The 61,065-nt window shown below is 40.5% G+C and overlaps 1 protein-coding gene across 2 annotated transcripts; it reads left to right on the top strand.

Moving 5' to 3' along the window:
* The first annotated feature begins 16,282 nt into the window (after positions 1-16,282).
* On the top strand, positions 16,283-39,859 carry LOC117769571 (sodium bicarbonate transporter-like protein 11). 2 transcript variants are annotated; one of them, XM_034598557.1, is made up of 20 exons: positions 16,283-16,441; positions 26,870-26,920; positions 27,736-27,831; positions 28,544-28,587; positions 28,942-29,161; positions 29,291-29,372; positions 29,646-29,769; positions 30,680-30,889; positions 32,259-32,343; positions 32,493-32,618; positions 32,773-32,886; positions 33,616-33,748; positions 34,008-34,081; positions 34,888-35,167; positions 36,226-36,332; positions 36,769-36,934; positions 37,140-37,313; positions 37,528-37,723; positions 38,349-38,518; positions 39,255-39,859. In XM_034598557.1, exons 1-20 carry the CDS (start codon positions 16,381-16,383, stop codon positions 39,319-39,321), a joined length of 2,580 nt encoding a protein of 859 aa, XP_034454448.1. In that variant the 5' UTR covers positions 16,283-16,380; the 3' UTR covers positions 39,322-39,859. The 2 variants fall into 2 exon arrangements, with proteins under 2 accessions (XP_034454448.1, XP_034454449.1); XM_034598558.1 differs by lacking the exon at positions 16,283-16,441 and adding an exon at positions 20,841-21,044 and having other exon boundaries at positions 39,255-39,502.
* Positions 39,860-61,065: the final 21,206 nt, after the last annotated feature.

Genomic DNA, 61,065 nt, shown 5'->3' with positions numbered 1-61,065 from the left:
GTAGAAATTTTTACACAGAATTGACATGGATTTATGGGGGTCGATGCCGATACTGATATGAGGGGGCAAAACAATGTACAATAACAATATATATATATATATATATATAATAAAAACAATTGGTAATGATTCTTAAGATGTCGTTATTAAACCGTTATATAAAGAAATGTAATTGAGGCTAGATATTTTACATTTAGAAAAGAATCTTACATTTACATACACATTAAATGTAAACTCATGCACATCATTTCTGCATCGTTTATTCTCTAAATAAGATGAATGTTTGTCATGAATGTCAATATCGATACGTCTGTAAAAGGATCGATCAACCGATAAATAAAGATTTGATTCGTTGGTTAGTAGACAAAAGTTGTAGCAGCAGTCACATTGAGAAATGTCATCATAACCTTTCGGACACTGTCTCATGGATAGAAAGAATCCTCCCGCCTTTCCTCACATTATCAAAACTCTGTGAAGACTGCACCTTGTCTGCATCCTGTAGATACTGCACCATGGGCATTGACAATGAAGTCAGCTCGAGCAGTAAGTTCAAAAAACCCCTAGCACTGCAGGGAGGAACTGGGCTCATTATACTACAAGAGCAGATGAGGAACAGGTTGCTGCGATGAATCTGAATGCTCAGAATACGATCTGCTAAGCTGATTTATCCCAGACTCATCACTCCACGAGTGATGCAGTTTCATTTTCCGTGTGCAGCGTTCTGGAAAAAACAAACATAGTTTAGACTCATATCTTACCGCTGATGACCCGTGACACAATTTATAAAGCCGGAGCCTCACCACCATAAAACCTGTAATTATAAGCAGAGTGCGTGTGGAGATTGAGAATCTCCCACAGAAAACTTCACGGAGCTCATGAAATATGTAAATAAGAAGGAATTTAATCTGAACGCGTCTGATGAAGGTGAAATGCACATCTATCGTAGAGAAAGCATTTCGTTTTCCTGTGTTAGTCACATCTCATCTTTGCCAACGTAATGTCCTTCTGTGGTTCAGCTCATTCTCACAGATTATGGTTGATTACATCCTGTATCACATTATACAAGAGGAGGCTATTTGTGTTTCATAAATGTTTGTGTTAATGAAACTAAATACAAACAGGCTGATATAAAGACTTTATGAATGACAACAGAAAATTAGGGAAATGAGGCTGCCTAAATGACAAGAAATTAACAATTCAATTCATACTTAAAATGCTCCATGACTTTAATTCAGCGAGACAGTTTGGCACAGCCGACACATATTTAAAGCCGAATGTGACCCAGTGGACACATTTTTACATCATTCTGTCCTGGAAAGCTGCACATTCATCACAAACGGCCGCCTTGGCAAACACAGGTTGTTTTTTATTACATGGTGAACCAATAAAATTCAAGAAAGCTTCTTTTCCAACACTGTCCTGTTGAAAAAATATGTTTGTGCACAATTTGGCGTTTTGGAGGAAATGAAATTGCCAACTAAGATTTTTTCCTGTATGTTATGTTGTTAAAATACATACATTTGAGAGCATTATATTTCTTGCAACCCCTTGAAAGTTATGCAAACCATTTTTCTGTTTGAGGTCAGAAATATGAATGAATAAATCACATATATGTTAGTGTTTTGTAAGATCTACGTGACAGTTTCCTACAATATTGCGAGTGTCAAAGCTACTTATCCTCTTGAATGCATGAGCTGTCAGTAATGTTTGTGAACAAGAAACTCATCAATAAGGATAAACGCTTCTATTATTTTGTTCACCCTAAGGATATAATGTTGTATAACATATTACAATATTCATATTTCCTGCAGCACCTCAAACTACATCCTCCAAATGATTTTATAATTACATAGTTAAATCTACTCTATAAAACAGATTCAATAAAACTTGTAAATCATCACCTCCATGAATGAGGATTTACTACAGGGCAGTTTTATTAGGCTGCATTATAGTGAGATGTATTTAATGTACATAAAACACCAGACAGTAGGTGGGAGCCGATAAACATTACACCTTGTGATTAGTCCGACTCTGAAGAACTTTGCCTTTGACATTTTATGTACAAATAACAGCAGCCATTAGAGATGCTGTAACCTGCACCGCTTGAATAACAATGTGCAGGAATGGAAAGTCATTACATGCGAGACCTAATGAATTATTTACAAATTAATTGTCACCTTTATTAACCAGGGGTTTCAAATCATATCCATTATTGAACGAGACAGTTACTGCGAGAATTAATGCATCCAAACTCTGTCCTGAATAAAACTTTACGCATCACTGAAGTGAAGCTTTTTCAGGACTCAACATACATGAATCATCAGCTGTCACGTCCACCACACTGTCGAGGGCTAAAGCTTCATGTTTTAATCCACTGGATGGATATTTGTACCTTCACTGGGTATTTCATGGGATGATGCTGGTATGGACTCATACTTCGAGGTGCAGGATTTTCAAATATTTATGACAACAACCTGCGCAGAATTTGACAGGGCTCTCAAGAAATCTTGTATGATTCAGTGTTAACGTTTGTCCATTAAACTCAATTGAGGTTAAAAAAAGATATAATGTCATTTTGAAGCAATGACGGCTCACTTTGTATGTAGGTTTACTCGTTTATTTGCGTTTTCCTGAAACACAAAACAAGGAACGTGACGTCATCCACTGCTTCTTTCTTTTGTAAAGTGCCCTCTATTTTTCTATAGATTCCATTTGTGTGCTGGAGACCATCACTGGGATTAATTCGCCCCCTTGCCCCTCCATTCACCGCACTCTCAAGCCAACGGAGGCTCTGAATCCAGCACCGATCAATAGCAACAATCAAATGTTGCTCTGGGGTGTTGACGCCTCCTGCCATTTACCACTGGATCATTTTACCTGCAACACATCCAAGACATTTTCACCACTGTGGTATTTTCAGACTCCATTCAGTCTCTATGTTTTTTTTCCCGCATCTTGTGTTTGTGGGGGAAGAATTGAAATTGATTCCTCCTGCTAATTGCTTTAAACAATGCAACAAAGTAAAGCCGAGGCTTGTATGTCAACTTCATTTGCTCACCACTTTTCCTCACCGACGTGATGACTCGTTAGCAGCCGCCGCGTGATTTTACTTCCAATGACGAACGTGATTAAAACTCACTGCAATCACCAACAAAGCCCATTCAAAGCTCATCCTCAGAACACAGCGCGGGCTGTGAATCAAGCTGTACAGAGGGAGAGCGGGTAACGAATTAAAGAGCAGAGAAACGGGAGGGTTTGAACGGTGCACTCCAAGTTCTCATCTGAAGCAAAACAAATTGTAGTGTGATATATGTGATTAGGATGCCAATCTTTTTTGGGGGGGGATCATGATGTCTTACTTAAAATGAAAATAAAGCATGACTGAAATATGGTTTAAATACGCATCTCCTTCAGCATAAATATTAGTTAAAAAATGACAAACTATAATGTGACGTAGGTTATAAGTGTTGGAAAACAAATACCCACAGTATGTAACAGGGTTTCTGTGGATTTCCAGTTAAATTGTGGATGTTTTTCACAACCTAACGAATACAATTTAACATCTTTGTCAAGTACGACAGATGAATATCGGAGTGACAGAATTACTTGATAATTGAAGATAAGGTGAGATAGCGTAGGTGAGAATAACCCTTAAAGTGGGACGTTACCTTGCAAGATAAAGAAATGTCAGTTTTCCACTAATTGGTAGTTGTATTAATTAACTCATTTCTGTATCGTTGAAAAATAAATACTTATGGACACATTCCAAACTACAATGGCCCTCAGCAGAGAGTTTACCTCCACTAAGGCCCAACAGTCCCCCAATGAAAACACATTAAAATTCTCAAGATCAAGATTTTTATTTGGATCTGCACCAAAATCATAAATTCTATTCTCCGAGAAATCAATGAAAATGCTGAAAAACGACCCATCTGACAATGCTTAAGAAAGTTAAAATACAATTCCTGGATACGGACCCTTGTGGTAATCCAGAAACATGGAAGAAAGAACAAAAGAAGTAGCATTAAATGAATGTTAATAAAATCTAAACGTAGTTAAGACCTAGTACATAATATGTTAACATATTTAAGACTTTTTGAGGCCTACATATTAAATTATGACTTTTTTTCTAGACTTTTGAAGAACCAGCAGAAGCCCTGATATAGAATGGCTCCAAACTGTGTGTCCACACCACGTCCTCTGTCTTGAAGTCTGTAATCCCCACAAAGGGGCTTGTTTACTCAGTGTGGCTTTTAATCAGCGTAACCCAGTACTAATAATCTGTTTGAAGGTCATCAACATGTTTCCATGCACGAGTCCCATCCTGCTGCTGTCCAGTCCTCGCAGTGAGGCAGATCTAATGCAAAGTCATTATCACTCTACAGTGTGACACTTGTAATCCTTTCCTCTAAAGCACGGATATCCTAAGGTGAGGATCACGCGTTGTGTGGTTTTCGTCGACTTCTCCCAGGTTAATGTGTAATTATGATTTGTTTGATATAATCATAAAACCTCATTGGCTCCATTTCTACCTCCCTCTCTCCATTTGTGGATCTACTCTTCATGTGCAGTGGGGAATATATTTGTAGGACAAATCTGTCTACCTGTCTCCATGAGCTGAAAACTGTTTTGCATATTCCGCTGCAGATACACTCCTCCAGATGTACAAGTACGTTCACATTTGTGTGCAGTGTCTGTAGGCAAATCTGTCTTTTCATGCATATGTGTGTGTGAGGCATGTAGGCGTACGTCTGCGGACATCTGTTTTTGTGTCTGTGATCTGTGTGTATCCATGCATATCTCTGTCTTTGTGTGTTTGCATGAACGCACATGCACACATCTGTCTTGTAAAGGTACATTTTCTGTTCTCATCCCACAGCGAGGCGCTCAGTGTACCTACAGTAATGCACACGAGGTTGTGTCCTGGGTTTGCAGGTTCATGTGAGCATGGAGGTTTAACTCTCTCTGTGTATGAATCCTTGTTACAGTGGCCCAGCAGCTGCACAGTGGAAGGCTCCTCTGTGTCCCTGAGCAGGACAGTGTCTGAGGGGGAGCAGCTGGGCAGCAACGACTGCCCACCACTCACAAATCCCTCACTGGCTTCGAGCCCCCCTGGGCCCTGGTGGGAGCCTCATGGGAGCTCAGAAGATTGCTTGATACTTGAAATCATCTCCGTGGTGGCTGTTTTCTAAGTGAATGGCTCTCCTCCGGAGGCACTTTCACAATTACTGCCACAGCGTTTAATGGGGAGTTGGTTCAGACTTGTAACAGCGACACACAATCACAGTAAAATGCAGAGCTCACTCACTCCCTCGCAGTAAAGAAATGTGGCAGTTTTCTCATCACGGAACTATAATTGATAGTCATTTTATCCTAAGAACATTTTGGCCACTGGGTGCAGACTCTCCACTTCCTCCCATTGTTCAAAAATTATATGGGTACCACCATCTTGAGTTGCTGACGTCATTTAAAAACCAGAGTCTGTACAAAAGTGATCATGATGTCGAGTGTTCCCGTTTATTTTCCACTTAATCCATCGCAAGTCAGTCTCAGCTGTCAATCATGATGTTTCATCGTCGTTGGAATAGTGATTTTTGTTGTTGTTTTGCTGATGTTACTTTTTCAAAACATTGCAGATTTTTCAGCAACTGACACTAAAACCAGGAGAACGTCTGGTTGCCCATCACGTTTTGATGGAGCATAATAACCTGCAGGTGTGGAGTTCTGTAGACAAGCATGTCAAAGCATCCGGAGGGGGCGTCGGTCTCACACTGACCTCAACTCCCCTCCAGTTATTCCGACACAACAACACACCTTTTATCTCAATGTGCAGTTACACCTCAAACAAAGGCTCAGTTTCTCTGATATTCTCTATTGTTTCCCAACAGCGGCAGCAGGTGGCACTGATCCCCCCCCCACATCTCCTTGCACAAACTCATGAAATGAAATCTATACTCCTGATAGGGTGATGCTACAGTACAGGGACGAGCTGCAGATAAGCCAGCTGGCAGCTCTGCACTTCTCACCCCTTATGACATTTCAAAAATGCCATCCACAATCATCCCTTGGCTTAAATCATGTCCCACGACCACGGAGTCACAGCCGCACTTTAATCTCTACAGGACAGCTGTTTTACATAAGGGAATTATTGTGTAAGGACTGAATTTCAAATATGTGCCAAAAATCCAATGTGTGACCACTTCCCTTTGCATTCAAGATCAAATTAGTATTGATTACTAACAGGAGCTGACAATTCAGAATGTGCAGTTGAGGAATGAAGGCAGGACCCAAATTTAACAATAAGATGCAAGTAAATGATCCAGACATTTTAGACAAATACAGAATAAAGTGGTGAAGTTAGTTTCAGGTTGGATATTTGACAGAGAGGGCTTTGGGGACCATTAATGAATTCACATTTTGGAGATAACTGCGCTGTTTTTAATAGATTCAAATCATCAGATATTGTTGCCAAACGGGACACAACTATTTTTTATTTGATTTCAGTTTGTCCTCTATTTTATATGAATATAAATATCTTTAAAAAAACACTTTTTCAATAGCTTGCATGTTATGACTGACTCCAAACAAATGCCAAATTGTATTGCAGCCCCACACATTGACACACATTGTTTTCTGGATTGTAATTTTTTCTTATATTTCAAATATATATTAATATTTTAAAAAACTATTTTTTCAACAGCTTCCATATCATGTGACCCATTGACTCCACACAAATGCTGAATTGTCTTATTACCTTAGGTACACCGTTATAGATAGATGCTCAGAACTGATCATATTTTATATATATATATATATATATTTTTTAAATGTACATGTTTTTCAATAGCTTCCATGCCAGGAATCTATTGCTGTTCCCTTCTGTGATCCAAAGTGAATGTCTGTCTAATATCCAATGAAACTGACGTCACTGCAGTATAGAGACATTGAGTTTTACATTTGAGGCATTTAACTGTAGCTTCTGTCTCCACCCACAGCAGTTTACAATGAGTCACAGCATGTGTGTGCAGGTAATGACATCAAGGACAGAAACTCAGTGTTCAAAATATCAGGATCTCAGAAACCCACTGTTGAGTTATACTATTAAAAAAAAAAACTCATCCTATTCCTCAATTATACTGAGAAAATACAAACTTTTTTCCTTTTCCCTTCATGGCTTAAATCAACCATTTAATTATTCACTTATTCACTGGAATGTGTTTGCTCGAAAATACATGTTCAACCAATGAGTGTAGTGTTTCCTTTTCAGAACGACTCTTTCAGTATTAGCCTTGGTTTTATGGTAAAGAAAAGCAACAGGCAACTATGCAGATTTTCTCTTTCTATTAAAACGTATGAGAGCCTCCATAAATGAGAATAAACAAGAAAAGTTTAAGTGCAATAGGTCAAACACTTCACCCTTGGTTCTCCCCATAGTTTCCACTTTGATAGAAAACAAACACATCTGGTGGGATTAATGTAAAACCTAGAATGGCACTCAGGAGAAGACAAGGCCCAACAGTCTCCTTATGAAACCACATTCAAATTCACTAGTTCTTCATTTTTATTTGGATATGCACTCAAAATAATCAGTAACTTATACGTGCATCATTATTTCATCAAGATCCATGAAATATTCTTTATTCTCTCTTCGGATTCTTCACCAAATTTGAATGGGAGCTTTCTCCGGCCAGGTCCCATCCTGCACCAAACTTCATCGAAATTCGTTCTGTATTTTTTGCGTAATCCTGTTGACAATCGAGGAAACAAACAAATCAACACACAGGGACAAAAACATAACCTCCAAGGCAGAGGTAAAAACATGTGGCAAAAAAAGCATATCGACTCAGTCATTATTTATTTTTGTTAAGCAAATTAAACATACAATATTCAACTTTCGCCACTAGGGGTCCTACAATCCAGTTTGACAATTTCCTTGAGCAGCATGGGATCATGGAAGTTGTCTCCTTCTGTGTTTGCGCTTTACTGGGAGAGGCCGCGCAACAAACAGTGATGAATAATTGTGATCCATAACAGTGGAAAGAGAAACTGGCTAACTGGCTATAGCCGGCCATCGGTGTGTTTCTTTAGGGTTAGGTAAAGCGCATATGATGCAATTAAATGGCGACCAAAAGGAAAACGTCCTGTTACCTTGACGACAATTGGGGATTTGAACATCGTTGGAAACTTGCTGAAACACCTATTACAACCAACACACGTGATTATGCACCACAGATCCACATCAAACATTCAAATTTCCACAAAAAACATCTTGCATAGTCTTGACTTTGGACCAATTTGCTGAGAGTAATCTCTCTGAGCATGTCTGTCTGTCTTTCTGCTCTACTGCTAAATGAGACATTCTGAAGGTAACAGGCTGGTGGGCTGAGAGTATGGGGATGTCACTTCACATCCACCTCTGATACCAGCCATGCCCTCGCTCAGTCACTATCATTGTCCAAAAGCCGTTCAGACTAGACCAAGCAGCAACTTGCCCTCAGGAAAAGTCTCTGCATGGGCACAGATATGGGCTGGAGGTTGGCCTGTTCTCTTTCTGTCTGTGTCTTTCCTGCTGACACCCACCGACTGCTCAACAACTTTTCCACAGCTTTAGTTCCAGATGTAAGTCGAGCTAACACCTGCCCAATAGAAGCACATCATCTAATCCAGTCAGCCTTGATAAAACCACCTTTTGCATTTTTCCTCTTTGCCCAAAAACATCATTAGCAGTCATGTAAAAAAGTTAAAATATACTGTTCCTTTCACTCTGGAGTGTAATACCTCAATTATTACTTCCCACGCACTGGTAAACACACAGAACGTTAACAATGCTAGGGCACCGATAATGATTACTTCCGTCATTTATTAATCTGCGACTTATTTTGTCATTTTATTCAGTTTTTCACATAAAATGTCCGTTATGAGACTCAAGAGTCACACGCTGACCTTTGAACTGTTGAAGTTTAAAGACGCTGTGTGGGAAGTAGCAGCTTCACTCAACCAATTTACAGTCTTGGCCACCATCTGATGACGAATTAGCCTCTGGGGGCAATATTTTGGGGCTTCCAGTCTTGACAGTTGAAATCCGGGCCAAGACGTCATCTTCAGTTCACCGTACACTGTTCACAGTCCACACGAGGCAAACGTTTCTCCACACAAAACACAAACAACAAAGCTTTTTTAAAATTGTTTCAGGTCAAGACAACATTTTGGCTGCTCTCTGTTAACAGCTATCTGCATATGAAGGCAGATATATTAAAAAGCCCGTAGCCGATGTAATTCGATCAACGCGTTCTGCCTCTTCTGCTCTCGACATGGTCTGTTTACCTGAAGGCAACCAACCTGCTCGAACGCTACAGGTCAAACTAGAATCACAAAAACTGACGAATTACGGCTCCAGAATCGTGTCCCTTGCCTACAGATTCTGCGTATTCACATGCAGAATCTGTTTCTAAAGATTAACACATTTAAAGCTGTAAAAACATCCTATCGATCGGTTCATAGTGAATTTCGATCGATCCAGTGCTCTGAATTTTGATGTAGCCTCACCTCTTACATTAAAACCAATTTCTGATCCACATCAGTGAGTTGTTACAACCTTAATACGTGTGTGTATTTATAAATTACATTTTGTTTTACAATGTCAAGAAATTACTGAACCTGTTGTTGTCTGACACATAAAAGAACGATTCCCTTCTCCTCCACACACTGAGGCATATACAGCATATTAATAAAACAATAGTATTGGTTTGTTGCTCAGTATTAGCAGACACCGAAAGCCAGAAGTATCATAACACTATGAGATTGGTGCTTCCATAATTATAATTTTCAAGGACCATGGCGTATTAAAATCCATTGTTTTGTGCAATCAACAGTCTAAATTCCAAAAACGTTTTCCGTTTATTATGATACATCACAGAAAAGTAACATGTGTATTTGAGAAGCTGCATCCAGGGACTGTTTTGGGATAGAAAATAAAAAAAAAACATCAAAATATCACCATGAATTTGAGCCAGAGTTCATGTTTCTTTTATAACAAAATTCGATGACATTAAATAAGACTGACCACAGCCGAAGCCAACTCACGTGGAGGTGAGGAAGAAGTGAAGGGACTAATTAGCAATCAAACGCCAAAGCATGGCAATCAGTGGAGGACCTGACATAATCATCCACACTCACTAGACATTATGTTCTTAGTGTTCAGCTGCACTTCAGGCCACAGCCATTTCATCAGTGTTACAGCAACGACCATATTTGCATATCTTCATTGTATTCGCTTCAAAAGATTATGTAAATCCTTAACTATTATGTAGAGTGAAGAAATAGAGCACAAAGGAGGTATTTCTAGTTTGTGTAACTCCTCGAGGAGACAGCAGACGTTATAAGGCAGAACTATGAACTTTGGAAAGGACTCTGAGCTGAGGTTACACTGCCCCCTCATGTTTTCTACAAGCAGTACAGCACTGCTCCAGAATTTACCATATAAATCCCCCATATCACACTTTACAATGATGGTTTACATTATGTCCACATCAGTGTTGCGGTCAGTGAAATCAAACTATTCCTTTCGCTGCACCCTGAGTGTCTTTTGCATTTTCCCAGCAGCCGTTTTCACAGGAGGACTCTGATATACAATGATTTTAAAGCCACCTGCAGTAAGTGAAGCTCTCTGCAGTCACGGCAACACCAGGAGACCCAAACCACAAAGTCTACACAGGCACTCAAACATACTTATGCGGAAATGCCAAGCTTCATACAGACCACAGAGAAATGTCATGAGAAAATGTCAAATACAAATGTCACTTAATAAGTTATCCTAATATAAACTTTAACATTTCGCAGATGCATATAGAACAAAAAGAACATTATTTTCTAGTGGGAAATATGTAAAGAAAGGTTAGTAAAGGAAAAAACAAAGCCACACTTCAGTTTTTATTGTATTTGAGAATTATGAAGTGGATTATGGAGGAATGACAAATAAATCTTGCCACACTATTTGACTGTATCTTGATAGAAATGAGAGACATTTTTAATGTTTCATACTTTTTAAGTATTTACAAAAACAAAGAATAAGTCCAGCTGAATGCGTTTGGGTTTTAAAGTTTAGTTCAAGGAAAGAAAGCTATTGTAATAATAAAACCATGGGACAGGCATTGTTCAATATTTTTTGTTTTGTTTTAATAGCAAACAATGAATCAAATTCAATTCAATTCAATTAAATAACTGTCACTTGCTTGTACATAATAAGGAAACCCAAATGATATTTTTATATTTTCCTCAGTACTTTATAAACCAGACCAGGTCTTACAAAGCCGACAGGAACTTCTTCACCTTCCTGTACCACAGAGAAGTCTCATCCTTGATCTTGAAGTTTTCCCTGTCACCTTATTAGTGCTGCCTCGCTGCCTCAGGCCTGCTCATCCAGAAAATATGTCATCTATCTGTATCATTATGCCCCCATTTTCGTGAAGCTCACAGTTCCTGCCTCGGGCTCACTGGGGTCTATTATCCTGTTCAAACTAGACGGTCGGAGACGGAGCGCTGACATCTCCGACCGTTTCAACACTATCCAGGGTCACTGATTACCTCATTGTTGCTCATTAACTTCAAAGTACCTGTGACCTCTTCATAAATCCCTTCCTTATCAGAATGCCAACATCCAGCCTGGACCAAAAGATGCATCCAGGCCGCGGCAACACATTTCAAACCCCCTGCTGATCTCCCATGCTCTAAATTTATGTGATCACCATTATACCAAACATTAGTACAAAGATCCCAGCATCAACTACACTTGAATTCATTCCTCATTGGTCTTAGAACCATGGACAGACAGTAGGTGTATTTCGACGTTTGCAGAACTCAGTTCCCGTACCTGTGTTTCTCCATGGGAGGAACCAGGGTCTAAATTAAGTTCCTGGGAGAAAGTTTTGAACTAAAAATAAGTTACTGCTCCAGTATCACACTGGCGTTTCCAACAAAAATGTTATACATCAGGCTTCTTATACAAAAATGTCAAACACATTGTTGTGCTTGTAATTTGTGGCTGAGAGATAGTTAGGATAGAAATTAAAGATCCTGAAGATTTAGCAAAACGGCACCAATTCTTTTATCAACCTCAGTAGGTCAACATCAGCATCAGGCACAATAACTTCATTCTGCATCAACTGTTACTCCTCCTTCAGAAGAAAGTAATTATCGTGGCACATAAACACTGCTTATGTTCAAAACCTGTTACATTCGAGAGCTGCAAGGAAACTAAGAAAAGTCCAAAGATCATATTTTGTTTAGCAGTTTGTATTGTTCACTGTGGCTGAGCCTCACAGGGGTGGACGCCGGCCCTGCTGTTGGTTGTGTTAAATCAGTAAGAGCTTGGTGAAGACAACACTTTGTCTTAAATAAAATAAAACATGGTTTATGTTTTCATAAACTTCCAATTTCTGTTCAGGACTGTAGAACTGCCAGCCCCAATTTACCGCACGGATAAGAAAACTCCTAAAATGTATTTCAAATGAATGGGAAGCATGAAATAACATTTGAAATGATAGCTATAGTTATTTATAGCCGGGGATTGTGTGGACAACCGTGCATCTCCTCTAATACATCCTGTGCTCCAGTCTCTCAGTTTCTCTGTGGAGCTTCAGCAGGATTATGTAAAGCTCCTAAAGATGTAAATATGACTCTTCAGGTCAGGTCAGGTGTCACTGTGCTGAGGATCTCTGCATGTATGCCACTGGTTTACTATCAGTAGAAGAAAACATTACTTTAGTTAAATAGTTAGACCTAATTAGTGCACAGGTAAAATACTGTAGTTTATAAAGTGTAGATTTACTGCACAAAAACAGTAAGGTTTTTTAAAGTTGAAAGAAAAGTCTAAAAACTAAATTTCTTGTTGAAACTTGCAGAAAAACCTTTTAATGTTTGTCAGATGAAACAAAACAATCTCAATATGGCATCTTGGGTTACAGGTGAATACTATTTTTTACATTTTATTCACTGTGCAATCAATTTAATAAAAATATAAAATGTATTGATGATGGAAATAATCATTGTTTGCAACCTTACAGAGATTATATAATTGATCAGTACCATACTGTAGGTTTTTTTGTGCATAGCTACTGTATAATCTTCAGTCTACAGTACACTGTGCTTCAAAAAACACTATTAACATGCAATAAGAAACACAACCTTCCAAAACATGAAATAGTAACTCTCTCTAGCAAGAGAAGAAAACAGCCTCTGGTCTTTCCTGTCGGGTGTTGCTGGTGTACTATGACACTGAACGCTGAAGGAAACAGTGAGCACAATGAGTCAACGCTTACCCTGGAACAATCAGATACAGATTAGCTATTTCTGAGGACCTGGTTTACTTGTGTTTATGTGTCAGCACAGAACAAAGACATATCGTCTAATACCGAAACACAGAGAAGTAATTGTGCAAGTGTGTTCAAGGGTTTATCATTTTGGGGAATCTGCTCTGACAGCTGCCCTAATAACAATATGTGTAATCCCATGTATGGTTTCATCCCTGCCAAACCTGAGTTCTTCTCTAAACCAACGAGGTAAACACATCATATTTGGAAAATTACATTGGGCAATTGTGGGAACATTGATTGGAAATCACCGCAAATCCAAAACTCTGTCCCTCAAATGTAACAGGTCGTTCTGCACTAGTAAACTCAAATGAACTATAATGACTTCATTCCAAACTGTGAAGAGTCCACTCTGGATTAATCATTTAACAAAGGTGACAGGGGCAAACTGCATGATGCCAGGTTTATTCAATTCTCAGAGAAAGATTAAATGAATGTGTGTCAGGGAATATCTCATTTGTTTAGAGTCCTTAATAGATCGTTTTTTACATTTGGTGCAAATGTGTGTTATCACCATGGATGTTATTGTTAATACTTCATATAATATTCTGTATCATAACACTCACAGTTTATTCTGTTAATGATAAACTGTGAGTTTGACGATAAAATCACGTTTATTTTTTCCGTTGGCTTCATCAAGGGGTCAAAACTTTAATTAGTCACACTTTTTTATTGACCAGTGTTATAACAGTCAAACTCAGCTTTACTTTGCGTTGAGTGCTAATTAGCAAGTGTTGAGATGCTAACACGCTAAGCTAAGATGGTGAACATGGGAAACATTACACCTAAATAACAATAGGATATCAAGAGTGTTGCCGTGTTTATATTCACATGCATATGTGGCTCTAATTGCTGCTGTGCCTGAGTAGATTATCATGCAGACATGAAGTCTTGTTATTAAATGGGCATCAAGTTTAAAAAGGTCTCTGTGGCATAAATCTTCTTTATTGGTGACAATTTAATTCTATAGCGTGTTCTGTATGTCTGCTGACACAATTTAAAATTCTCCAGCCTTTTAGTTCGTGGTTAACTTTCACAACGGCTACTGTTTTCATCCTCATTCAGAGATTACATTCTCGCTTATACACTTTAACAGCACAGCCTTTATGCTACTTTTTACACATGACGTCCACAACACTGGCTCCATTTTAGTTTGAAATCCATGAGTTATAATTAAAACACTCATGTTTTACAACACAGATGTTGCCTGCGTGGTCGGGTTATATTTAAGAAAATGGGACATCCATCCTCACTGTGCCCGAGGAGTTCTCAGAGAAAGGATCTGTAGCCATTTATTTACGGCTGCTGTTGTTTTTGTTTGTGCATTCAGTTTTGCTGTGAACAGCATCAGAGCAACGTTAAACTTGTTGCATCAGTTCTAAATCACTGAGGAGATTTTAAAGTGTTGGTTAATTCTGACAGTGTTCAGTGAAACCTGCGCTCCCACGACTTCAGTGAGATGAAGTTAAACATTGAGGAGACAAATGTGGAAATCAGCATAAAAAATATCATCTGAAGTCATTTCTTACTCTGACTTATTGAAAACGAACTGAAAAGTGATATTGTGCAATAGATTCCCTCTGATGCATATGTTGTTTGTCTGTGATACAATAAGGTGACACAATAAGTGACCGATTACAAAAGGTAGATGATTGTTGCAAATTCCTAAACGGGAGCAGCATCGGTGGATGTGATGAATCTCATCTACTGTGCTTTACATATGAAATGTGACAGTGGAGCACAGTGATGGTCAAGTTGAGCTGATTCACATTTACATACAGGCTCATAAGTAGAATATAATGGAAGAGGCCGATCATTCATTACATAACCTGCTGTGTTAATAACACACTTTTCTATTAATACGTTACATAAGTAGTTTTTTCCTTTGTCATTGTTACTAAGGCTGCATCAGATGAGACCTCTAAAGACGAGTCTGGCACTGCAACACTTTTTCCTATTGTTACACAAGCAATAGAGGATCCGGAAACATCCTGAAGTGATCCATGCGCTTAAATCTTGATTTCTAAAATAGAGCCCACACTCTCAGGGGCAGGCCGCACATTTCAGGAGTAATGAGATGGAGTAGCAGGGCGAACAAAGAGTGTTTCATCAGAAGCTGCTCCCATCCCATCACACATCCCCAACATTTGAAATGGGGTTTACCTTTAAGACACGTGCACCCACTTCTCACAGTGATCGGACAACTGTGCAGAGTTAAGAAAGTTAGCTGGGTTCGAATTAATATCTCTAGTTCTCTTTTTTTCATCCACTAACCTAACTATTTCTTTCTGTCTTTTTTGATATGTACAAATGAGTGCAACACTGAGCGGAGAATCTCCTGCTGCGTGGCTCATGTGTTAAAACCAAACTCCAGAGAAAGTTAATGTCCAAATGCTGCGATCATCCTCCAGGGTACATGTCTAGAAAAGGCTTATGAGTGCTCAGAAGAGGAAACCACATCATAACTGGCCTCTCTCTCTCTGACGGCTGACCTTTAACCCCGCCCCAAGTAGGACAACACGTCATGGGAACTTTTTTTTCAGGGACGAACAGTAACTGTCGCCCTTTAAACAGATGCATTAACATGCTTATTTACAGCTGGTGGTCGGGAGCCATTAGAATCACATGAATACGATGCTACGCTTCCATTCATGGTTTAGCAAAACAGCAGTGGTAAATGTCTTACAGCAGAGTGACATTAAAATATCAATGAGTCCCAGTGTGAGTTTCCTCACACCTTCCACCCCCCCCCCCCCCCCTCTCTTAATCCTCCCCCCTTCCCCCTGTCTCCTTTTTTGTTGTTGTCCCCAAATCCCACGTTGAAGTCAGCTTCACTGTGATTCGCAGAGAGGACATTAAAGTGTTATTCATTGGCAGTGACCCCCGTCCCATCTACCTGTGGGCCTGCCACTCGTGCTGCAACTCACACAAATCCCTCTCGGCTCTGTGTGGAGTTTTCATCGCCCTATAGAAAGTAACATATTTTACATTAGTTTGAGTTGAAGGAATCCCGATGAAGAGCAAGAAGGAAGCAGAGGAGAAACCAGGAGTTACCGTGAATCGTTTCGCTGAAGGTAAGAATCATGAGACTGAAAGAAAGTATGTGTGGATGATCTGTTCTTTGATTTGAGGAGGCGCCACATGGGAAGTTTAAGTCCGACCAGGAAAAGTTCGGCTTGTTTCACACAACTGTTATTTCATCAACTTAGCACTTTGAAATCATATTAATGTATGCATAACTATTATTAGAGTCAAATATTATGGAAGTAAACGAAAAATGGGACAAACGTGTGATGAAATAATGGCCCCTGAGATTTGGATTGCCTCTTTATCTACACACAGTTTTATTTATTCAAGCATGTTTAGAATGATATGAAGTTGGAGCTTTTGGTTGCAAATGTGATGACCTTCAAGGAGAGAGGTCAAAGTATGAACACAGTGAGCTGCAGATTAGTAAGAACGGATTTAATACATTCAGGGGTAAACTGAATCAGAAACAAATGAAACAATGAGAAGTAGATGGGCTTTTTGGACACGTCTACAAAGTTAAAAACACTTTATTTTGTCATACAGAGGAGAGTCGTGTCAAATGTGTCAATATTTTCTGAACAAAATCTAATTTGCTTCTTGCTAAATCACATTTATTGCTTCAGAATAAACGGGTAAATACACATGTGGTGTGTGTTATCTGAGAAAGCTGAACAGTGCCATGAAGGAACAACTAAAAGGTACATTTGTTCTGGCTCCTGTATAATTATCTGCATAATAATCAATCTCTCTGTGCCCATATTTAATGTTTCACATGAGTCCTGTTACACATTTATAGCTCCACTCAGTCAAATATTGTCCACAAATTCTTTTAGTTTTGTTTGTCGGCTAATTCTGGATGTTTGTGCAGATTTTAATTGAAAATTCACTTCATATTTGTTGCTTTTATAACCAACAGCTCAGACATCTTGTGTGTTTCCCTCTGAAAATGCTCCTCAGGTGTTCTGGTGTTTGCGTTTCCCTCAGTTATGCCCCTCAGGCGCTCATGCAGTTGATTAATGTTTCACTGTGGACTCAACTATACTCACTGTGTTCTTGCAACAAACCCTTTGACCACAGAACATTAGTTTATTAATGCAACACATCACTGCTTTCCTGGCTTCTGTTTGTGATGCCATGGTCACTATTTGACTCAGGTTTGATACAGTTACAGGTGAATGAAGTTAAGGTTGTTAGTCCATTTCTTACTTCGCCCAGCAGAGAACATGTGACTAAAATTCATATAATCCCAGAAAAATCTACATATACAACTTTTGCACTAGGTGTTGTTAAAAAAGAAAATATTACAAATAATATAAAGTTTCTGCTCTAGTTTGTTTTAAATCATGGTTTAGAACTCTTGGAAGGAAGTCCATTTAAACAAAAATAGATCATCATGAAAACAATGAAAACAAATTATATTGTAAAAATGGCTTTAAAAAAATAAGAAACATTAAATAAAATGCTGCATTTTAACATGAGACTGTGCTGCCATCTTGCGGCAGAAACAGGAACAGTCACACTTCCACTTGTTTGATTGCCTTGGGCCAAATGATGATTGTCTTGAAAGTTGTGTGCAAATTGTCGTATCCCTATAATTACAACAAAACACCCTGCAGAACTAAAGCTGCCCCTGGTTGAAAAGTACTGAGCACCAAAGTTGATTTCACCTAAAAAACAACTTTAATTAAAGTTGGCTTGTAACTATATAAATAACTATAACAGGTATAATGTGAGTAATTGCATCTTGTACTTGTAAATTCAATAGAGGGAACCCACAGGGAGAAACTCATCAGCTTTTACAAGGACTCTTTGTTTTCAATGCAAATGTATGTCCCTGTAGAAAGTCACGTACTCTCACGCAGGTCATTTGCTATTACTTTTTAGTTGTTTATATTAATATTCCTCTGTGGGAATGAAGTGTTCCTCCAAAGCTGTCTGATAAAAACGCAGCATTAAAATACCTCCTACATTTTTTTCATCTCAGAAGAAATAATTGCAGTTTATTCCTTCTGGCTAAATTAAATATCTCTCTGGAGTCTAACTCAATCCAAAGCTTAACAGCCTGTGTAAACAAGTGGTGATAAACAAGTGATAGTCGAGCCTCATTGTCTTCGTCACTTAAGTTTTATTCAGTGAAATATTTAGAAGAATGTTCAGGACACCTGCTGTTTGTCACTGCTGCTGCCTGTGTGTGTGTGTGTGTGTGTGTGTGTGTGTGTGTGTGTGTTTGTGCTCTTGTACAGCTTCTTTGTGAGGACCACAACCTACGGAGTGAGGACATTTTGGGAAAGTGAGGACCTTTTGGCCGGTCCTCACTTTGTGACTCCCCTTTAATCGACTTTGGGGGTTAAGACTTGGTTTTAGGGCAAGGGTTAGAATTAGAATTAGGTTTAGGTTAGATTAAGGGTTAGGCATTAAGTTTGGATGGTTAGGGTTAGGGTAAGGGGCTAGGGAATGCATTATCCCAATGAGTGTCCTCACTAAGACAGCTGTACAAACGTGTGTGTGTGTGTGTGTGAGTGTGAGACACAGAACAAATATAATATTCATGATATCTCTTTGTTTAATTGTGTCATTGTTCTTACGATAGTTACCCGTTGTCCGATTGTTGTATTTATTTCCTTCTTTCGGGGAAAACACTGTATGGTTCTCATAAAAAAATTGTTTCTATACAGACATATTTGAAACAATTATTTTCTGTTGCGGAATGATTTAGTTTGAAGCTCGAGATCAAACGTATAAATGAGAGAAGATCAAACGAGGAAGTAACAACTACTGTAGTTAAACAATAGCACAGCAGTTGTTGTCGAACTGTTACAAAGACTAAATAGAAAAAAATGAACAGACACTTGAGAATGGACAGCTGGATATTACAGTGCATTGTCTAATGATTCTTTTTTTTTTCAGGTAAAACTGCACACTGACCAATTAATACATTAATTGTATGTAACGGTAAAAATAAGGTTTTAGAGATGCAATGATAAGAGAAGATATGACAAGGTATGATAAGATAAGGTACAATAAGAGAGAGATAAGACAAGATAAGAAAAGACAAGTCTGACAAGAGGGAGATTTTTGTGTGGACAGTGAAGAAGTAGACATCAGTGAAACAAATAAGTAAGTCAACATGCAAGGAAACATAAATATAGAAATAGAATAGAAATAATATATAAAGCCTACAGTGTGAATATACAGTGAAACAGGATTGTTGCACATGAGCCATGGAGCTGCACAGACAGACGTGACACAGTTGAATGACTCATGTTACTTTCCGTTAAGTTAAATGAATCTCGTTGAGTTGAGTCATTCTTTCCACAGTTATAACTATTTCATGAATGACTCAAAGACGCACATTTTCCACCAAGAACCCTCAGAATCTTGATCATTGAGTAAATCTATGCATGTGCAGTGTTCCAACTGTTGGGGGCGGTGTGTCTTTAGTTTGATGCTCGATCCAGGCCTCTTTTCCACGACTCTCTCCTGGTCCGTTTGTGTGCGTTATTGCATGTGGCTTGCATCAGGCTACTTCTTCGTAGTGTAACCTTGACAGTGTCTGACAGGGCAGAGCGTCGTGTGTTACTCGTCGTCTGCTTATTTCGCTTTAGCGGTCGCAGCAGTTTTTGAGGATTTCACAGATCTGTGCGAACGTGGTATCAAAGAGAAAGATGAATTAGTGAGGAGAAGATATTCATATGCACGAGGAGAGGAGCGACCTTTGTCCTCTATACAGAGTTTGTACTAACAAGTAATTGAAGAGGTGTTTTCTGTTAAAAGTATCCTGTGGAGTTTTTGAGGAGTGAATTATTGATTAGCAATAGTTCAGTCCTAAAGGATACACACAAGGTATTTGGTGAGAAACATAAAGCAACTAAAACCAAACCAAAACGAATTAAAACTCTTGAACATCAGTGTGATAAGAACTACCTGAAATGACAAATACCATGTTTAGGAAAATTTGAATTGACATGGAGGCAGGCGGAGTTTGTGACCAATACTGCAGCCAGCCACCAGGGGGCGATCAAGATGGCTTAGCTTCACTTTTGAGGAGCTGCCCGGATCCATCCTTAAACACACATACACACACATTAGCAACACACTGTGTGAAATAGGACTCTGTGGGCGTGTAGCACACCCACACACACACACACACACAATGGACTGAACGTTTTTGTTCATTCAAGTTAAACAGGTTATTCGCATTGTGAAATAACGTTGAAAAACTTTCCAAACTCAGCTGCACGGCCAATTTTCAGTACAAAACTAAATTAACAGAGGATTTATTATAATTTAATTAATCTTAATAGAAGTCTAATTCCCAAATCCTACCTAACTATGTTAAATTAGCTCCGGTATATTTCAGTACATAGGCACAAGGACCCAGCAGAAACATACATCCGTCTCACCCTCCTCATACCTCCCCTTCCGGCCCTCCCTCTCCCTCCCCCCACAAACCCATGTGCTGCTGGGAGGTGATTCTATTTCAGCATGTGTTTGTGTATGAGACACACTGAGAGGGGATCACCAGAAAGTCCAGGGTGTTAGAGAGCAGAGAGGATGATGATGGGTTGACCTTTGGGAAGCGTCTCACCTAAGAAACAAACCTGGAGAACATGGAAGCCAAACAGGTCCTCCATTTTGTGCCATCTGGTGAGTTTTACAGGGGTGGAGTGGGGTGAGAAGGTCTTCCATGGTGCAACATGAGCCATCTGTGTCAAACCCTCTCTACAGCAGTGTGGGTGTGTGTGTGTGTGTGTGTGTGTGTGTGTGTGTGTGTGTGTGTGTGTGTGTGTGTGTGTGTGTGTGTGTGTCTGTCTGTCTCTCTGTCTGTCTGTCTGTCTGTCTGTCAGTGTATGTGTGTCTGTGTCTGTGTGAGTGCTTATGATATGTATACAGTTGTTTAAAAGGGCCGATAGCGTGTGTATGCATGGTAATAATCTTTAACAGTTATTATACTACAATTTTCTTCAATTTTCCAACTTGTTTGGCTGCAATTTATATTTCTTTATTCATGCCTTTATATTCTTTGCGTTCAAAAACTAATATGAACACGATGCTTTTATTGTCAAGAGAGCCAGAAAGACAGAAGCAAACGATGTGGGTCAATATTTACAATACGACAATAAATGATACACTTGTCTGTAATGGAAATCTGCAAATTATTTTCAGCATCTGTTTGAATGCACTTACAGCAGCAGTCCAGTGAATTGAATCAGTCCAGAGAAATATATTGTTTCCATAGAATATTGTTTAACAATGGTCACTTTCCAACACACTAGAACTAACTGACAATTAGTCCACAGAAAATTCAGCAAACGTATTTAATCATTGAAAAATTCCAAACTTCATTCATTGTATTTAGATAGAACATGTTTCTGGTTAGGATTGCTGGTCAGATATCACATTTATCTTCAGGAAATTATGTTATTGTTTTATTAATTAGTAAAAAATTGGCGGTAAAATTGATAATGAGACTAATCCTTGGTTGCAGCCAAACATTTAAGTATTAATGTGTTTCCTGTTGAGTGCCATTTAGGGGTTAAAACAGTCCCGCTTCATTTTTCTCAGGTCAGGGATTAAGAAGATTAACTGGTGGAAAAATGTCCGAAATCCTAATCTGGCGAATTTCAAAGCTTTTTGTTCCTGTTGAAGGAATTCTCTGATTGGAGATGATGATTGTGTGATAGTGTCGAAGCTGTTATCCAACCTGAAGTGTCTCTGTCTGTTAGTACGGTTTTCTTCAGTCTTATTTTATCCACCAAAACGCTAATGTGATAAACAGGAATTTACAATTCGAGTTTCGGGGGGGCTACACAGCAGAACAATGTTATTCAGATGAGACAACTGAGACACTGATAACAACTCTCTTTGTCCTTTTGCAATACACTGTTGCAATGTACGTAAGTCTCAAACTCAAACGATTCATATGGAAATGGTGAAGGATTTTCAGCCTTCTCCATTGTTCCAATGTTCAGTTTGACCACCTCTCAATGCACATCTGGTCTGCTCACTTTCACTGCTCTCACTATGGAAGATTTTGAATGATCCTGTCCACAGATGTGACAATAACAAGCACCTCTTTGCAATGTGGAATGTGCAATGTCTCTGAAATTTGAAACGTTCAAACCATTATCAAGAAGCTCAATCTAAACCCTTCCATGATTTCTAATTGTTGGCCGATCTACTATTTTCCTCTCCTTAGTAAAAGTCATTGAGGGAATTAGTAGACCACTTGACACTCAACAGGACTTTTGAGTCAGGTTTCAGGGCTGACTCAAGAAAAACTGAAACAAGCTTTCTTAAAGCGATTCCTAAACTACAAGCTAACAGTATCAATGGTAAACGTTTCTATCTGTGTATTGTGCAGATTTAAATGCCAAGCACCATAATATTTAGATTGAGAGGATTGAAAAATTTACTTTCAGGACTTGACTGGTTCAAATCATATCTAAAGGTCATTTGGTAACTATGTCAACGTTGTATGTGGAGTCCCTCAGGGATCAATACTTGGTCCATTTCTCTTCAGGGTGACCAGGCTGCCTCTTGGCCACATGCAAAAACACAAGGTTTGCTGTCATCACTATGTTGATGACGCATACATGTCAGCAGAAGAGCTCAGACTCAAACACATGGATATTCCAAAACTTCCTCTTTCAGATCCATGTTGCCAACATTACACAACTACTTTTTTAAAAATGATTTATATAAGAGGCTTCTGGCATCTGGCAGATGCAGAAAAAAAAGTTATTCATCCATTTATATTTGTCAGTTGGACATTTGCAATTCCCTCCTCACTCGTCCACCTTAAAGGATTGTGGGCAGACTGCAGCTTAGCCACAATACTGCCACCAGAATTTTAACAAGGCAGAAAAAAAAGGAATATATATATATACTGCTTGTATATGTAAACTAAATATCTGCTGTAGTGAAATATGCTATAGAAATTTATTTCACTTTGCTTTACTTTTGAGACACTTTGGTCTCTTGGGTTTTTGCCGTATTTCATATGAACCTCTTTAATAACTAGATGAAAAAAAAGAGGATGTGTATATTGTTGAGTAAAGTATAACTAAGTGGTTACTGTTGGTTCACTGGTCATATCCGTGGTGCTGGATAAACAAACATGGGACAGTCTTTGAGGTGTTGAAGTGGAATGAGCTGTGGTTCCTCCTTCCTGTTATTGGCTTTATTTCAATATATGAATGTGTACAGTGTGCCCTACAGAGTGTGCACTGTTCAGCTGGGAGCATCCACCATGCTCAAATAAGGTCCTAATAAGGGTTGACTGAGGCTCAGCAGCAGATATCAAAGTAGAGTTAAATATATTTTATAAAGCAGCACATGACTGTACGTCTTAATAAAAAGCACACAATTGAAAAACAGGCATTTATATTTATAAGAGCAACTACAAGGGCGCCTTATATTCATGAACACCAATGCCCGTCTCCCGTCTGCTGGTTTGACCTTGCACAGTTCAAGTTTTTCAGCTTTGTGACTCGGGGCACTCGATTCCAGAGACCCAACAAGGATTCTTGTGTTTCCTGTAGCTCAAGGACATCCTCTGCCCACAGATAGCAGGATGGCAGGGATTAGTAAAACATCCCCCAGGCTTGAAGTCAGCTGAAGAGAAGGAGGATAAGACAGAAATTAATGAATTAAAGCGTGACCGCGCTCTTTTGGTAAAGTAAACAGTTACATTTTGCCAACTGAGACACACACAACCATTATATTCCTTTGCTTGTTACTACAACCCAGGAGCTAATAGTGAAAATCCGTTCGAGAGTAGGTTCAGCTTGTCTCCTGAAATCACTTGACTGGATAAATTCATGCTGGATTGATGTATAAATCAGTGGTGGAGGTGGAGGATTTTTATATATCAGGGGCCATAAAGGGGCCACAATTTACACAGAGGGGCCAATTCTATGTCCAACACCCATGCATGATTCAATAAGGTGCACATGTAAGTCATTCCTTCTTTACTGTCAGCCTGTTAGTCCACACCACGCGTCGACCTGGTATTGCAGTACCTCCAGGAACGGTGCACCAACACAGTAGATGGCAGTAATGCACCTTGACGTTGGTTACTATCTGCCAATAAACCAGATAGACTACTGACAGGACAGGGGCCAATCAGATTTCAGCTGAGGCCCCAGCCCTGGATCTGCCCCTGGCAAAGGATGTGTGTAAAAGATGAGATATCATGTTTTAGAAATATTTTACAGGTTGAAGGGATTTTTTGATTAATTCATATTAATAACAATAATAATAAGCAACACAGGGACAATTTATTCTGTCTTTAATGAAACTGCATCAAAAAGCTTAGCATAGTTCAGAGACAGGGCCAAGGGGTCAGAAAACATGCAGGTTATTTTGAGGAGTAGAAGTTTCCCCCCCATGGAAAAACTGGTTGACTTACACCAGCACCGTCACCAGACTGCACCCTAGGTATGAGGAGGTTAGAGCGCCTGCTGATGGGAAACCCACAGGCAGGAGCCATCGTAATGTACAGTCCTGCAAAAAGACTGAAGTATTACCTCTGATAGATTTGATTTTGGATCTGAGTGAAAGTTCCCACACAGTCTCTCTTGTCAGTTTCCACTTTTGTCATGGGGATGTCTTGTATATAGCTTCAGACCAGTTTTACAGCTGGAACTGTTGAGAAGAGTGTGTGGCACTGCTGGTCACCAGACTCTACGGTCCATCATGCTGCCATTTAGATAAAGTTAAGGGTATTTACAGTGAACTTGACCTTCTTCGTCTTTATGAGACAAGACTATAATGGTCTGGATCAAGCAGACTAAACCATCCTCCCCTCACTGAGGCACCCTGTTGCCTGTGACTCCTGTGAAGAGGAGGAGGCCTGGGAATGTTATGTCTAATCTGCTTTGAGATATAACCTCACTCCTGAGCCCCGAGAGCCAAACTCTGCCTCAGGCGGGGAGAAGCTCATGTGTGCAGCTCCAGCAGCGTCTCACAGATACACGACTGCCTGTACAAACATCACACACAGCTGGTGGCAGGTTTTTATTGTAACTGAGAGCGAAGGGGTCTTTTTTTGAGTTTCTCACCATGTTTAATTTGTTATATTGTCTTTATTCACAATGTCTCCGTTTGACATTCCTCTTTTTTAAAATTCACATCTTATAACACATCACTTCTTGAGGGTCTGACCGACTGGAAATGAGGATCCAACGAACTCAGACTGTTTTTGTTGCTTGTGAAGTCACAGCTACTGTCAGAGAATGAGAGAAAGCAACAGGGTCAAACAGTGCGAGTTCACGTGGAGTCCAGGTTCACACAGTTTTATCACCAGTTTAACTGTAAACAAACATCTCCATGAAAACACATTAGACAGCAGGTCTGCAGTGGAGGAAAAATCAATGCTATCTAATATTTAAAATGTTGGGGTTTTGTGACCTGAGGGTTTAAGGCATTGATCATGAACAGCTTGAGGCTTGAGGCTGGTCGAGACTTTAGTTATATTTCTTTGCTCGAGTAAAATGTTTTGTTTTTTAAAGTTTTTTTTAATTAATTTTTACTTACTTACTTTATGTATTTTGATACTAAATTATAATAATAAACTTTATTTATATGGTACTTTTCTTTAAAAAAAGTGACAAAGTGAAATAAATAACAGCAATCAAAATAAGCGAAACAACAAGTATTGAAATTTATATGGAGTCATAAAATATTGGTTCAGATTGCTTAAGCCCCAAAATCCGCCTCGACCTCAGTGTCCTCAGATGTGGCCTCAGCCTGGTGTCATGTTGTAACTTGTTGAGGATGATAAGAGCGGAGATGATTTTGGATTCTGCCTTAAATATCAGGATTAAAACTTTTCTATATTAACAGACATTCGCTCACAGTGAATACTGCTGCTGTGAGACGCTGCAGTTTCCCTCAGTTCAAGGCAGCTTTATTAACATCTTTCAGCTCATTGTTTTGGTTAGATGGCCTCTGCGCTGCCTTCACCACTGTTGTTTCCAGACACAGCAAGCAGCTGTTTTCAGCTAAGAACCTGTGAAAAACTCAAACAACAGACAGACTCAGTAACTAGCAGGTGAACATAGTGGAGCGTTTACGGCTAAAGAGCCAGATATTTCCCGCCGGAGATATTTCCCTCCTCGTGGAGCAGAATCATGATGCCAGATGAACGCTAATGTTGCGTTAAATCTGCTTGATGTGTTAATAATTGAATGTTTGGCAACTTGTTCGTCATATCAGCTTTATCACGTTATATCAAGTGATTTGTTTTAATATTATTACTGCCAATATTCTTTATTGTCAAAATTCTGACTTTTCCTTTTTTTGCAATCATAACATTTCATAAGACGCTGACCTTTACCTCGTTGTTGCCTTTGCAAGTTACTCAAACAACAAAATAACGTTTATTTATGTACATCTATTTATCAATTATATAAAAACAATGATAATACATTTGAAGTTGTGTAACTTTATCATTTTCTCCCTTGCAGATGCTCCAGCCACTGGGAGGTCCAAGAATGGATACGTGTTCCAGGAGATGGGTGCGTAGCTGCTGGAACATATTTAATTTACTTTTCTTCTCAGCCTGGGCGCTTCTCTTTTTAATACAAACATCGAAGACATAATTAAGTTATTTCCCCCCCCCCCCGAGCTAACACCCGCTAATTTATGCTAATGCCAATGCTTCTCGCTGCTCGCTGATGACCAATTTCTCATACTGGTGAGCACAGCCAGTCCCTTCGCTGTGCGTTGAGAGGTTAATTAACGGGTAAATAACGAGGCAGATGATCTCTGAGTCAATGATGGAAGAGGGAATATTCATAGCTCAAAGCTTTGCCCGTGAAGGGTTAAGGTTAATTCTCTAATACTGCGGTTGTTTCACCTCCGTTAATAAAACTCACAGTCGAGATGCCATTTTTTATCTTCTGTACGATGAAGGAATTTACGAGGGGCCGCTATTGTTACGTTGCTGCACGTCTGGTTTGAGGAGGATTTCTTTTTATTGCGCCTCTCCCTCCCTCTTGCCGTGTGCTTGTCAACAGATGGCGGAGCGGTGGGAGGGCGAAATAAATCGTCCCTTATTGGAGACACAGCTCGCATCGCATCTTAACCTTGATACAAGGAGCAGTTTATCTCAGCGTGACTTATCGCACTGAGCCAACAACTGAGGCTGTGACGGGCCTTTATCACCGCTGGTTATTTTATACGATTCACTCAGTTGTAGAGGGAATTTTAACAAAGAAAAAACGGTTCTTCTGACACATCTGAAGTATTTACAAAATAAATTGCAGTGTAAAATATATTAACGGATGTTTAGTCGTCACTTGACTGGGACCTTTTAATTTTGTATCCACAGAGCTGCAGGATGGGGAACAGGAGGATTCTGGGCCAAATTCACCTGTCAGCCATAAGGGCCACATCTATGACAATGATATCCAGATCAGCGTCTCAGGTACGGTGAGAGTGTGTGTGTGTGTGTGTGTGTGTGTGTGTGTGTGTGTGTGTGTGTGTGTGTGTGTGTGTGTGTGTGTGTGTGTGTGTGTGTGTGTGTGTGTGTGTGTGTGTGTGTGTGTGTGTGTGTGACATGAATAGGCATGAACTGGCAGCTCGTTCTCTCTATTAACTATTAATACCAGAGGAAAAAACTGAATGTATATTGGATGGATGACATGTCTCCACATCCTCCAAATATCCAAAAACGAAGCTAAAATAACCCCGGCTATGAACGTTGCCATATTTTGAGTCTGCACAGTAGCAGTTGAGGATCAATACCCGTGCTTGACCAATCAGGAGCCAGTTTCAGCTTTCAATGATGTGGTTTCAATTCATTTTTATATCTATCAAATAACTAATTAAAACCAAACAAACAAAACCAGTTTAGTTTTAGTTTGTCCCATCTATTAACATGGGGGAGTTGGGATTTATCACCTATACTAGCCAACAGGTGGCGATCAAGACACTCTGGCTTCACTTTTGGGGAACTCGCATGTCGTCCATTTCCAACAGAGTCTATAGAGAAAAGTAATACTATACTTTGGGCAGGGCCATTCACATCTTTGGAAATAAGATATTGTACATCATGGATTGGGGTGAAGGGACTTTTATGTGTGCTAGTAAAAAAGTAGTGAGTTTAAATACAAATCTCCTTGTGTTTCTCTCTTCAGATCCTGACAGTCCAGCATTTGGACTTTTAAATACAACAAGAAAAGTAAGATTTGCTTTTCCCATCAGTCACAATCATTCCTGCTGAGAAGCTGCATCTCACAGCTCGAGCACAACATAACTGTTCTGGATGTTTTAACGATGGCGCCCTGATTTTGTTGCAGCTCCCAGCAGTGTCCTCAGATCCCTAATCTGTCCGCTCAGATCACTGTTACTGACTAACTGAGAAACTGTGCTGGATTTCAAAGGATCTTTTTTGAGATGGGAGGAATGTGGGGATTTAGAGCGACTGCTGGGCACTGCACAAAATCAGAGAGTGAGCCTTTAACATTTCCCCTGTTTGTATCTCATCATGATCACACATTTAAATCGAATGTCCTCTGTTCTTGGTTCCCATCAGCATGTGAAGCTAATGAACTTCCAGGAGGAAGTGCGTGCCCACAGAGACCTGGACAGCTTCCTGGCCCAGGCGAGCATCCTTTTGGACGAGAAGGCTGCGACTCTGGACGAGGTGCTGAGGCGGATGTTGACTCATGTGGTGGAGGACGGCCACGGGAGCTGTGACGTGGACAAGGTCATGAACTCGCTGTTCACCGATGCTGCCGGAAAGGAGTTTAATGGTGAGCACACACATTTGAGAAGTGAACTTTTAAGAAGTGACTCATTCAGAGATGAAGCGAGTGATTGATCGGTTGCTTCACATATCGACACTCTTTTTCGGCTGTTCATTGGATTTTGATGCTTCACAGTTCACCTCCTGTCAGAGACCATTCAGGGTGTGACTGCCACTTCCACTGGGATTCGATACCAGCAGTCCTGGCTTTGTATTCTGTGAGTTTATCTCCAATAATATTTATGTGGACGGAAGCTATTTGAAACCGTTTCCGTGTCAGTTGCTGAATTTATGTGGTAATTTCCCTATGTGGATATTTGCCCAGTCCATTCGACTGTACAGGGGCAAACATAAAACCTCTTTTATTGGAAAAGTAATTTTGTCAAAGCTTGATAAGTGGCCTCTAATTTTGCACCTGCCAATACAGACTGCTGCACAATCAATCACTTATACGCCACCGATTCAAAATAATAGATTTCCTATCAATTCAGCGCCAATGTGCGGAGCCTGCAGAGACGCCATGTCTGTGTCACCCGCCTGGAGAGGCCGCAGAACTGGGGAGCCAACTGCTGCGAGGCTCGCTTCGTCATCCTCATCCTGGCGCCTCCCAGAACGGTAAAGTCAAACTTGTTTCATCGGTTGATTCATTTATTAGAAGGTTGGCACACGGCAGAGCACATTCCTCCACCACGGATCAACAGCGCCCTCAAACCTTTTGTCTTATTTGTTTGGACACAGTTCTTTTTCGAGATGCAAACTTTTGATTCTCCTCTGAATCCATATTATCTTAGTCACACATTGGTAGTTATAGTTTCATAGCTCCATTTATTACCATAGAGGGGATGGATTTTTTTATCTGGACAATATTTCGATACAGATTTATAGATTCTTCCCTAAATATGATTACATTTTTAATCAAGATCAATGAGTTATTCCCCGGGAAATTGGTGCTTTTGGTGCCCAATTGGTCAAATCTATATCAAAGTTTAATTGATTCTTTCCCAGCCAATATACTATCCTTCCACCAGGTTTTGTGAAAAACCAACCAACCAACCAACCGACAGGGACAAAAACATAATTTCCTTAGTGCAAAAAGCCAGATACTCACGGTTTCCAGCCGTTTCCAACCTACTGATAATAAACTGAACATTTTTGGATGAACAGAGTGTTGCTCTAAAAAATATAATTTTCACATTGCCTGGGCCCTGGTTATGTTTCCGCATTTTCTGACGACATAGAAGAAAAAATTGAGACATTAATCAGCAGAATAACTGAAAATTTAAATAATCAGCCAGACTCAAGTGTATTCTGAGAGGGTGCTTAGATTTATTTTGAGGTTTGGCTCCATCACATTTATCCTCCTGGTTTCTGCAACACTGAGCAGAATTGTCACGCAATGTCTAAAAAAGAAGTGAACTTTAAAAGCTACGTTGAATCCCCTTGACTGCACATCTGAAATATTACAGAAACACTTCAGCCCTAAGCAGACTGCAGTTTCCTTATCTTCTTCCTCATCTCTTTTCAGAAAAGCACCAAGACGGCCGTTGAGCTGGGTCGAACATTTGCCACGATGTTCTCCGACATTTCCTTCAGACAGAAGCTCCTGGAGGCAAAGACCCAGGAGGAGTTCAAACAGGAGCTGGTGTTCCAGCGGCAGCAGCTCTCTGTGGTCACGGAGAAGTCGGTCGTGGAGGAGGTGGAGGATTCAGATCCACGTAGAGGGAAACCACTTCAGGTGCGAAAGCAGAGCGCGATGTGCCAAATGTTGTATAAGAACAACGGTGATGCCAAAAAGCAAAAACCAGGATTTACGACTGTTGCAAACAAAACATGCTCACTTGTAAAACCAACATTTCTCTACTGACTATTGGGTTTCGCCACATGTGGAGACCACCCTTGCGTCTTCCCACTGCATCCAGGCACATAAAGTCGCGGCGCAGTAAAGTAGACGAGTCTGATCATGTCGGCCGGAGGAATGAGAAGCAGCTGGGCGACAGGCTGGTAAAAGCTGCCAGGTCTGCCATGGTTCTGGCAGCAGAATGTGTGCGGCTCCATTGAATGATGAAGTACTTCATTATGTCCCGTGTTTAAATTAGGAGGAGATGTGTGTGTGAGCGGCAGGGGGTCAGAAGAGGGAACACCCAAACCCTGTCTACACAGAAAGCATCGTGTCCGTGGGTTTTAAAAGACCGAAGTGAACAACAGGTTGCGGCGACTCCTGATGTGATAAACGGTCTCAGAACAGCAGTTAAATGTTGGTTGATTACAGAGAAACCAAACTTTTATCCTGCTCTGCTCGTCCAGAATTGTACAATACAACAACAAGCTATAACTCAAAAATAACAATCATTCAAATGACACATAACTCAGCCAGCAAATCTATGAAATGAATCAGCTAAATTGTCTAATGAATAATTCTCTGTTTATAAAACCTCGACATGAGGTTGTGTGCAGAGGTTTCACTACAAGAAAGGAAGGGTCATCCAACAAAGAAACCGAAGGTTTAAGCACACAAAGGTCATTGATTAGAACTTGAGCTCAATAGAAAAATCACCTATGTGCACAGTGTTTCCTGTGGTGCTGCAAACTGACTAAAACCCACATAACCCACTCGCCTTTTTAAAGCAGGTTTATCCATCTTAAAAAAAAACTGCTTATATCCACTGATTTCTCAGGGATCATGTGGGGGAAAATGAAAAGCCAAAGTGATTTATTTTTTTGAAGATGAATGTAACCACACATATCTTTTATCGTTTGTAACATTCATGACCAAAAAAGGCTATTTCCAATCATGTTTAAATTTGATTTGACTTCTGTAAATCAAGACCCCCTACTAATTTGGGGACCACTGCCCTGACAAGGATGTCCCACTTCAATGGATGTGACGCTCCTGCTCCTGTGCTCATCCTGCTTTGACGTTCATTTCAGATCTTCATGTAGATTTCTGTGAACGGAGAAAATCAGACAAGTCTTTGGTGCCATCAGAGAACACCTCATCCACTCCTGCCCCTTTAGAGTTTTTAGTATAATACTTGTTCTCTGAGCTCGGTGCCGTCCTTCACACTGACTGAAACATCCGGTGATTCATTTCTTTTCCCTCACAGTTCAGAGATTTCTTGAAAGCCGGTAAAGGTGTTTATGGCGACCTCCGCCGCAGACTCCCCCTCTACCCCTCGGACTTCACAGACGGTAATAACACTATCCCGTAACGCCGCTTCCTAAGAGGTCATGTGGGCTGATTTGTTCCTGCTAGTGAATCCCAAGATTTTGTCATCAAAGCCTCACACTGTTGATAAGGTTTTTTATATCTTTAATAAGCCTTTAAATAATCCATCAAGGTTTAACTGGGGAGGACCGCTCTCTGCTGAAATACACCACCACTGCTATTTTTCTGTACATTGCCATCCTGCTGCCTGCCATTGCCTTTGGCTCACTGAATGATGAAAGCACAAGAGGAGAGATAGGTAAAGACTCCGGCCTGTTGGCTTAATCTGCAACATCCCACCGTATTATTACACAGGCGTTTATTTCCTGACAAAAATGTGAGATCTGCTGCAGGGATTCAAAAAAGTGTAACAGCAGAATGTGATTCACTTTTGATTTTGATTTTGTTGACAGATGTTCAGAAGACCATCATCGGACAGAGCATCGGAGGAATCATCTATTCTTTGTTTGCCGGCTCGCCGCTCGTCATCCCACTGACCACTGCACCACTGGCCATTTTCATAAGTGGTGTGTATTCTGTGCAACTGAATTATATGAAGTTATATTTGATAAGGTGCTTTTAATTCGATTTGCTTAAAAGTTAGCACTCGCAAAAACAACAGTGGAGCGCATACCACAAGCAAATTCAATCAAGCAAATTGCACACACTCACACAGATATCAGTTCCCTCCATTTGCCTTGTTTCATCAAGATCCACAAATGAGTCCTAAAGAAATCAGTGGAAATGTTGAAAAACACTCTCGCAATTTTTAAATAAAGAGATAAGAGATTCATGGATCTGCCCCCTGATCTAAATATGCACCATCATTTGTATTAAATCGTTAATAACACGATTAATGTCAATGGGGTCACTTACAACTTATTTCTCTGAGAGACATTTTCGTCGTTTTCCAGGGAATAATTCAAGAGTCTCTGGTATATTTTGGAGACTGATTTCTGTGAGCCTGTAGAATTTAGTGCATCTTGATTTCATTTGAGGAGGCTGTTGGGCCCTATGTGCTCGGCTGAGTAGCGTTCTAGTTACTGACAGTAAAGATTTGATTTGACAAATCAGATCTGCTCAGACACTCACCTCCTGACTGTGAGATGATTTGACTATTTACAGTAAACAGGAGTAAGAGCTGCCGTCAGTATCCCGGACAATGATTCGTTAAACAACACGGCAGCAGTTAGGTAGTAAATCTACTGCGGACCTGTCGTTATTGATGAGGTTGTGTGTGTCTTTATGTTTTACAGTCATCAGGGGTATCTGTGACGACTACGACCTCGACTTTGATGCCTTCTACGCCTGCATCGGTTTGTGGAACAGTTTGTTCCTCATCCTCGGAGGCTTGTTCAATGTCAGCCTGCTGATGAAGCTCTTCAAACGGTGAATAAACAACACGACTCCCTCGCCGGGACAGAAGCCCCACACTTCTCACATATAACTAAACACTGAAGCGTGTGGCCGTGCACTGAGAGTGACGTCACGTGTTATGACTCCAGCCATAACCGTTAATATTGTTGAGTGAACGCCGCTGCTACTTCAGCCATAATTTTGCCTTGAATGGACTGTTATGTCTGTGCCCGTGTTAAAAAACAGTGTTGACTGATCACGCCATGCTTCTTTACCTTCCATTATCTCTCAGCTCAACAGAAGAAGTCATCGCATTGTTCATCTCCATAGCGTTTGTCGTGGATGCGTTGAAGGGAACCGTCAAAAGTGAGTGAAGTCAAGGTCAGACTACATTAAACATGTTTTGAAATTGAATGCGGCCTCTGCAGCGAAGCTATCGCTCCACAGGAAACATCACGCCTGTCATTTGTTACTGGTAATGTAGCCCAGCAGATGCACATATCCATCATGGAGTCTACAGGCATGAAATCGAACTGGACCTCCTGTGTGTCGTATTCTGATTTTACCACAGTTCACCTTGCTCCTGTTGCTCACTTTTACAAAAGGGAGAGGAAAGACATGGAAGAACATGTAGTGGACTCTTGCTTCCTCTTTGCATATGACTGGAAATATACTGAAAAAGACAATGGGAATTATTATGGCGGCCCACAGGGGTCACAGCGAGGTTTGCAATACTTTGAGTTACCACGCAATACATGTTGCATTACCTCGCAATGCTTTTCAGTTATCTCCCAATACCTTTCCTCTCCTGAGCCAGCTGTGCGCAGTTCTGCACCTAAAAGACACTGTTGCATGATGGGAACTGGAAATTATTGCTGGATTAAATAAAAGTATCGCAAGCTTATGAAAAAGTATTGCAAAGCAATGCAGCATGTATTGTGAGGTAGTATTTTGTGAGGAAATGCAAAATATTGAAAGAGAACGCAAAACATATCACAAGAGAACGCAAAAGTAATCCTGAAAACATTATGATACCCAGTTTTTATTGACTTGATAAATACTGTGGGTTGTGATAAATGCCCTCAAATTAATAATAGATATTGTCGCATGTCGTCTTCTAGTCCGTCTCTAGTGTCACAGCTCTCCTCTCCTCTTCCCTCCACACCTCCCAGTTTTTCAGCACTTCTACCACGACCCCACACTGGCGACCACAAACAGCACGCTGGTGCTTCAGCAGATCACTGAGATCCTAGAGAAGACAAAGAACCAGACGGGAAACATGCTGGGACATCTCAACGAGACCGGTTCGATGTTGGAACATGCTGAAGGACACTTGTCGGTCTTCCTGCCCCAGTCTTTGGTTTTATGCTCCAGAGAAAGGCCCATCCTCTGCCTGCTGCTCATGTTGGGGACCCTGTGGCTCGGTTACGCCCTCTATCTCATCAAGAGGAGGTACGTTCACTGGTCAGACCGTAAAGGTCCCGGCCAAGAAGTCTTTGTACAAAGCTAAACTGAGACTAACTTCATATTTATAATACAAACATGTCACTGGCGTCTGAATTCTCTTTTAACTCTGGCAAGAAAGCAAGCACAGTTTTCTGTACTTTTACTAAAGAAAAAATTGCAGTACCACAATGAAAAATAGGTTTTAAAGCAACACTATCAGCAAACTGTACTTACAGCCTGTAGGACAGTCACAAGAAATGTATATTAATTACAAACATTGCTCAAATCTACAAAACTTTGTTTTATTTGTGAGAGACAAATCTTAAATTTTTGACAGATGCCAGAATTAATGTTTTGGGGAAGTCTGAATAGTTAAAATTGAAAGAAGGATACATCCATAGAAAACATGGTGTTTGCAGTTCTGTTTGTATTTAACGTCTAATATGTTTAAGTTATATATATTAAGTTGTTTTTGTGTTTTATTGATCTCAATGTAAGTAGAAGTCAAATTTGACATTATAAGGGTAAAATTCCTTATTATTCTAAATTAATAGCAAACTCCTGCACACTAATCCATTTTTTTTGTCGTCCTGCTAATTTTACTTCAATAAAAGATAGAAATATATATTCCATCTAGTTTTTTTCAAATTTAGTAATGAAATAGAGTAAAATGGCCTTTTTAAGTACAATATTGCACTAGAGTGTAATACTTGTGTAAATGAGATTATAATGTGATAGTTACTTTCCTCCTTTAACTGTAGTAGCAGCATATTCACTCATATAAGCAGATAAAAGAAGCTAAAAAGTACCAGAGTCAGACAGACGGTAACAAATCACACACAATGATTTTCACCCTTCAGGTTCAGTTATGTAATACACGAGGTACATGAATATCTCCTGGGATGTCATTGTTCTTCCCCATCAGTTGTAAAATATTCAGTACCTGACATGGAATATCTTTCAGACTGAGAGAATACCTACTGTAAATACTGCGGTAAAACTTGTAGGATTTATTACATCACAGTTACATGTTCTGATGTGTCTCTCTTCTTCCACCCCCCCAGCCCATATCTGAACGCCACAGTCAGAGAGGTGGTGTCTGACTGTGCTCTGCCGACCTCCGTCTTGATCTGCTCCTTCATCGGCTCCTACCTCTTCCTCGACATCCAGCGTGAGTACACATCACTCAAAATAAAAAGGATTGATAGACGAGAACCCTTCGAGAGTTTAAGTCACAACCTTGGCACGGAACTCATTTTACTGCCCACGGATCCTCTCATGAAGGAAGGTCTTTATATTCAGTGAGGTCTGAACCCAGTGTGAGGTCTGAATGAAGATGGATACAAATTTAAAATGTTATGAATCTATGAAGGGAAAAGGTGAAATGTTATCCTCGTTATTTACTTCATTATTCTCTGACATATTTATATGCGCCAGAGGAAGTGGACTCAATGTGCGAGAACATTTCAGGACACATTAAATAGATTTAACTATGAAGAGATCTTATACGCTGTGTATATATGTGCATTAAAAAATGGGGCCTATGTTAAAACCCTGTTTGGTTTGTATTCAACCCTGTTTTCTATCAATCCCATGTCCTCTGTTAGTCCCTGTGTTCAGCGTCCATGACGGCCCCATCTTCAACTTCCCTCACTTTGAAAAGCTGACAAGGTTGAACGCACTGAGCGCGGTCGGGCTGGGCTTCCTCCTCGCGCTGCTCATCTTTATCGACCAGAACATCGTCATCTCGCTCACACATGTACCAGAGCACAAGTAAGACCCCGATTTTATGTTTATCATATAAAATATATAAAATAATCCTCTACAGCAGCATATCTTGATTTACAAACGTATAAGTGGTTATGTTGTATATTCATGTTCGTTATTTATCGACAGTTTTATCTCGTGAATATTAATAGAAACACTGCTGCAGCCTTTCATTGACAAACCGTTTCGTGTATGTGCACGTCTGTACCAGGTTGCTAAAAGGCACGGCTTTCCACTGGGACCTAATGCTGACTGGCTTCATCAACATCCTCATGTCCTGCCTGGGGTTGCCATGGATGCACGCTGCCTTCCCACATTCCTCCCTACACGCCCGTCAGCTGGCCAAAGTGGAACAGCACATAGAGAACGGACACGTCTACACGACGTGAGTGAAGTTAGAACGAGGACAAAAAGCAAGCGAGGCTTTGAAAGACAGCGGCGAGGCACCGGTGTGTCTGCGCCCTTGTACCCTGAGCTGTGGAGGGTTTGTCAGCGCAGACCCCAACAGTCCCTTTAAATTCAAGCAAGCTGCACCAAATTGCACTCACTCATAGATATCATTCCATCATACAATACCTTTCTCTGCCTTTGTGCCTCAGTATCGTCAGCGTGAAAGAAACGCGGATTACGTCTCTCGTCGCCAACATCCTGATCGGCCTGTCTGCCTTCATGCTGCCCCTCCCTCTGCAGTGGATCCCCAAGCCCGTCCTCTACGGCCTCTTCCTCTACATCGCCGCCACGTCACTGGACGGGAACCAGATGATGGACCGCATGTGCCTGATGCTTAAAGAACAGGTGATCATGAAGGAGATAAAGAGGCTGATAAAGGGACTAGCTCCAGTTTGATAGATATAAATCAAATTTCATATGCTGGTAACACCAGACGGCAACTAGTGGGAGTTTGACATCCAAACATTCAAAGGGCAGAAAAAGTGTAGCTACTGAAATCTATGGCATCATAATTTAAAATCAGTTTCTTGTTGAAACTACAAAACTTTGCTTGTTGATAACTACCACCTAATTGTGTTATTATGAGAAACATTTATTGTCGTAATGAGACATGTTGAGCAAGTGAAATGTGGTTCTGTTATAATAAGAAACAAGAGAATCGATCCTCCCCTTGTCCTCTGCTTATCCGGGCTCCGGTCATGGAGGTATAGCCGCCCAAGTCGGGTATCCCAGACTTCCCTTTCATTATCGGCGACTTCCCACGGCTCTTCCTGCAGGATCTTGAAGTGTTCCTAGGCCTTATGGGATATGTATTTCCTCCAGTGAGTTCTGTGTCTACCCCTGAGCCGAAGGCGCCCAGGAGGCATCCTGATTAGATGAGCGCTTCTATTCTGAGCTCCCTCCGGATGAACTAACTCCTCACTACCACCATAGATTTTAAACATATTGTTTTCCCCCCGTCTCTGTCCAGACGTCGTATCCTCCCACCCACTACATCCGTCGGGTTCCCCAGAGGAAGGTCCACTTCTTCACGGGGCTGCAGATGATCCAGCTCATCGTCCTGTGTGCGTTTGGGATGTATCCTCTGCCCTACATGAAGATGGTGTTCCCCCTCCTCATGATCCTGCTCGTCCCCATCAGGTGAAACCCTGCTGCATTTCATTTGATTTAATCTCGTTCATTGAACACATCTGTCTCCTTCAAGTCCCTGAATCTACGGACATGAAGTAATAAATAGGTGAATTACTACTTTGATCAGTGTAACATGAATGGGTCTCTAAGGGTCTGTAAATTATTTAATTGTCAGGGGTGAAATGTGCTGAATTTAGCCTACAGGTACAAATATGAAGTATTTGTACAGCACTCAAGTATTTCCACACTTAGTATACTTCTACTCCACTGCCCATTATTTAGCATGGAGTACTTTTACTTTTAATCATTGAGGTACATAGTGTTAATAACACCTACATCAATTTTACTTCAGTCATATTAACAGTCCAGGGCTTTAAGTATTTTCCAGTTGTTTTTGTGGCTGGGTTAAATAATATGAATACTGGTCGTCTGTTTGTTAGCCGGATTATCCAGAAACTACTAAATTTATATTCACAAAACCTGGTGAAGGGATTGGGTCTGAGTCTAGGTAGAGCGCATCAAAGTTTGGTGTGGATACGGATTAAGGATCACGATTTTTTTCTTTAACTGTGTTATATGCCAATTGAATAATTTAGGGTTATCAGTCGTGTATAGCTTTGGATGTTTGTGTTTGATTTTATTCGTCCAATTCTCTGTTCTGTTCCTCCCTCTGTGGTTTATCCTTTAAGCTGCTGTCTCCATGTGATCGGTGTGTGTGACCGTTGTCTCCGTGTTTTTATCTCAGGACCAGTCTGCTTCCCAAAATGATCGACGCCAAGTACCTGGACATCATGGACGCCCAGCACATGTAGCACGTCACGAGAGGAACTCCTCGATTGTGTTCATAGCTGATTTTAAATGCATTTGGACTGCAAGGCTTCGATGGAAGCTCCCTGCTGGTGACTCCAGGGGCCATTCACACATCGTCTCATTTCCTGTGTCCTTGTTTAAACACAGATTGTAAACATCAGCGTGGTCGACTTTAATATGTGACATTCCTTCACCTTTATAACATTGAACAGTATCGTCACAACTGGCAGGTGTTGAGTTAATGTCAGACCTACTTTTATATATTTAAAAAACAACATTAATCATGTGAGTTAGTTTCATGTTGTTTCAGAGAGTCTCTCACCTGATGTGCTGATGAGGTGAATAAGGATGTTACAAAATCAGTGAAAGTAATTTCACCGCTCAGAAATTCATTCGTGTAAAACAGTCTCTCGCATTGGGACAAGTTTTAATAACTGGTATTTTTATTTTGAGAAGACGCATGTAACTGTTTCTCTGCATCACAGTGTCGGGATTTAATCAAACTGTTGTACAACAACAAATAAAAGGCCTTTGGTGGAAATAAATGAATGTTTCTCATTAGAATGTGAAAATGAGGAGGTTCATTTTCACAGTGTCTTCAGTAACTACTCATTCCTTTATTGTTAATCATAAAGATAGTAATTATCATTGTCATCATTAACAACATCAATAATAATAAAACATCTCGTTCATTCTCAAATTCAATTAAGCAAAAAGAATTCAAGCAAAAAGAAATACATCATTTCTGCACCATGTTTTATGTTTTATTTATTATAAACTGCTACATTTACATTTTCCCCTCAATAATTCATCAAATCCATACATTTTTTGAAATTCATTAAAAATGTAAACCTGAAATCTATTATTTACAGAAGTATCCAGACCCTGGACTCAGGCCTTTGTAGAAACCCCTATTGGCGGCGGTTACAACCTTGAGCCTCCTTCTTCCTCTCGTTCTTCCTGGCAGATCCTCTCAGGCTCTGTCACATTGGACAGGAAGCATCTGTGAGCTGCCATCTTCACGTCTCTCCACAGATGTTCTACAGGGTTTAAATGTGGGACTTGGCAGCGTCACTCAGGGACAGGGAGTCTTGACTGTAACGTTGGGATCCCTGTCGAGCTGAAATCTGAAAGGCTCAGGTCGAGTGCACTTTGGAGCAGGTCATTCGTACGTCTCTGTATTTGGATGCATTCACCCTTCTCTCAACCGGTGTCCCACCTCCTCTCCACTGCCTCCACCTCCTTCATCACAGCGATGGGGTTCGCCCGGTGATGAGCGGTGTGCGCTGCTCTCCAGACACAGAGGTTGGAGTTCAGTTTTTGTCTCATCAGAGCAGGGAATCGTTTCCCTCGCACCCTCACAGTGCTTTATATGCCATTAGCATTAGCTCCAGACGGGACTGTCACCTTTTTACACGCCACTCCTCCATAAAGACCTGATTCATGGCGTGCTGCTGGGAGATGGCGTTCCTTCCAGCAGGTTCTCCTTGCTCTGCAGAGGACATCTGCAGCTCTGTTAGACTGACTGTTGGGTTTATTGTCACATCAGTTTCAGAGAACAGGATGAACCTGGCAAAACTTGGACCAACAGCAAATGATCTAAAAAATGCCAAAATTTGACATTTGCATTTTTTCGGATTGAATTTTCCAATCAAATAAATAATAATAACAAATAGATTTAAATATGTTTTTACCTGGTTTCAGGTTATTTTATCTGTTTACAATAATACATACAACTAGGTAAAGTGTCCACAAAGGGACAGTATCTAAATACCTCTGTAAATGACGGATTCCTGTTTTTGTATTTTTATTGAATAATTAATTATAACATATTATTGAAAATAAATAACAAATCTAAAAATATATATATTTTCACTTAATTTGCTAATGGTTATTCAAATTTAATTTACAACCCAATTAAGTGCAACATGTTTTACCTGGTTACGGAGTTATTTTACCTGTCTGCAATTAAACACAGAACTGTGCTAAGGGTCTGAATATTTCCTGAGGGTCTGAATTCCATCTGAAATCACAGTAACTCTCAAAGCAAAAGACAATTAACATTGCACCATGTGTTGTTTCCATCATCAATACTGTAGTAACAGGACGACACCTGCTCACACAGCATCACACACACAACTCTGAGGACGGCTGTAACATCACCAGTTTTGTGTTCCTTCAATAGATGGCAGTAGAAGCTCATCTTCTGGAGACGGTAGCCGTGCACCCACAAGCACAGTACAGACACAAAGAGTTAGATTCATGTCTGTGAAAGAAACTTAAGAAGATTAGTTTGACAATATAAACAGAAAAAGTCTCACTCATATTTCTCTCTCAACGTTGTTTTTCTATTATTTATGTATCAACTAGTTCCTGGAGATGTTATCCAGGCCGTATTAACTGTCTGTATTGAGCGGATTGAATATATTTCCAGGAAAAAAAAACTCAATGACAACAAAACAAAAGCAAGTTCCTGTTCACATTCTGCTACAATGAAGCAGCGAGCAGGATTATTGTTTGTGGACAGTTTGGCTGAACGCAGCAGGAGGAGGTGTTTCACATTCAGTCGTTTATATTTCTCAGTCAAAGAAATGATCTGTGTTTGCAGAGTGAACCAGACCTGGAAGGTGCCGTGTGAACCTTTGAAAGACTTTAATATAAAAATCACTGTTGTGATCAGATAAGTAAAACATTTTTGTCAAACTATTTAATAACTGTGAAAAAAAAACATGTCTCCCCTCTTCACTTGAACAAATGCAGCATTTCCCACTTTGGCCTTGATTAATCTCTGCTGTTCATTGTTCATTTCAGAGCTGACAGTGCAATTATGTGGCACCAAATAGGAGCATAATTCATGTGTGAGAGATGTGAGGAGAAAATTACTACAAATTGGCCAAATCACTGCTTACATCTTACAGCAGCGGAGACAGAACGAAATGTGAGAATTGATTTTGCATGTTCGCATGAGAGCGGCTGCCCCTCGGAGTTGTGAGGTTGAATGTGGAACGTGACGAACGCGACAGGTCGCTGAGCCGAACCCACGACTCTGCTCAGACCTTTTGTCTGTTGAAACCCACGGGTAGAAAAAAAAAGAGAGATGATGCGTCAGTCGCCATAGAAATACATCCACCTCTTGGTCACCTTAGAGTTGCTGCAAATTAATTTGCCATCACAAGAACCTGTATATTCATCTCTGCCACCTACACAGAGCACAGTTTCCTGATCTGAGTTATTTGTGCTCTTGTCTGTGCAGGTGCGACATTGGTTGTGGACTTCCACCACATTTTCTGTCCTCATGAGGGTACCTTTGTTTCAGATGCTTTATCCACACTACTACCTTTTCATTTGAAAAAAGGAATCAACTCTGCTGTGCATACGCCTTCGTCCACAGCACTCTGGACTTTTAGAGCTGCTAAAATGGAGTTTGGAAAATGTTTGGAGATGCTGCTGGGCCCATTTCAGTTTGAAAACTCCTGTGTTATATTTTCATTGTGGACTGGCAGAAACTTAGATGTTTGTTAACAGTGACGTAGACACTTACTTACAACCTCTTGCTGATTGGACCTTTCCGTCACGACGTATCCTTCATCACATGACCCCCTCCTGAAAAAAAACAACCGGCATAAGCCTCAGCTAACCGTGAAGAGCGCAACATGGATAATACATTGATAATTGATTAAATGTTGTTTTTGATAAAAGCTGCTGCGAAGTAAAATTCAGCATTTTACAATAATACAATGAAACAATGGCGTCCTGTTTACACCGGCACACGCATGCCCACACATGAGAGGTCATATGATGTATATGTGTTTCAGCTGAGTTGGTATGTACGTGTATTAAAACTCATACAGAGCAAAAACTCTTGTGTGGACAGCGTTTCAGTTTGAAAACACCATTTTAAAAAACAGAAAGGTTCTTCTTCTTTCCTCCAAGTGCCCGGAAGAGTCAGTCTCTTGATGCAGAGAGTTTTTTCAGAACTGCCCCAACTCTGGAGGTAAAGTTAGAGCCTCAACACACGGCACTCAAAACTGCTTTCGCACACATTCTCACACCTCCCCTCCTCATATCTGCGTTCTTCATTTGCAGTGCGCTCACACTTGGTTCTCACACCTTCGCTTAAACCCGATGAAAAGGCCGAGGATCGAGGACTGATGACAGGATTTACACTCAGCTCACAACAGGCTGGTGGGCTGAGGAGAATCAGAAAGGCTAAGGTGACAGCGGAGACAGAAATCCGATGTACGAGCCTGCTGCAGACAACCCACAGTGCCTTGCATTAAAGTCCAGGTTGTTCGGGCCCTGTGCTGATGTCAGGATGCATTAACGTCCATCACGGAGATAAAACTGGTGTGTCATCCCAGACAATGCAGCTGGGTGAGTGTGGAGCGGCAGATAAGCAGAGAGGATTGGGGCTGGTTGTTGTTGGGGAGTCCAGGCGGTGCTATTGACAAAACCCTGTGGGCTGCTTGATGTGCGGAATCAGTGTTGAAACAACAGATACACGGCAAAACAGCTGCACTCGGACTTTCACACACACACACACAGGCACACAGAGAGCATGCTAAACGCATACAACACATACACCTACACGTGCATTTCACAAACAAGTTCAAATCAATGGTTTGACATTTTGGGATATAACATGGCTTTTCATGCAGTGAGTTGGATTAGAAGATTGATTTTACACCGGGATCTGTTCAGCAGCATGAAGCTCGAGGAGACGGAGGGAAACAGTCTGACTGCTCGTATGACTGAAGCTCATTAATGGACGGGTATCTCATTTCATTTAATATATACACAAACTGACATGTTGTAACTTCATACATATCAGAGTTGAATCAATGTTTTTCTCTCAGCAATGACAACATTTCATTGAATATTTATTAATTACTGACCAACATGTTCTGTTATTTGTGTATCTAAGAACGAGGCATAATAATTCTAAGCATACACACACATACATAGCTGTTTGAGTATCTATACACACATCTATCTATCTGTCTGTCTGTCTGTCTATCTGTCTGTCTGTCTGTCTGTCTGTCTGTCTGTCTATCCATCCATCCATCCATCCATCCATCTATCTATCTATATTACAGACTGAATTTGTACCAGTTAATTTCCCGTATTTAAAACACATACATTTGTAAAGGGTTTAAAATGTTCCAGTGAAGTTATTAGATGCGACACCTTGACAGTGTCTGGTGAGAACCCATCGACTGTCATTACCAAATGTAGAGAAACAAGAGTCATTCAAATCATCGCTTTGACAAAACTGCACGAGCTGGATGCTCCCGTCAGTCGTGCCAGTCTGACGTGAGAGAGAGGAGGTGATGAGAGCACCTTCAGGAATCCAGTGCAGGCTTTGCGGGACAGTGATGGGGAAGCTCAGCTCATTTACAAACCCCGGGAATCGGGGTCAACGTCTTGTTGTTCAAAGAAGTCAGGCTGACTAACAACTGAAGCTGGCAGTGGCAGGCAGCAGCAGACAGATGCACAGCATGAATATATTCATCAGCGAGTTATGCAAGTGGGGATGTATGATTAAAATTAGAAGGCAATAAATGCAACAGCTCTGAAACGGGGAGGCACTAATGCAGCAAATACAAACTTGATGTATATGAAAGTTCCTGCTGTTGACACAGGAGGAGCAGCTGTGGTCTGGACGATCGAGACAGAGGAGGTTTTGTGCACAGGGAAGGTCTGAAGTGCTCCTCAGTAGTAAAACACCTGGTGGAGAACCTGCCATCCTGCTCACACAACAACCGAGGATCTGCTCCACACACAAACGTGGATGTGGTCGAACCCGGGGACTGTGTGACCACCGGTTACAAAGATAAAGGACACTTTTATCTTTGGAGTGAAATATAGAAGTGGATTCAGCTTCTATTGATGGAAGTTGTGAGAAATGATCTGTATACGCTTCACACTCATGGGATATCCATTTGTTTAGCTGCCAACTGAATGCATCGGAATAGTAAATTCACGATAAGCATTTGAAGCACACCCTCGCAAAAAACAACATTATATCAAGTTTTATTTGAAGTGACGATCAGTCCCACTTTATTCTGCACTGAACATGAAAACTGATAAAAACTCATCTAGGCATTGCTGAATGTCGAGAGCCGAACATGAACCTATGCACACGTCTGAGTTTTTTTACCTAAGTCTGTTTGTTTGTGTTTGAATGTGTGTGTTCACCAACTGTGCTCAGACAAATAAGAGCTGGAGAAGTAACCGATGGCTCTCACCCGTGCCAGGAATCTAAAATGGCACAGCAGGACCCTGGCATACAGCAGCCCATATGTCCGTCCTGCAGGTAGATTTAATCTATGTCACTATGTCTAGGACATCTATGTGTGTGTGTGTGTGTGTGTGTGTGTGTGTGTTTGTCCAAACGCTGCAGGTAGGAGCAGATGTTCTCGACGCTGGTTCCAAACGGCTGGACGTGCAATAAGGTTGAAATGATCCCTGAGGCTGAACAAATAGGTCGCAGAGAGACGTTAATTGAACTGTCAAACTGGAAACACGCACTTTGTCCACAAACGTCCAGTCTGCGGGGTTTGTGTTTCTTGTCAAACGCGACTTTAAACGACAGCTGGACTGTTGAGAAATCATCTTCTTCTGTTCCTCCTCTTGATTAAGTGAAAAACAATCGAGGACACGTCAAGTTGCTTTCCTCAGCCTCCCAACACTGCTGAGAGCCTCTTGTAGATCGTGGCTGCAGATTAGAGAGAGTGTTTAATGATGACTTTGATGTTGTTGTCTCTCATCAAAGCTGAGTGCCACTGAAACTCCAAACTCGACCAAAACATCTGCTCTGAACACTCTGGTCGCACCACGAGAGAGAAAATCCTCCACCCCTGCTTGTCGTTAGGGCACCAAGAGTCCCACTGAATAAGCAAAATCCAATTAATCAAAAAATCAATATCGTGCCTTTGATAATATTACTGGAAATTTGATTTGTTTAATGATAATTGAATTTACACTCACACTTAACAAAGCCCCTGGATTTTTACAATCTGGTTTTATCGTTTAACTGTTTTCAGGCTAAAAAAGCAAAAAATAAATTACTAGAAGGTTTAAACCATTTGACTGTGGACCTCACCACCTATTAATATAATGGGTGGTGAGGTGAGGTGGTATATTCTGCAAGAGTAAGAAATACATATGCCAACCTGGCAGCATGGGAATGGAAGTAAAGTAAAGAAGTAAATGTTAACCATACTGCAGGGAGATAACATTTTACCTGGATAGTTGAACTCAAATTCAACAAAAACTTCTGTAAATAGTTTGATCTGTGAGATGGTAAAAATATGGTACGTTGACGGGGTTCTGGTACTCATGACCTCAGTATTTCTAAAATCTTCACTTTATCCACGGTTAACTATCATTCTCTCATTGGCCAAAGACACAAGTTTGAATAAAGCTGAATTGTACTTTAACAGTAACAAGAGTTTTCACCCTGAAAAAGTATTTTTAGCTCAACAATGCAAACAAAACCTCTTTCATCTTCTATACTTTCCTTTTCTCATTCTTCATGCGCAAAAAGTTCAGAGATTATGCAACTTCCTCCACATTCACGGTGAGGAAGCAGAGAAAAGGCAAAGAGATTCCACCCTTTGTTTTCTGATGAAACATTTTCCTCCAGGAGCCGACTGCCCCCCCCCCCCCCTCCTCTATTTCTTTTTACTTTGACTGAGCATCAAACAAAACGTTGAAATAGAGCGATTCTGACACAAGAAGGTGGCAGGATCTTTAACAGTGATCTGTCTGCGCCTCAGCAAACTACAAGAGTGCGTGTGAAGAAAGGACAAGCACCATTAACTGCCTAACTACCTCTGAGCCAATCACACGGTCCCTCTCTGCTGCGAGGAGACAGTGGACGTCAGGTATTTCTGTCGCAGGAAGAGACGCAGAACTGGACCCCGACGGACGGATACAGATACTGATATTAATTGGAAAACTCAGTTTGCATTATCCTTTTATTTTACAAGGCGCAGGAATTTTTATCTTTCAAGCTCAGAGCCGGCAGATGTCCTTGACAATTAACATGTAAAAAATGCAGCGCGCCGGAAACAAGCAGCGGAAAAAAAAAATGGGACGAGGCTTTGTTTACTTCTATAAATAATGTAGTTTATTATACACATGGGGAATAGATGTTGGCCATATTTTCCATTATCATAAAGTCACATTGTGTTATGTAATCTAATGAGTAGAGTGATGTTTCTCTCTTCGTATCTTCCTCCTCGCTCGCTTGAATGCCGACGTAATTATGCATAGTTATTACCTCAAAGCGAGGCAGAGCAAATCAGAAACATCCAGCTGTGGCAGAGGTGGTGCCGGGAGTGTGCGCTGTAGTTACCCTATACAAGGGATGGAGTGCAAAAGAAATGGAACAACACTTACCGATATTATGCAATCCCATTCAACAGCTAATTAATAACAAGTACTCTGTTTATGAGACTGAACATTTTATATTTCTGTTGAGTTCCAGGACACAATTGTTGGCGGATTTATTTTCATTGCGAGTCGTTCTTGTTATTTTCTGCACCTTTTTTTTCTGGCATTTTGAAGATTATTATTCTCTTACATGGACCCATTTGTCCAGTCCGTTGCTGGGGTTGTTTGTTTGTTTGTCAACAGGTTAACACAAAAACTACGGAATGGATTTGCACAAAACTTGGAAAACATGTTCTGAGAAAGAACCGGCTCATGCAAGAATTACATTTTGGTGCAGATCCAGCAAAAGAGGAAGATCCAGGAACTTTGTTTCCGCTTTCTTTAACGTAATATGGTTTTACTACTTTCCTTAAGGAAAAAAATCTGCCATAAGCAACATAATAAAATAGAACTTCTAGCATAATTTTCAACCTTTGATGTGCAAAAGGGACAAATTACAGAACATGTGAACATTTGAAAGAACAATTGATGATATCAGAGTGTCAGGGAATAATGTAGAATCTGTACCAAGCTTCATTATAATCAATCAGAAAGTTAATTGAACCAAGCAGTGGATTGATTATCACTGCCATCCATAGAGTTGGCATGGTTTAAACTTCTGATTGGACTTGGAATGAATTACTGTAAAAGAAGGAAAATGTTTGTCTGATGGACTGGAGACATAGGGCGTCGTCCAGTGTCAGCTGAGGTCGGCTCCAGCCCCCCCGCCACCCTCAAAGGATAAGTGGTATAGATAATCGATGGATGGATCGTTTGCCAGAGTTAAAAGTGTCAAACTGAATAAATAAAAGATGAAAAAACTCATTCATAGCTTCACTTCTGGGATATAACACTGACTCTAACCTTTATTTTGCAGATATCGATCCAAACTGGCCCAACAGCGATATTCACGCGTCCATCAACAGGTGCGAGTCCTGCCAAGGTTCCCAGCCCGGTCTCAGCAGAACACACTTGATAGGTGCATTAGCTGAATACATATTAAGATGAATATGTCTGTGCAGCTTTCGTATATGATGAATGTTTTGTGTTGCGGAGGTGTGAAAATGTTGTTGTTTTATGTGCTTATGTGATTATTTATGGGTTTTATTCTTTGTGTCACCTCATTTTACTTTTCCAGGGTTTTTGAAATAATCGAATATCAGTTTTCACCAACTTTCACAGCACTATAGACATTATTTACTTATCCAACACTGCTGACAACTCGACACAGGATTCTGGGTAAACATTTGAGGGTGTAGATTTTTATAAATTTGGCCACGCAACTGCCCAGAAAATGTGTAAGTAAGCATGAAACGTGTTTGCACGGTAAGCAGGTGCAAAAAATAGAAAATGAACACAAAAATAATCTACATAACAAGAAGGACGAGACAAATGAGAGGATGAAGGAGCAGCTACAGAGTTGTAACAAAGGGGCAAGATGAAACATGAGAAAGTGCTAATGATGCTTATGATCAGGCTGTTGTTCACTGTGTGTCAGATATACCAGTACACATGAATGAGGAGATGGTTGTGTGTGTATGGGGCAGCAAAAGTTGTAATTTGAGGTGTAATATCAAAATGAAGAATGTGGACCATCTTGTTAAGTTATACCTTTGTCTACCTTTCACAAGACTTTGAAAAGATTGTACAAGAAACTGTTGGAGGAAACTGTCTCTAGTTTGGTCGTGGTCGTGAGGTTACCGTTGGTTACGTCTGCATGATTTCCAAAGGGGTTTCATAGTTTATCGGTTCAAGATTTTGGATCCAGGAATGGAACTTTAGTGAGCACAGATTCTTCTTGCTGCTTATATCCTATTGATTTTTTTTTGGGCCTTTATTCTCGTAACATTGCGACATGTGACTCATGGACACAACACAATGCAAGAATCACACTCGGCTATGCTCACGCTCCGCCTATAGGTGGGATGCATACTGTATATCAAGGAGTTACACAGTGAAGTTCCAGGCCAGTCTAAGTTTGTGTGGCATCAAAAGGATTTTAAAGCTGTTATTTAAGGGGTTTAAAACTGCCACTGTTGATTTAAATTACGTCTTTATTATTGTAACATTACAACTTTATTCTCGTAGTCATTATTCTTGAAATCTCAGTATTTGCTTTTCTTCAATATTCTTAATACTCCATTATACACAATACTTTGTTATGTGTGACTAGTATGAGTGGAGTTACTAAAACAATCACGATCACACAATGTGGCCTCCTCTCCACACTACATGAAACGCAGTGGCCTTCACATAATGTAAGTTGTATGTGAGTGTGCACGTTTACTGTATGTGTCTGTGCCACAGTGCAGGTCCTTCGTCTCCTAACCCAGTTGTGTCTGAGTGATTTATTCAGAGACAAGTACAGTCCCTGTGAAGATTGGCCTGTAATGATGTGTCATGTCAGTGGAGGAATTAAGGGAGCAGAGCAGAAAGTGGGGAGGAGGAGGAGGAAGAGGAAGAAAAGTCAAAAAGAAAAGAGGCGGAAGACAAACATTTACTGTGGATAGTGAGGGCTCGGTTTTCTTCTCCCGCACTTACATTGACTTGATTAGCACTCTGCTCGCTCCCTCTGTCAGCCTGCGTCAACGTCTCCAACCACAGACAATTAGAAAAATGAGAGGAAACGTCAATGAGAAACAAGTCACCCACTAATGCAGTCAGACAGAGAAACTCACCCTCCATCAAACACACACACACACACACGAACGGCATCAGCAGCAGCATGAACAAGGGCGAGTGTCAGAGTGACTTTTCTGTTCAAGTTTGGGAGACAAAGTCAGAGAGTTTGTGTGAATAAACAGTGACAATGCATTATGTTTTATCATACTACTGGATTGGATAAACAATATACATTTTGTTTTAGTGAAGATTTTTGTGTTTATTATCAATCTAAAAAAAAATATCAACTATCTGCAGCAATGAGAATTTAAGCTCAAAATTAATTAACAATCATTAATATTGAATTTCTTTGTGTAAATCACACACTGTACGTGAGCACACAAATTTGAATTGAAACACGCTGGTTCAGATGACACGGTGTTCAGAAGGAGCAAAGCAGCGTCTCTTTCATGGTGCAAGGTGGTGATAATGTGCGGAGAGGTGGATGATGAAAGATGACATCTGTGATGACTACATCGCACAGCGTGAAGGAACAACGCGGCGCGCACACAGTGAACAAAGCTTTATATGTAATCTGCCCTCCAATGCAAGCACTGACTCATCCTGTCATATTGTGTGAGACGAACAACCACTGCAGAGGTTTCTATGTTGTTGTGAACGCATCTGACCAGAATCTCCTGCTGCGTTCTTCATGTGCAAAAGGAAAAATAAATGTCCGCACCCCATTCTGTGGATATTCTCCAGAGTTCATAGTTTATCTTAAGTGGTCGTGCTCTAAAATAATACATTTTTAGCAATCAGAAAGTATTTGTGATCGACTTATCTCTTAATCTACATAATCTTGAACTGGGATTCGATTCTAATCATGACAGCAGGTAGAGGTAACGTCTCAGACTCGATCTGTATGCTTCACATCTGACAATATTGCAAAAATGGTTGGATCAAGAGGCCCCAGATATTTTAACATTGTGTGAAAAACTCATGTCCATCTTCCCACTGGGCCTTTACCACCTCAGCCAAAAGACGCTGTGAATCAATACTGCATGAAAAAAAAACTGTGGCCATGATGTGAGCTCACCTCAACGTTAAATCCAAAACAAGAAAGATTAGTTTCCCAATGGTTCAATTGTGAGAAAACTAGAAAACTAGAGAAAATGATTGGTCACATTGCTCAGTCGAGACAGTTACCATACGTGGTTTTGTCCTCGGCAGGTAATTTGGACAGTTGGGGATAATGAGTAGCTGGTTTTCCTCACCAAAGAAACCTCAGTGGAAATACATTGAAGAAAGAGCCAATACATTTCTAGTGCTTGGCTGAGGAGGACCAGTCGGTGAATCAATCAAACCGAATGTGACAGAGCAGTGGAAACAGATTTAGTGAATAAAATCACGACGTATGAAGCGTGTGACTGAAATATCCACTGAAGCTTTCAAATGACTGAAGAGATGAAAAATGGCTGCAAATAAAAACATCAGATATTAGCGGAGCGATGAGGAGGTTTTATTCGTCTACAAATCAATACATGCGACAAATATAAATGACATATGAAGATTTCTACTTTGTTCCATGTCCTGTGAAACGAGGGTGGGGGTGTTTAATAGTGACTCAACAGGCTTCACATGACACACAACTTGTGTCTTTCTCTATTACTACTTGTCAGCGACAAAACCTCACTGTTTCCACCATATCTTCTTCACACACCTTCCTCTCAGCTTCTTCAAAAAAACATACCATTTACAACACTGCCAGCAATACTGTGTCATCATCTCCTGAACACGACCTGAGGACAGTCTCCTCACTGAGAATCTAAAGTTGAGGGAGGAATCCTCAGTGGAAGACGAGTTGAAACGGGACAAGTTAAACCCTAAATCTCTCCCCTCTGCTGGGAGTCCTGGTCACAGAAGGAAAAAACTTTTCAAATGCAGTCATGATAATTGAACTACCAATAGAAACATTGATAATACTGTATTTATTGGGTCAATATCTTGATAATTACGAGTGAAATTTGGTGCTAATCATAAGATGAATACATTTTTCTTTTAAAATATGACACATGAAACATGAAAAATGTTACGTCAGAATCAGCTTTATTTGCCATGTATGTGAACGCAGACCAGGAACCGACTCGGGTGTAACTGTGCTCAGTGTACTTACACAGATAGACATACATGATTAACAACAGACAACAAGACTCTAGCCAAATAAACATAACTACTATGGGCAAATACAGTTAAACTGTACAAGACAGTAGTGCAACGGTAAACAAGATGTGCAAGGGTGGACGAAAAACATTTAACTACTGTGCGGATATGGTGGAATTGTGACCAGGGGACAATAGAGCAGTGATACAGAGTGCGAAAGATGCTCAAACAAATATGGATTATTGTGTGTTGGCCTAACCCTATAATGGAATAATTGCAAGTCAACCTATTAAATGCTGTTATAGGGGAAGAAACAGTAATAAAAACACAAGTTAAAAGGAACTCGACGTGAAGGAGCTCCTTGCAGTGCTAATACTAGTTTCCAGATTAGAAACTGCTCCTGTCAGGGCGTCTCCAACAAAACAACTGAGCTGTCCTAAAACCAGGGAAAGATAGTTGTAGAAAGTTTACAAGCACCTCTGGACAGAAAAAGAGGGAAGCTGCACAGAGACGCCTTGCAATGAAAAGACGTTGCAAATGTGCTCAGTTTGTTTTGGAACGAGAGGAGGAAGAGGAGAGGCTCCTTCATCAGGTACTCTACCACTCTGTACTGCAGTAGTGCATATGAGCCTCTTCAACAGAATGGCGAATACACTCAGTTCAAATATCTGCAGCCCGGTGACGTTCATCAGCTCACGGCAGACTAACCTGAGCAGCTCTGTGGATCAAAAAGTGACCTGAGATCAGAAAGAGTCGTCAGGCCCTTTTACGCAGTGTCTCAGTCCTGTTATCATGATCCAATTATGTCGTTGACTGAACACGAAGCTCATCCTCCGACATGAGCTAAGGAAATGAAAACACAAGAGGTAGCGGCGGCACATCGGCTCTCCAGTAAGATCTCATCTTTCTGACCTGTAATGAAAACGACATCTTTGTACTCTCGTGAAAAATGTTCCTGCCGCCTGCGGAGATGAAAAACACTGAGTTTCAGGAGGTTCTGGACAGTTTGGTCTCTTCTTTTCTTTCGTCTGCACTTAAATCCAATGACAGGTCACCCACAGCTATGAACTACTTCACATAGATACAAGCGGCACATGTTGTCCTTCAGCCTCATCAGAGCTGCTTGTCATGTATGTATCTCACTCAAGGGCACCTTTATGGTGGCAAAGGATGACACACACGTCAAACACAGAAATAATTACACACACTCAGTAAATGTGCACACTCGAAAAATCGTTAGTTTCCTTCTGGTCTGTTTTACGTGTAAAACCCTCCTGCATGTCAATAACCAGGAAGAAAAGTATCCATCCGGTCGAGGATATCAATATCCTCCAAATGCATTTAGACCATAGATCGTAATTAAAAATGGACGACAGGACCGCCCCCGAAAAGTAAATACAAAGCGTCTCGAGTGCCACTTGGTGACTGACTGAAAAATACATGATTGACAGCTGAGACTGACTCAAGATTGGTCCAGCGTCTGTATCGACACAACCTCGCCACCGTGGCTCCACCCCCTGATCGCTCCTGCTCAGACTTTGTGCAAGATGGCGGCACTCGTATACCAATTTTATATCCAATCCCAAAGGAGTCCACTTTTCCCAAATATGATCAAAATTGCCTCGATGTGCAGCAGGAAACGATGCATGTAAATAATCCAATGTTGCAGTTTGTGATTTTAGCTCATTTAGTACATTGTCATGCACTTAATTAAACAGCACTCAAGGAAACAATTAAATAGAAAATGCATTAACACGCACTCTAGTAACCTGGATACATCCTGTGCATCCATGTATCAAAGCAACAGGTCAGTTATCAGATTTCTGCTCCAACCCCACAACTATTAAAGCATTCTAACAGTTGAAGAAGCTGAGTTGTCTTGTAGGATATATTTTTGCTTGTTTCAGTTTCAATTACTCTTTAAATTAATTTATTTTAGACGTATCCTTTCCTCTGGTCAGCTTTCTTCATCTCAGTCTCCAACACACTGACTGATTCTGGCCTCACACTTTGCTCTTTTTTTTCCTCCCAGAGCTGTGCCACTGCAAACCACTGCTGTTCAAATTGTGTGATAACCTGTGTGACCATTGGGGGGGGGGAATCGTGATTGGATTGGCCGAGACAGATGTTATTACCAGGTCTGATGCTCCAAATCCTCATCGTGTTATTTTCGGTGCACGTTGCCAACTCAGAGGGTTTTTTTGGGGTTTCCCGTGTAGCGGTGGGGAAAAAAAGGTAACAAACCTGAAGATGAATGGGAGGAGAACACTCAATAGGTTCATACCCACAGTGAACTTCCAGGGAGTCAGACGATTAAACCAAACTTGCAGTTGCCACCATGATTATAATAATAATAATCTTTTTTCTCCGTCCCTATATTTTTCCGTCTCCAAACTTAGATTACACGTTAAATCACGTGACCTGGTCTTTTCGCTGTACTTTTTAATGATCTGTCGCTTTCAATTTTCCATTCGTAAAGTCGTGGTTAACACCGAGGATCTTGATTGCTTGTTCATTATCAGATCCTTCAGGGCAAACTTCCACCTTTCATTTACTGTGCCCGGGTGATTCGGGGACAAATCATTAGATGCCACTTTAAATTCACCAAATTCTTATTACGGGCAGTCCCGTTAAATCGTTTTCCCAATGTGCGATATTTGTCATGCACAGAAACTCATTATGAAGTAATTTCTTTCTAACTAGACCACAAATGAGGCACTTTTTTTTTTTAAAGTGTCAGTATTTCCATTCAAGCGCGGTAACAAACACTTGAAAACAAAGGCTTTCCTCGACCTTGCCTGTGTGTGTGTTTGTGGTCTGTAGCTTGTGCAGTGCTGCCTCGAGGTTACTGATGTTGTTGTTCAGCTACTCTCTGTCCTCCACTCTCTGCTCAATCTCTGCCTCCCGCCCCCTTCAACTCCTCTATCATTTTCAGAAGTCGCTGAACAACAAGGAGAAGACAAGTTGCCCACTGAAGATCGCGTCAGCCATGTTTTCCCGGCGCTTTCCTCCTCGTGGTTTCTAAAGGGAGCAGAAGTTCATGTGACGGATGTAGGGCTGCGGCAACGAGGCCCCAGATCTCGACTCTGGAGAATCAAAAGACAGAAAGTCTTTTTTTTGGGGGGGGGGGGGGGGGGGGGGAAGCATCAGCCTCTTCTTTTTAATGTGATGATGAACAATTCATCCGTTACTGTGGTGCTGCGCAGCCCGAGTCAACCGAGGTGAAAGCGAAGCAGTGATCTGGAGACAGGGAACCAGGAGTGATTCAGCTGGTCAGCACATAATGAGCTCCTCCGCATATCTGGAGCCTCATTCTCATTCATTCTGGAGTATTATACAAGAAGTATGTTTTCTGCATATTCCTGCTGGATAATGACTGATCTAATTACACCCTAATATTTTACATTATGCATTGTTATGGTCTGTTTTTGTCCTGCATTATTTTTAGCACGCACCTTGCAGAGGAGGTGTGCAAACAGCAAAAATCGACTAATCACCTCTGGCAACATGGTGGATGGTCGTCCAGTGAGAAAGTGGCTACGACTACATCATCTAATTAAAAAGGAGAAGGCAAAGCAGGGCAGGTTTAATGATATCCAAAGTACAACTCACACACCGAGGCAGTTTCAGGGATTTACATGCATTATTTAAAAAGAATTACGGAGGAAAACATGCAATAAAAATCAAGATTTTCTTCTTGTGAATATGTTTTGGATGTATTCCCTCCTCAGCTTGTTATTACACAGTTGTTAACCACACTGACATTAGTTTTTTTATCGTGCAAGGAAAAGAAGGCAAAGAGAAGTTAACGTTATATTGGGCATAACTACAGAGGCGGTGGGGAATAGGCTGAAATAAAGACAAAATAAATGTCGGTTTTTAAGTGAACATAAATTCTCTCCTACAGAAGTGGAGTCGTGCAGACCGGATACATTCATCTGCAGGTTATACTGAAGCCTTTCAAAGCCAAGCCTGTAACATTATTGTTTTGGCCCAGATTTGTCCCACATCCCACATCTGGCCCACATACCGCGTGGGATGATGGCACCTTGGCAGTCCGCTCCTTTTTGCCAGGTCTGGGCCACAGGTAAACCGTAGCAATACCGCATATCAACCAGAGATGGCCCAAATTTGTTTTGTGCTATTAGGGCCATATTCACTATTCACCACATGGGCCACTTAATGTACACATCCAGATTACACACTGCCTAGAGCATTGCTTTGACAAAAAAGGCTTTTGTTTTGGGATTATTGGCTTATTATTTGTTATTTTACAAGAGGGACACATTTTGTTCAGGCCACAAGATGGCCAGAAGTGTTGCATCATTGCCTGAATAGACCCACATCTGAATGTGGGTCTATTCAGGCAATGATGCAACACCCCCCCCCCCCCCCCAGTAAAATGTTTTAATTATCACTTGATGTTTTAATTTACAGGTGAGACACATTTCATAAAGGTAATTGCAAAGCCCTGTGTCAAATGAGAGGGAGGTGTGAAGGAAGAAAGTGCCTCGACAATAGGACTATACTTTCTATGACATCTGTTCGCTTAAGGAAGAGTAGCTGCAGGCCGGGGCTATTTGACAACACAGCAGGTGATCAGTGGATTGCCGCCCGAGGACGTGTTTTCTTTTTCCGAGTGACTTACTAAATGTTCCTGAGGGTGATATTCTATTAAATACGTCCTGAAGCTGTGGTTCTTAGTGTTTGTCCCCAGGACCCAAAGACTCACTGCTGTTTTTCCTTTTAAGTTGTTTAAAGGGTGTCAATTCTGTACTAAATGCCAACCTATTTTCCTCCATCAAACAGCAACAAATTGATTTAACATGCTGGCCACTCCGTGCACACACACACACACACACACACACACACACACACACACACACACACACACCTGAAGCCACCAGACATCACACAAGGGTCTGAGCGTGTGGACTGATCAGGAGACGTGACATAATCTGCAGAGAAGTGTGAGAGTGTGTGAAGCACCTGAAGCAAAGTGTGAAATGTCTCGCTCCATTATAAAGGTGAATATAATGACAACACACTAGTAATTAAACCCAACTACAGATCTCACTTTAAAATTATACACCCAGAGGCATAAGTATAAGTTCGACACATGGGATGCATGTAATACTGTGGGAGTTAGTGTATGAGTATATATATGGCAAAAGTATATGTAGATACTGAAAAACATGACGTCCTCTACGGAGGACGTCATGTTTTTTTTACAGTAGCCCAAACTGGACAAACTAAACACCTTTAAAGTTTGTATGACAACTGAAGGCTACCACAGGTTCTCCTTCATGTTTGGAAGGGGAGGGTGAGCTGAGGGGTATTCAGCTGCAACATGAACTTCACCACTAGATGTCACTAAACTCTACACACTGAACCTTTAAAGCCTCCCACAGCCATTGTCCACCCTCACAGGTGTTTTCTCCTAGTTTTTCTGCGTGGGCATGTGCAAACTGAGCGCGACTGACGTTACTTTCACGTTGCCTTTGTAGGGCAGGAAGACAAACACCTTTGTCATCCTAATTGCTACATGGAGTTTGGTGACCTCACATATTTCCCAGCATACCTCAGGCCTGCATCCACCCGAGCAGATGTCTAATCAGACAGCAGGAATGAAACCGCTCGTGGGAAAGTGTAGGGCCTTCAAATACACCTGGAAGCCAGGTGTGCAGCAGGAGCACTAATGATCGTCCGACTTGGCTCCTGGAAAAAAAACACACCGTGAACAGAAATACTGAAAGTTCGTCACAATGTCACAGTGTCACTGGCTGTTTTTAGACGATGTGACTTCAATTCTGACCTTAGCATGACCACAACCACAACCCCTGACATCTCTGAGTTACAATCTGACAAACATTTCCTTCTTTCCCCCATGTTAACATTGTTTCCACTGATCCCATTTAAACTGCAGTGGTAAAACTATTCTACTCGTTTAGCAGAAAATGGCAAGAACTGAAAATATCAATTTTCTAATAGCTGCCTTTCTGTTTCTGGTAATTCCATCCATTTTGTGAGATTGTGACACTGTGATCGTCAATTATCGATCTCTTAGTATAGAAAAATTCTCATAGCAGAAAATGCAACATGGGGAATAAGTGGTACTTTTTAGTTTTTATAGGGAAAGAAAACAAAAATACAGAAGTAATGGCCTTTTAAGATGGGCAGACGATAGAGTGACAGGATTGATTTGTTTTAACCCGATGATATTTACTCATCTGGTTTCAGATTTATCCAATTTTACAATGAAAAATTTCTGAGCTCTATTTACAGTATAATGTGATGAATATTCCTAAAAATCTAATTTGATCTCCAGTCCAGTCAATCTTCACAGAAGTGCAGACCTAAAACGGGTACAGCTGATAATGGATGATATATCTCACGATAATTACAATTTTATTGATACAGCATTGATACTTGCTTTACAGTAAAAACATATAAAAACAACATTATATAACAATGCATAATATTATTTAAACAATTAGCACAAATATTAGCAGTTCAAAAGTCATGGGATTTTTACACACACACAGTTTTCCAATTATCCACTTGAGTCCACAGATTCAATTTATCACTGTCTTCTCCTTTTATTTCACACAGGAGCATTAAAAATACCATGAAACATTTCCTGATACTGTCGTGAAATCTGCTTGGTTTAATATCAATAACAGGAAGTGAAGAGAGAAACCCCCGAGAGTCAAAGAGTCATTCTTTTACATTTCTGAGTATGAGAGTCTTTAAGAAAGGATGTTCCCATGAATACGCTGAAATACAATCCCATCTGAAAAGTGGCTTATTATCTCTAAGCTTTTGATTTCTTTTCCCCCCCATTTCTTTCCCCCATTACGTTTCTTGGAGAAATTTGATTCACTCTGACCTCAGTGCGAATGAAAGCAGAACAAAGCTGATTTATTGATTTTGCTCACAAATCCACTGCTAATATATTAATAAATGCCCCAAATCTTATTTTTAAGTCGACTCACAAACAGAGGCTTAAAATTCTAATACGGTGACAAATCTGAAATATTATCGTAGCATCGGCCATATGTTTGGTTATGTGTTGGCTCCATATGTGAACTGGATATAAGATAAATGTATACAAAAATACAAGAAGCTTATAAATTTGCATTGAGTGGGTTAAATGAAAAAGGATTTACCTTCAATCATTTTCAAACAGTGCATAACTACATATTTATGATCAATTCTCCTTACATTAACCTTTAATGACTATTATAAGCTGCATATTAGATTTAGTGACCTTATCCACTAAATAAATGGAAGATAAAGTCACTATCGTCCCTGAACCACCTCACAAAGCCTCAGACTCAGTAGTGTCTGTGTTGATGTGAACAGGCTTGAATAGTCTCAAGATTTTATTCATATACAAATAATGTGCAACATAGATTCAGTTTTGAGGGTTTTTCGACTGGATTACGTTTTCTAGTGATACACAAATCACACAAATTTTGATACTGACTAAACCAGTAAAATGCTAATTGAAAATAGATTTAATGAATTTAAACAATAACAGTTTGGTGAAGGTTAGGCAAATCTCATTGTCTGGTTTATTATAGAGAAAGTTTCCAGGAACACTGACTCAACATGTTTTTATTAACATTTAAGTAAAACCAAAATTGCTTCTCAAATCTAATCAATATATGATAAAAATAATATTTCATCCAGAATGGAAGAATGGCAGTGAAAATATTAACTGCATCCTAAATTGTGTTCATTTTCAACCCCACTATTAACATTTGAAAAATACTTTCATCATGTATTATGTTGAGAAATACTTTGAAATTAATGTTTTTTGTTCTCCATACGTGGAAACAGGATTTAATTACTGATTTATGGAAGTATAAAGATGGATATGTATACCACAGCATGTGTGTTTTTCTCCCTGCAGCATCCAGTGAGGTAAAAGAAGGGGTGAGGATAGTATTGATTATTAAGTCTTATTAACTCACTGCCCAGGGAGAGCCAGCAGTTTGGCCAGACTCTATCCAATTTCCCCTGTATTTGCCCTGAATTTCCCCAGTGAGGAGAGTTATCAGCACTAACAAACATATGTATACCTACCGGCACACACACACACACACACAGGCGCTAGGAGCGGAACAGTTTATTCTCCATTAATCTGTGTGCGATGACAGGCAATAACTTGATATTTCTATTCCTCTGTACTTGTGTTTCTGTGTACATTGTGTTCTGCATACCCAGCTACGCGATTTATCAAATTCCAAAAAGTGCAGCCGGTATTTTCATTTCAGCCAACTTCAGCAATACTCCCCATTTCATTTTACAGGTTTCTTTTGGTGGCAAACCAGATTTATCAGTGCAGAGATTCACTGGAGTCATAATACTGTAATAATAATAATCATAATAAAGCTCTGCCAACGTCAGGCCTTAAGGGCATGACTTTCCTTTGGAAAAGAAGAGATTCACTCTATTTCCTGTTCTGTGCCGCTTATTTATCTTGTATTGTGTTATCTGTTTCTAATATCAGATTACAGGTTCTTCTCAGACATAAT

Source organism: Hippoglossus hippoglossus, chromosome 10 (assembly GCF_009819705.1).
Source record: "Hippoglossus hippoglossus isolate fHipHip1 chromosome 10, fHipHip1.pri, whole genome shotgun sequence".
Taxonomy (NCBI): domain Eukaryota; kingdom Metazoa; phylum Chordata; class Actinopteri; order Pleuronectiformes; family Pleuronectidae; genus Hippoglossus; species Hippoglossus hippoglossus.
Note: the sequence above shows the minus strand (reverse complement) of the source record. Positions and strands in the feature narration are given on the sequence as shown.

Bases quoted from the DNA above. Each gene is read 5' to 3' on its own strand.
- LOC117769571 (XM_034598557.1), top strand. From the start codon at position 16,381: ATGAAGAGCAAGAAGGAAGCAGAGGAGAAACCAGGAGTTACCGTGAAT. The intron at 29,162-29,290 runs GTGAGCACACAC...GATGCTTCACAG, and splicing joins TGCCGGAAAGGAGTTTAATG to TTCACCTCCTGTCAGAGACC. The intron at 32,344-32,492 runs GTAATAACACTA...TAATCCATCAAG, and splicing joins CCCCTCGGACTTCACAGACG to GTTTAACTGGGGAGGACCGC.